General features: G+C 55.0%; 1 protein-coding gene across 4 annotated transcripts; it reads right to left on the reverse strand.

Moving 5' to 3' along the window:
* Window positions 1–792: 792 nt before the first annotated feature.
* VIPR1 (vasoactive intestinal peptide receptor 1) lies at window positions 793–33476 on the reverse strand. Of its 4 annotated transcripts, none has more exons than XM_051851826.2 (13): window positions 33454–33476; window positions 21733–21838; window positions 17186–17293; window positions 11421–11527; window positions 10223–10326; window positions 9684–9816; window positions 7372–7525; window positions 6779–6839; window positions 6462–6528; window positions 6066–6157; window positions 3603–3732; window positions 2660–2701; window positions 793–2101 (listed from the first exon to the last, which is right to left on the reverse strand). In XM_051851826.2, exons 2-13 carry the CDS (start codon window positions 21791–21793, stop codon window positions 1910–1912), a joined length of 1251 nt encoding a protein of 416 aa, XP_051707786.1. In that variant the 5' UTR covers window positions 21794–21838; window positions 33454–33476; the 3' UTR covers window positions 793–1909. The 4 variants fall into 4 exon arrangements, with proteins under 4 accessions (XP_051707786.1, XP_002713107.1, XP_008258477.1 ...); XM_002713061.5 differs by lacking the exon at window positions 33454–33476 and adding an exon at window positions 32375–32572; XM_008260255.4 differs by lacking the exons at window positions 9684–9816; window positions 33454–33476 and adding an exon at window positions 32375–32574 and having other exon boundaries at window positions 7392–7525.
* Window positions 33477–69654: the final 36178 nt, after the last annotated feature.

A 69654-nucleotide genomic window follows, 5' to 3' on the forward strand; every position in this document is an offset into this window, starting at 1 on the left:
CACCTCCTGTCCATGGCTCTTCCCAGTCTGGGATGACCATCTGTGGCCTCTGCTGTGTTCCAGTGTCTCCTTGTTCCTGGACGCCTACTGCTGAGATTACCTCCTGGTACCTCTGGCCAGGGCATCACCTAGGTCATCCCTTTTCGCTGCCCACATCCTTGGCCTCTCTGCCTCCTCTACTCTCCACACTCTAGGCTGCTAACTCTGCTCCCTTCCCCAGCTCTGTCTTAACCTGAAGCGGAGACGCATTAGTGTGTGTGTGTGTGTGTGTGTGTGTGTCTGGGTGCAGCTGCGGCAGCCTGTGGGGTCCCAGATCTGGAAGGCAGGTGGCTGCCCTTTCATCTGCAAACACTCTTTTCTGCAGCTCTGTCGGCTCCTCCCATTCCTGTTCTCCCTCTTCCTCTTCCCCTCTTCTGCCGGCTGGAGCTCGCTCTCAAAAAGGAGTCCATCCGGTTCCCTGACACTGTTCTCTGCCCAGCCTCCACCCTCTGCTGTTTTCTCAGTTCCCCTGGACTGCTTGGGACTTCACTGCTTGGGACTCCCCTTCCTGCTGGAGATGGGGTCTGACTTCATCACAATCAGAATAGGGAGGGCATCGCTCAAAAAGAGGGGAGGCGAGGACTCCCGGGATGTGTGATCCTCACACGGAAGGAAGAGTGGGCTTCCTATGCAATGCCAGGGGGTGGTGGAGTCGGGCCTCAGCAGACTGGAGTCTCTTTGGAGTCGGGGGAGGGTGGGAAACGGGTCCCCATTTTAGGTCCCATGGGGGCATCAACCACCAGAGGGAGCAAGTCAATCCAAGTCAGTGTTTATTGTTGCACAAGCCTGTTGCAGCCCTGAGGGGATCTCCTGGCGCGGATGTGGAAGCTGCGTGGGTATGAAGCTGCGTGGGCACAGGGGTGCAGGGTGGACAGTGGACGATGCCTCCACTACCAGGCTCTTGTCCCGATGGGACGTGGGCTGGAGAACTCCTCAGCCGCACTCCAGGGAAGGTGGGGGGGGGGGGATAGGGAGTCAGAAAGAACAGCAATGACTATTACAGTGGTGATGCAAATACCCAAGAGGACCCAGCTGGCTACAGTACATAAAAGCCAGCAGTTAGGAGTCTGGGCTTCCACTTCCCATCAGCCAGATGATCTGAGTTCAAATCCTGTCTGTGCAACAAGCTGAGGTACCTGCTCTCTGCGTCGAGGGCAGGTGCAACCAAGCCCATTTGACAGTTTAGGCCACTGAGCTTTGGAGAGCTGCCAGCTTTAGTCTGAGGCCCCCAGCATCCACAGTTGGCAGGCTGTTCGCTTCCCAGAGGGAAGTCCTTGGGTTGTGTTGGCCTGGCCACACCTGTGATGTTGGGCCCATACCAGGGCAACAAGGATTACGAAGATAGCTGAGCTCCCTAAACCTAAACTCCAAGTCACAACCTTATCTGCCCGAGGTAGAGAAACTCAGTCACCTGGAGCGCGGAGGGGACTATACCTTGAGTGAGCTGCCTGGACAAAGGAACGTGACAGCCACTGTGGGGTTTCAGGCACTGTTGGGTCGTGGTGGTGGGAAATCTGTCCAGGCAGGATCTTACTGCCTTCAGATCATCCCAAAGTCATTGGAGGATGGGTGGCTGCTTTCTTCCGATTGGTCAGAAGAGATACTAGGGACCGGAGTATGCATATTCCTTGCCTGTGATTGGCAGAGTTCCACCCCGCCTCCTGAATTCAGGCAGAGCTCCCAGCTCTCTTTGCTAGTAGGAGACGCCTCCGGGCAGGTGCAAATGTTGCATTCTCCAGGAGTGTCCGGGCCTGGGGGCGTTGGCAGCCTCCAAGGCCAAGGCTGGGGCTGGCTGCCCTCAGGCAGGCCTCTGTCCCTGGTGGCCAGAGTGGGTCGCAAAGGACAAGAAGGGTCCCTAGGCGCCTGGGAGTCAGACCAGGGAGACTTCGGCCTGGAAGCTGGAGGATCGGCGTGCACTGGGGCTGACGCGGGTCAGCATGGAGACCTGCGTGCTGCATGTTGCTCCATTGCTGCCTCCCGACGGGTGCTGGTATTTGGGGTTCCAGCCCAGGACACCCTGCAGGTGCCAGCGCCGCCACTTCCGCCGCAGCTCCGCCTGCACCTAGGAGAAGGGAGGGCGGTCAGGCCTGCCAGGGCGGATCTCGGCTGCACTGAACAAGCCGGTCTCATTCTCTTTGCAAAGTCTAAATCCAGAGACCCAGATGCTATCTTGGGCGGTGCAGAGCTGGGACCAGAATGCGCTCAGGGTCGAATCAAGGCCGTGAAGTTGGTGGAGATGGGTGGCAGAGAGGATCCGAGAATACAGTCCAGGGAGGGAGGGGGCGGTGCCTCGGGGCTGCTTCCCATCCCTGCCCACAGCTCACCTGAGCTCCTGCACATGGACTTCTGGGCTTTGTAACCAGGATTCCACAGTGGCTCCACCTTCACTCACTGTCTCCACCCCTCCCACTCACTGCACACAGCTACTTAACTCCATGCTTCTCAAGCCCTGGTGTGCAGGGGGAATTCCCCTTCTGATAAAATGCTAAAATGCAGATTCCAAGTCAGCAGGGCTGGGCGCCACCAGTGCTAGTCTGAGCACCACACTGGGGGTAGCAAGACTGAACCCGTCTTTACTCTCTGCACACGTCCCATCCCCCATGGCCAGGGAGAAGCTTACCTCACCGTTAAGGAAGCAGTAGAGGATGGCCACCACAAAACCCTGGGGAGAGAGGCGAGGTGAGGCAGACAGACCTCAGGAGCCCCCAGCCCCATTCCACCCCTGGCCCAGCCCCTGTGTTCCCCTGGTTAAGGAAGGGGCTAGGCACAAAGTAGGTGCTCAGCCAATATGTATCACAGTAAAGCAACTGGAACCCAGTGCCAGTGGCCAGATCCCAGTGGGTCTTAAAGCCCAGAGAAGAAAGCAGCCTGGGGCTGGCGCTGTGGTGCAGTGGATTAATGCCCTGGCCTGAAGTGCCGGCGTCCCATATGGGTGCCGGTTCGAGTCCCGGCTGCTCCTCTTCCAATCCAGCTCTCTGCTATAGCCTGGGAAAGCAGTGGAAGATGGCCCAAGTGCTTGGGCACCTGCACTCGCGTGGGAGATCCAGAGGAAGCTCCTGGCTTTGGATCAGTGCAGCGGCCAATTGGGGAGTGAGCCAGCAGATGGAAGACCCCACCCCCACCCCCGTGTAACTCTTGACTTTCAAATAAATAAACAGATTTTTTTTTTTTTTTTTTTGACAGGCAGAGCGGACAGTGAGAGAGAGAGAGAGAAAGGTCTTCCGTTTGCCGTTGGTTCACCCTCCAATGGCCGCCGCGGCCGGCGCGCTGCGGCCGGGCTGGCGCACCGTGCTGATCCGATGGCAGGAGCCAGGTACTTATCCTGGTCTCCCATGGGGTGCAGGGCCCAAGGACTTGGGCCATCCTCCACTGCACTCCCTGGCCACAGCAGAGAGCTGGCCTGGAAGAGGGGCAACCGGGACAGAATCCGGTGCCCCGACCGGGACTAGAACCCGGTGTGCCGGCGCCGCAAGGCGGAGGATTAACCTAGTGAGCTGCGGCACTGGCCAACAGATCTTTTTTTAAAGAAAGAAAGCAAGCAGGCTTTAGCCAACAGTTCCTACCTGGAAAGACCCCACGACCAGCTCAAAGACCATTTTCACTTCAGCCTTGAAGTTGTCAGGGAAGAAGGCGAACATGATGTAGTGCACTCCAAACAGCGGGATCAGCAGGAGTGTGGACTTGGCCAGCCTCCTGGGGACAGGGAGGGACAGGCCGTGGGTAAGTGTGTCCACACCTGGCAAGCTGGGGACACAGAGCATGGGGACAGTGACCAGGACCTGAGAGGAGGGGGTGTTGGCTCCCCTAACTATTAAGTTCACATCTGTTCCTGATCCCTCTCCGCAGTGCCTCTGCCCTCATGACCCTGGCCAACCCAGACTACACAGAAGCACGAGAGATAAAGAACTCTCTCTATTCTGATTCTTCTGTAGGAGAGGAGATTGGAGAGACCAGTGAGGATGAGGGATAACTGCAGAGTTTCAGCTCGTGGGGTGATGCTCCCAGGCCACAGGAGATGCTGGGCTCCCTCTCTGGGTCTCCGTTTCTCCAGTCTGTACAGTGGGGGTAAATGTATGTCCAACATGGTCAAAGCAGGAAAACAGGAACCCCATAAACTCAAGACTGCTTTGGGTGCTACAAAGGGCAGTTCAGGTCCCTACTGGGAGTGATGACTTCAGGGAAGCCAGTCTTTCTAACTCGGGGTTGGGGGGGCATGACCACATTTGCCAAGGCCTCTTGGGCAAGTGCTGGGCGCCCAAGGGATGACCCCGGGCTCCTCAGGACAGCACTCTGTCTGACTTTTCTGCTCTGTGCTCTCCTCCAGGGGTAGCCACCTCCTCTGTCTCCCCACTCCCAAGGTCAGGGCCCACACCCCCAGCAGGCTCCCCCCCGACCCGGGGAGAGTTGTGCTCAGCAGGACCAGCGTCCATTCTGGGTGCTTGCACTTCTCCCGTGGACAGGGCTCATCCGGGCATGGGACTTCCTAGCTGGCCCAGGCAGCGTGAGCCTGTAGTTCCTTGGCTGGGAAAGGCCTGGGAGGGGACGGTGGGGGTCCTTGCCCCCATCCCTCCATCCTTGGCCATCAGTCCATGGAGACCTAGCCCAAGGTTTGAGGTCCCACAGCAGGCTGGGAGGCGGAAGAGCTAGCCCTGCCCGCCCACCCCTTCCTGGATTCTGAGGCTGCCCACCCTCCTCACTGCAAACCTAGCCCACGTGCCAAGGCTGACAGATGGAGGCTTTCTTTAAACTGAAGGCTTCTGGGAGGTGGAGAGTGGGAGCTGACAGCCCCTCCTCGGGGAGCTCCGTCTCCAAGTCCCGCTACCCCTCTGCCTGCTGCCAGCTGTTCCCTTTCCTTCTCACCCACGTGGACCTGGCTGTGGCCGGGACCAGCAAGTTCTTCCGAGCCGTTCTGTATCAGTGGGAGATAAGGCCCTGCATGCGATGGCGAGCTGGAGCGTGCAGGGCTCCGTGTGCACTGTCCCTAAGCTCCTGCCGCTCCCCCTGGGCCTCTGCTTCTTACCACCAGGGAGGGAAGCTCCGCCTCCACACCCAGGCAGGCAGGAGAGAATGCTGTCACCCCAGGAATGGGAGTCTCATTAGGGAGAATCACACGATTCCAGAATAGAATCCTAAATCCAGTAGCTCGTGACATGCTAGCCAGGAATCGTACAGACTACCCAAAGGAAAGCTAGGCTCAGAGCGTTCTAGAATCTCGGGCCCGGAAGGCCCCTGGGGGACGTCCCAGGTTTGTCTGCACAACACTGACTTTCGATCTCCTGTTCCCATCTGTGGGTTTGCAGAGCCCCCCACTCACCTGCCTATAGGCCCCCTTTGCCCCTGGCTTGTCTTTCTTTAGTGTGGAGGCCATTCGAGTCTCGTCGCTGCCCTTGAAAACCCACCTCTTTCCTCAGTTCTCCCCAGCCCAGGGAGAGCTTTCCAGGTCACAAGTACGAACACTGGTCCGCAGACCCTGTACCCCTTCTCCCGCCCATGTGAGCCCCACTCTTAGGAGGCAGGAGCGTGGGTCAGTTTTCAGCACTACAGGGGGAGCTTGGGGACGAAATGAGACGATGCAGGGAAACCCCTTAGCCCAGGCCAGGCGTGTAAACCACGGAGGGCATTGCTTCTGGGGACACTGTGTCTCACTGGCAGGCTGTGCACTTAGGGCACCCTTTTCCTGTGCCAGGCACATGGCAGGGCCCAGGCACCCAGTGGGAACAACACACAGATTTGTCTCTGTCTCCCTGAGCTCCCTGGCTATGCAGCAGATGTGCCCCTGGGAAGAATGCTAGGTGAGTGAGGGCAGAACAGACACGGGGCTCCAAGGGCAGTCTGGGGAGGGCAGGCCTGGGCCAGGGGACACCAGTGGGCTGAGCCAGGCCAGGGCGGTGGAGGTGGGCAAGAGCAATGGGCTTTTTGGTGACTCTGGAGTTGGGGCTCGGGGTGGGGCACTTCAAGGGATGTGGGATGATTTGAGGACTGGGGATGGAGGCGCTGGGGGGCCAGGCCACTGGGTCCACACTCACGAGTATGGGCTGCTGTCACTCTTCCCGATATCTGGGGGCCGCAGCTTCTGAACCAGGATTCGGATGATGCAAATAAACAAGATGAAGTTCACCTAGTGGGTGGGGGCCCGAGGTTGTGCAGTCAGACAGGGGTGGCTGGGGAGTGCAGCCTCCTGGGCCGAAAGACGGGGTCCTGCTTCCCCTCCATCATACTCTGCCCAGCACTTCTCCCAGGAGCCCTGCCTCGCACCCCTGAGGACCAGGTCTACCCAACCTGCTGACGGGAGAGGAGGAACTGGCTGCATGGGGATGGGGATGATGAGCAGGCATTTGGCTGTGGCCTAGACATGGATTTCTTGAGACACTGCCAACCCAACCTGGGCCTCAGTTTCCCCAAGAGGTGGGAGGAGGCCTTACCAGGATGGAGGTGAGGATGGGGGCCTTGATGATCCACCACAGGGAGGAGTTGATGGTGTCCCAGCACCTGAGTGGGGTATGGTGGGGGGAACCTCAGCCAGAGTCAGGATCCTCCCAGCTGCCCCCTCCCTGCCCCCTGAGCCCTTTAGAGACCACAGGCCCAGGCTGTGTTGCCCCACAAGTCTCCCTCCAGCTACCGCCTCTGGACCAAGCGTGGTACTTTGCTGCCTGCCAAGCCTGGTTGGCTCTGCCACCCCACCCCAAGGAATCCGCCCCTAGGGAAGGCAGTGGGGGGCAGGGGTGGGGCAACAGCTCACCCATAATCCTCATAATGGATCCTGATGATGGTCCACACCACGATGAATGTGCTGGGCACTCCTGTCAGGGCCGAAGGGGAGCAGAGAGGAGGAGGGGGCATGGGAAGCAGCGGTGCAGGGCGTGAGAGAGAGATTTAGGAGGAAGAACCAGACAGTAGGAGGTAGGGGGTGGGATGGGCTTCCTGGGGCTGCCACCTATGGCTGCCCAGGTTGTTCACTGTGCAAAGACGCTCTGCTGAGGGGAGAAGCTATAAACCCAAAGGGCTGTATGCACCTGCAGGGAGAGTCTTGCTCTAAGTTTGACAGAGGCACCTTACGGATTATCGCAATGGCCTCATGTGCTGCAGGGGCTGACGGGGAAGTGGCAGGGTGTTCGAGGGACGTGTCCCACACACCAGCCCTAGGGGCACCTGCAGCCTGAGGGCACCTGTCCCAGCACCACACACCTGGGGGCTTTTACCTCTGTTGGTCAAGATCCTAACCAGATGGAGGGCTGCAGGGTGGGTTGGTACCCTCTCTCCAGGGTGTCCCCCCCTCCGCCCCAGGCCCTGTCCCATCTGTCCCCCGCCTAGCAGCCCTCCCCGGTACCATACCCCAGCCGATGAGTATGTACCCCCAGAAGTACTTCCGCTCGGAGAAGAAGGAGACGGCGAGCAGGGTGTGCAGGTAGAGGCCCTCCACCAGCAGCCAGAAGAAGTTGGCCATGACACAGTACTGGAAGAAAACCACGGCTGCCTTACAGGCCACCTGCAGGGGGAGGAGGCGAGAGAGAGGTCATGGGGGCAGACAGGAGTCCCTGCCTGCCCACCGCCCTGGCTAAGGGGGCAAACGCAGGTGCCGTACAGCCAACTTAATTGCCAGTGTTTTACACTAGCCACTCAAAAATCTACTCATTTTTGGTTTTCCCCTTATTCTTGATTTTTTAGATCATCTGATGCTTTGGGAGAAACCAGTGATTTTAATTATCATTCACCAATTCATCATCTACCCATCTTCCCATCCATAGAGCCATCTACACGCCTATTCATCCAATCACCCGCCCACTCACCCGTTTATTTATCCCCCACCCTTCCACTACCAACTCATCCATCTATCCACCTGCCGTCCCTACAGCCGTCCGTCACCTATTCACCTTCCCAGCTACTGATCCAGCCACTCATTCGCCTCTCTGTCTCCACTCCTCCACCCATCCTCCCACCTGACCCTCTTCTCATTCATCTGTCCGCCCACCCTTTAATCCACTCATGCATCCGTCTGCCTACCCACCTGCTCCTCTACCCAGTACATGTCCCTACTTCATCCATCTATCCTGCTGACTCGGTCATCCATGCACTGATTGACTCTACCAGCCACCAACCTGCCCGTGCACTGAACCTCCCTGCCCACCCCCCACCCCAACTCATTTATCTTTTCCCAGTTAGGACTGGAGGCAGCTGGAAGAGGAGTGAGGAGTCTGCTGAACGTATTGGGGCATGGGCTGTTGCCTGTGGAGCGGGGCTCAGACGGAAGTGTGGAGGGGAGCCTGGGGCTAAGATGAAGGTACAGGAGTGGGAAGCGGAAACAAGGAAAGGGAGGGGAAGTGGGGCATTCTTTCTGGGAGTCAAAAGAACTAGTGGAAGAATGGGCTCCCCTCACAGATAAGGACCACAGAGGAGCCAGGGAGACGCCCAAGTAAGGCAATCTAGGGGCTCTGGGGGGGCCCACCTGGCATGATTGGAAGGACTTCTGGGCCCTCTGTCCATTCCCAGAGTCTCATAGCCTGGACACCTGTGAGCCAGGACTTAAAGTCACCCTCTTCCAGGAAGCCTTCCAGTTCCCATTGCCCCCAGTACCCAGAACACAGGTTGCTACCCTTCCTTGCTGTGCTTTTGGCTCAGACACATCCTCTGCTCCCCTCCCCTCACCTCCCCTCCCTCCCCAGGCTGCACTTCTGTCCTCCAGCTATAGGTGGGCCCACTTCCCACCTTCCCTTCACCAGCCTCACAGTGAGGAGAGCCCAGCTGAGTCTGCGCTTTCTGCTTGCCTTAGCAAAGCCTCACAGAGCTGCTGATGAAGCAGGAAGCCGATGGCCACCATCCGCCCCAACAGGGCTGCTCCCTGCTCTGGGGCTCACCCTGCACTTGTCTGACTTGGGTCTTTGCTGAGAAGCCTGAGACGCCCCATCGCAGGCTCACCCTTCATGGAGGAGGTCGTGCTGACCCGACATAACGTACACCTCTGGGGTCGCTCATGAAGCAATGAGCTGCTGACCACAAGGAACGGGTGGGAGCCAGGGCTGGTCTCCAACTGTCTGTCCTAGCTCACGGACACACACACGGGGGTCCTAAGCTGAGAATCCCATGGAGATGGACCCCTTAGTGACAGCCAATGAAGACCTCAGATGCAACCTTAACAAACTCCCTTCCCTGGGGGAAGGCCCAGAACAGGAGGGAGGGCAGGGGAAGAACAGACGAGGAGGGCTGCCTGTGGTTGGACAGCAGGGGACAGAGTGGGAAGCAGCCAGGGTGGCGTTGGGGAGCGGAGCTCTGGGTACGCACAGGATAGAGAGCAGAGCTGGGGAGGAATCTTGGAAGTCCTTGCACAGGTGGGGAAACAGGCAGGGAGTTGCCCATGGTCACAGAGGAAGTTAGGAGTGGGGGCTCTGGGCTGTGGCCGTGTGGCCATGAACTGTCCAATCTGCCACCTGCATTTCTCATCTGAAGACTCCCAGATAGCTGAGCAAGTGATCCTCTTGCTGGGAGGGGAGCAGCTGCCAAGTAGGGTCCGGTGGGGGATTGGCCATCCTTGGATTGAGAGAGACAGAGAGAGACAGAGAGAGAGAAGGAGGAGAAGGAGGAGGAGAGGAGATTCGGGTGATCAAAGATCGGGGCAGACAGAGGGAGGCGGGCCAGGCTGGGGTCCTCACCGAGCCCTCGGAGCAGTGGTCCGACTCCCCGCTGTCGAAGAGGGCCAAGTCTTTGATGAAGACAGCGGCGGCCCTCAGGATGAAGGATATGAAGAGGTGCATGTGGATGTAGTTCCGTGTGCAGTGTAGTTTCCTGCGTGGGGTGGGCAGATCTGGGAGGCCGAAGGGGTCTTGGACTCCCAACCCTGCCAACGCTGTCCTGTACCCAGGGCAAGGGGCGGGGTGGGGGGTGGGGCATATGGCTGCTGGGACGCAAGCCTCACCAACCTGCCGGGTGGGCCTCACCACCAAGTCCCCAAGTGCCCCTGTCTCAGTGCAGCCCTGCCCTAGGTGTTCATTCTGGGTACCCCTCTGGTGCCCCTTCACAGGGCAGAGCCATCCTGTGGGGGACCAGGCTGCCGCCACAGATGCCGCACCCCTGCCGTCTGCCATCTCCAGGGGATGCCGGCCTGGTGGGGGCGCTGCGGGGACCGGGCTGGACCACGGGAGTGACACTTGCCGGCTCTGCATTCACATGTCTTGCCCCGGCTGGGCCTCACCTGAACAGGCTCAGGATAGCCGTGGCGACCAGAAGGGCGGCGAGGGACAGGCTGTAGCCGATGGTGTAGCCGGTCTTCACGGAGCTGTAGAACACGGTCTGCTGCTGCAGGGGGTGGCACAGCAGGGTGTGGGGAGTGGGCAGGGCAGGGGGCCTGGGCAGAGGACGAGGCTGCAGCCGGGGCTCCCGAGAGCAGCTGAGCGGCTTCCTTCAACCGCCCCCGCCCCCACCCCAATTTCCACCCACGAGAAAGGATTGTGCCCCAGGACGGGGCTGGGGTGAATTTGGTCCCTCTCTGCTCCTTCACAAGGGAGGATGACCTCACTCATCCCCTGTGCTCATTCTTCAGCCGTGTGTGCGTCTCACATCCTTGGGACGCCCAGACTGCTGGCCCTTGAGACCTCCTTCTGCCCTCTCTTTGGGTGACACGGGAGTACAGGCAGGTAATGACTTCACAGGGGGCTGTTTGCCTGCTCTGGGCTCCAGAGTACTGGGGTCTGCAGGAGGAAGGCAGCCTGGCCTTTGGGGCTTCTGGCCTGTCCCCCTGTCCCAGTGCCCTCCCCATGGCACACGTGCAGTAGGGCAGCCACTGGGCGAGCACCCCCTTCCACCCCACTGCCGGGGAATTTAGGGCTTGGGGCTCCAGTGGGCTTCAAAGGCCTCTGAGGAAACTGCTGCCTGTCTTGGGTGAACGGAGGCCTTGTCTGAGCAGGGTGTCAGGAGGTGGGCACACATGCACGCACACACACACTGTGTGTGTTTGTACCCTAAGGCAGCGAGGGACTCCAGTTATACTCCAGTCTCCCCATCCATACCCTGACCTGTTCCTCAAATCATTACAGAGCCTGTGGCCTAGGGCCAACAGGACCCACCCCTGTCCGGCTGTCCAGCACTGAGACCGGTTCCTTCCAAGACCTGCATCTCTGTTTCCCCTCTAGACATGACAGAGGGGCTAGAATCCACCTGCCCTGCCTCCCCCTGGCCTAGAGTGAGGCTCAGCCTGGGGGCTGCTTCAGCTGTTGCTGCTCTGGGACCTCCCCCCAACCTGTGTGTCATCCTCATGATAGCCCCTCCCGGGGGTCGAGGAAGCCTGGCTCCCACACAGATAGCAATGGCAGCCCTGGGGAAGAGGGGGCAAGGGGCCCAGGTAGGCCGAAGCACTTTGTGGGTGGCATGGGGTGGGGAGTGCTGAGGCCCACCTCATCCAAACTCGATGCCTTGTCATCCAAGCCACAGGCAACAGGGTAGGGACCGGGCTCCAGGTGCGTCCAGCCTTCGTCTGTGCAGCTGCGGCTCACGTTGCGGCCTGGGTGGAAGGCAGTGCCATAGGGAGGAGAGAGGCTGAGGCCCCGGGTAGAGCCTGGGAGCCTGCCTCTCTCTGTGCAATGCCCAGCAGTCCTGGGAGCTGGTAGGCTCCAGGGACCCAGATCTAGACACCCACGATTTCCATGGGGTCCTAGAGCAGGGAGAAGTCCCTTCTGTTCTGCCTGCACAGAAGGCAGACCCCTTGGTCAGGGCCGGAACGGGACCCCAGGGTGGCACCGGAAGCCCTGATCCTTGTCTCACTCAGCCTGCAGCCCTCTCACAGAACGAGCAGACTGCTGATCCCGGTTTGCAGGGCCACCGTCAGGATGGGAACCCACGCCCACCCAGTCCTCCTCGGTGAACCTGCTGGGGGTCGGAGGCTGGCTGATAAGGGCACAGATCTGACATCTTCATAGATGGAGAGGCTAGGAGTCCTGCAGGGGGACGTGCCCAGGCAGAGGCACATGAGAAAGGGCATCAGGCAGCCCAGCACAGTGGGATCCTGGGGCCGCAGCAAGCTGGGGCTGGGGGTTTCTGGGGCAGCTGTGGCCTCCACTCTCCTCGGAGGCTCAAGGCTGCAGCAAAGGAACAGGACTGGGAAGGGGAGGAGTACCAGCCGGGCTCGCCACGGTGCAGCCCTGGGGAAGGCTCCCTCCCCTGAAACAAGGGGAGGAGTCAAAGAGACAGTGGATGAGAGGAGAGTTGCCCTCCTTCACCCCAGGACTCATCACCATCAAGTCACCCCCATTGTCACCATGTCACCTCCATTGTCACTAGCCGCAACAACTTTATCACAGCAGGGACTTTTGAGTTTTTCTTGTGTGGGTGTTGCACAGGCCACTTGAGGCACATCATCCTATTCAATTCCCTCCACCATCCACTGAGGATGGCAACCCACGTCACAGTGGAGAAGCAGGGGCTCCACTTGCCCAAGGCCACCCAGAGAGGATAAAGCTGAGCTGATCTGGTCTCCAGCGTCTTCCCCAGGCCAGCCTGGCCCCGGCCTGCAGGGACGGGCTTGCAGGACAGGTCTCGGTGTCCAGGTGCAGAGCCCCAGGGGAGGTCATGTGGTCCTGTGAGCTCTAGTGCGTGTTCAGTTTTCCAAACCTTGCCATGTCCCGGGAATATACTAGCTGATCCCATATCCCTGCTTCTGTCAGTCATCCTGGGAACTCTTTGAAAGAGATTCTTATCACCCTGTTTTATATAGATGAAGAACTAAGCAGCATGTGGGGGCAGGGGAGGGTCAGGCAGAAGGAGCTGCCCTGGGCTGGGTCCATTTCCACTGGGTGGCTTTTGGGGGATCGGAAAGTGGTCAGCAAGTCTTGCTGAGGAAGGAGCATCGGGCCGGGTCAGTTTCTTGCTGTGGCAGCCCGTTTCCTGTCTAGGCCTCCCAGCCACACCTCTGCAAGAGGCGCCCAGGACAGGGGAATGGCGTGCAGCTACCCCTGTGGCAGCCCAGCCCCCATCAACCTGCAGGTCCCGCCCCAGCCCCAGCCCTGGGGCGCTCATTGCACACCCTCAGGCCATGCCTGTCACCCAGGATTTGATTCTTCTGGGGACTTGCCAGGCTTGGGCAAGTAGAAAAGGAGGCCAAGGCCAAATCCACCAGCCTTGAAGCTGGGACACTAAAGCTAAGGGCTCTCTCCTTGCCAGATGGACCAAGATGCACGCAGCGAGGCCAGTCCCAATGACACCCAGGGACAAGGCTAGCAAGCCTCAACAACTCATCAGGGTCTACACAGCAACTTCATCCACTTCCTCTGTGTGTGTGTATGTGTGTGTGTGTGTGTGACACTAATGGGCTAGGGCAGGGATCAGAGGTCATCATTTGTCTGAAAGATGGGGAATCCCAAAGCTCAGAGAGGTGAAATGACTCTCCCAAAGTCACACAGTAAAAGGAAGCTGCCTGCCTGGTTGCAGACCAAGCCAGCCTGAGTCCACCTTTTTCTGTGCTCCCAGCAGTGGCGGAAGGGACTCCCGTTCCCTGAAGCCCTGGCCGCTCTCAGTTCTAGAAGAGGGAAGGGGGTAGTGGGTCATCTTCACACCTGGGAGGCCTCTTTTGAAAAAATGAATTTATTTTGTTTTTATTTGAAAGGCAGAGGGAGAAAACTTCCACCCACTGGTTCACATCCCAAATGCTTCCAACAGCTGGAGCTGGGCCAGGCCAAAGCCAGGAGCCTGAGACTCAATCCGGGTCTTCCATGTGAGTGGCAGAGACCCATCACCTGCTACCTCCCTGAGCGCACAGCATCAGGAAGCCGGAGCCGGGACTTGAACCCAGGCACTCTGACCCGGGATGTGGGTGACACCAGTGGCGTCTGAACAACTCTGCCCAGCACCTGCCCCCGAGCGGCCTCTTTGAAGAAGCTGGGACTGGAGCGCCCAGGTCTCAGAGGGAGCTGCTGCCGCTGCAGAGGGAGGAAAGCTGCTCACCGTGGGACATCAGGAAGCAGCCAGGAGCGTCTCTGGCCTCTGGGCTGTGTCCCTAGCGGGGGACATGGAGGGTGGGGAAGAGAAGGGGGACCTTACCTTCTCCCAGTCTCCTTCCTTCCACTCACCCCATCTCAAAGCTCTGTTCTTCCTTCGGGTCTCCAGCAGGGACTGGAGCCAGAAACTGGGGACTCATTTGTCCCCAATCCCCACCCGCTCAACACTCACTGGTCCTGTCCCAGGCTCCCCTGCGTTTCCCACCCCCCACCCCCACCCTCCCTGCCCTGGGTAGGAGCTTTCAGGCATCACCCTGCTTCCCTGCCTCTCCGATGGGTTCCCCTCTCGAACCAGCTGGAACAAGCATCCGACACTCAGATCCAACCACGGAGCCCGCCCGCTGAAATCCCACCGGAGGTGCCCATCCCGGGCTGCACAGGCAAACTCCTTGGGCTGCCATCCAGACTTTCCGATGCATGGCATCAGGAACCACGTGGTGGCGAGGGGGTGTCCTGGCAGACCCCACAGACACGGCGAATACAGACTGTGTGTTGAGCTTCCTTGACCAAAATAGCTATCCTATTTTTTATTCTAAAAAAAAAAAGGCTCTTAAATATTGAAGGTAAAATCATCGCAGATGGAGGAAATATGACAAGTTGAAGAAACATGCCGAGGCTGGCGCTGTGGTGCAGCAGGTTAAAGCCCTGGCATGCAGCGCTGGCATCCTATATGGGTGCCGGTTCAAGTCCTGGATGCGCCACTTCTGATCCACCTCACTGCTAATGCACCTGGGAAAGCAGCAGAGGATGGCTCAAGTGCTTGAGCCCCTGCACCCACATGGGAGACCCAGAAGCTCCTGGCTTCGGATCAGCCCAGCTCTGGCCATTGTGGCCATTTGGGAGTGAACCAGCAGATGGAAGACCTCTCTATAACTCTGTCTTTCAAATAAAATAAAACAAATCTTAAAAAAAAAAAGCCAGCACATTTGGGTGCCTTAATGGGCAGTCCCTAGCCTGGCCAAGCAAGCCCCTTCCTCCAGGTGTTTTATCCAGCCTGGGAAGGTAATTTCTTTCTAACCCTCCACGATTTGCATCTTCTACAAACTTTCTTGAGCTGTGCCTGCAGACCCAGGTCCCTTCCTGCTGGGAACACACCGCACTCCGCCTCCAGTCCTGTTTTTCAAAGGGGCAGAGGTTGGGGATGGTATCCCTTCTACCCCACACTTGCAAACCTGCCTCTCTCTGCAACGGAAGATCAGTTGCTCATCTTTCTCCATCAAATCCCCTTGGAAAAATACCCCAGTCCTCTATGTTTTTGGACTCTAACCACAGGCTCTCATTTTTCCCCATCATTTTCGGACACGAGGCCCACCAAGCACAGCTGTGCAGGTTGTTCACTGCATAAGGCATCTGGCTGATGGACGAAGAGGCTCAGAAGCTACTTCTTATTCAGCTTGCCACTGAGTGAGCTCTGGTGGGAGGGTAATTCCACCTGAAAAAGAGCTTTTTTCTCATCGGCACAAAGGCACAGTCTGGGCCCCAGTGAGGCCAGCAGCCTTGGGGTTAGCCAGATGGTGGTCTTGAGTCCACGTTCTCCAGTGAAGGAGATGCCCCAACACCCTCCAGCAGGGCTAGCAGAGCCGTGAGGAGGGATGCAATTAGCAGGCTGTCACAAAGGAAGGCAATGAGCAGGCGCTTGCAGGGTCTGAGAGAAGGCTGGTTCCACGCTGTGCCGATGGCGATGACACTGAGACCTGCTGGAGGAGCTCGCCTCCCACCTGACTAGGTGCTGGGTACCCCCAGAGAAGGGTTGGGCCAGGCGGGCACCAGCCTGCGACACAGCACGCCCAGCTGCTTCCAGGCTCCACAGCACGGCTTGGAGGTTTGCCTTCAATTCAGAGGTCACAGCCCAAGCACTGGGGGCCGACAAAGATCATTTGGTCCCCACCACCAGTCCCCAGTGACAAGCCGGGAGGCGGGAGGCCAACAACGGACAGATCGCCAGAAGTCAAACATATCCAGGGATCTTCCTGATCACCTGCTGATTTCCAACCTGGGTCCTTTCCCTCTGCGGTCCTCAGGCTACATCCTGTTCTTCCATCCTCCGCATCCAGCCCTCCCCCCATTCCCCCTGGGAACGGCTCCCCACTCCCCCCCTCCCATGCTTCCTCCCTGAATCCTTCTCATTGATCTTGCTATTTGCATGCCTAGCAGCCTTCCTTCTTGCAGAAACCAGAGCTGTGTGCTACAAACCAGAAGCAGCCTTGCCAGTCCCCTGCTTTAGAACTCCCTGGCGGCTTCTCTCTGCTCTTAGGAAAGCCTCAAGGTCCTGCAGGGTGGGGCTTCTGCCCCTCTCCGTCTCCTTGCTGCGCGCTCCCCTGAGCTCTCCCTGTGCCAGCCGCACCGGCCTCCATGGAGTTTCTCTGGATGCTTCTGCCACGGGCTACTGCTTTCCTCTCTCAGTCACCCCCTGGTGCAGGAGCTTGCTCCCATGGCTCCTTTCCACGCCCAGGTCTTCAGCCCACAGCTGAGGCATCGCCTCTTAGAGATGCAGCGGGGAGCACCTGGCCTGTGCATTGCCCCCTCTTTCCTCCCCACCCAGCATTTTCACCCTGTAGGATGCCCATGAGCTGGGGGAAGCACCCTGTAGGATGCTTAACCAGAACCCGAGCCCCACTGGAGGCAGGCAGGGTGCCTCCTTGATGGCTCTCCCCACCATGCTTGTCCAGCCGGGGGCTTGGTCGTTCCAAGGGGCTTCTTCCCCTGGGGCGTTAAGAATGAACACCCAAGTCTGCCCACTGCCTGGCCTGGGAGCCACCTAGAGTAGCCCCTGCTCTGCCTCCTCTGCGGATGTGTGCTGATGTGCAGCACGACAAGGCTCGCAAGTGAAGCTGTGTGGTGCCTTGACAGAACCTGCAAGGTCGCCAGCTCAGGGCAGCCAAAGAATGAATCACGACCGGCGCACACGTGAGCCTAATGTAATCAAGCACCTGTCACTCAATCAGTTATCAATTGTTGAGCAAATATTTAGTGAGCCCTTCCCACCTGCTTATCTTTTCTGAGGAGCTCACCTGAAGAGCTAATCAAATCGCGGAGCCCTTCAAAGACCCAGCGCCACCGTCTCCTCTGCCAGGGAGCCCTCTGGATTGCTCCTGCCCCTCCACTCTCCCACCACCGCCACTCCAGCCACCCACCACCTCAGCTCCCTCCCTTCAGCCCCAGGGTCTGACCTTGAATGGGGGAGAAGAGCTTGAAGATGAGAGGGCAAGCCAAGACGACCACCTGGCCCCGGGGGGTGGCTGGCCAGCAGGTGAGGTTGTCCCACATCTTGCTGCAACCTGTGGGGTCAAGGCAGAGGACGCAAACATCAGCCAGGTCCCTGCGGCCCTGGGGCCTCAGTCGCTTCTGGCCTCCTCCTGCTGGGGTCTCACCGGGCGGAGCCTGCTTCTGAAATGGGAAGCACAGCCCTGCCAGCCAGTGGAGGGGCTGTCCTGACCGGAGAAGGGAGAAGGAGGCACCACTACAGCTCTGTAGTCTTCAGCAGGGGACAGAGCGCCCCCTAGATGTGCTGGGGGAGTTTTGTTATTGCACTGCTTGGGGGCGGAGCTTCATCTCATTTGATTGGCCAGGCACTGAGGGTATAAGACCCCTGGGTGGTCCTGCCCCATGAAGAGTTGTCTTGGATTCTGCAGGACCTCCCCATGAGTTGCTGGATATCTGTGCAGGTGAAAAGCTTTTGTAATGACCAGAACCCAGACTCTCCCTCCATTTTGCCTATCAACACAAGGTACTCATGGCAGGGGGTTTACCATGCACGTTTTCCAGAAATGCAACCGCTAAATAAAGGCAGAGAAGACCGTCCTTCATCTTTCCCGAGAGTCGTCCCGTGTTTTGGAAAACCATGTTACTTGCAGCAACGCTGCCTGTGATATTTTGAGACACTGATACAATCACCTGTGTATGTCAGTCTGCGTTTATAGCTCTCACATGCCCAGGATTCATATTTATAGGTACAACCTTCAGACTGTATCTGCTTATCTTTGAGTGCAATCATGCCTGAATATGTACACAGCATTTTATTATAAATGATATTCCTTTTACATGATAGCTGGAATGTAAGTTTTTTTTTTAAATGAATTTATATGTGGGGCCTGGAGGTCATTTGCTGATAGGAAAGGAGGCAGTAGAAAATGTGATTAAAAAAAAAAGGAGGTGGTGAGGATGAGGGGGTGCAGCTGGTTCTGGAGAGACTGTACAAAACTCACAAGGCAACACAGATGGCCCCAGCTCAGCAGGAGGTGAATGGTGATGGGAGTGGGTATCTGGCAGGGTTGGCAAACCCCGCCCCTCGGGCTGTGGTCTTCATCTTGGAGCTGGCAGGGCCTGGCTGCTGATAGTGACACAGGGGTCTCTAGCGGTTCTGCTTTACTAGGCAAAGGCAAACGCCAAGGTTCTGCTTCTTTAGAAACTGGCTAACATCCTCACCCCCCCCCCGCCCCCACCACCCCTGCCTGGGGAGTAGGACTACCCGGGACCCCCGCCCCTGCAGGAGGCTTAATTGTCTCTTTGCAATCCTGCCAGTCTCATAGATTTGCTCAGGCAACCCAACCCCTGAGCCAAAGTCAACGCCAGCTGGGCCAAGCCCTGCCCAGCCCAGGTCCGAAGGTTCACCAGTTCCCAAGAAGGGGGCCTGGGAAGAGAAGGTGGAGGCACAGCCCTGCTGGGGGCAGAGCGTCGGAACTCTGTGTGCCGGGGTGCGCTGGCGGCAGGTGCAGCTTCCTTCTGGGGCTGCGGCAGTCAGGTGACAGCTGCCGCTGACAGCTGCGGAAGACACCTGCATCTCCAAGGCTGGGGCAGAGTCCAGCCCCAACTACACTGTCACTCTAACCTGTCCTGAGGACTCTGTGGCTGCCCTCCAGAGCCAGCCTCCCTGGAGGCCGTGTAGGGGCCCTTCAGGCCAGTCGAATCCTATTCATGGTTCAAGATGCTGTTAATAACATCAGCAAACACTACGTCATCTTGGTATGCGCCAGGCCCTGTTCTAACCTCCCTTGATGAATCGTTGGTTTAACCCTTCTATTTCACAGATGGGGAAACTGAGGCTGGTGACTGGTAGCACCCGCCCGCAGCGCTGGGGAGCGGTGCACCCTGTCCTCCTGGCCTGAAGGCGATTTTGTTGCTGCTGGACTTTGTTTATCCCTTCCTGACAGTGCTGGGCACACCCTGTTTTGTAGGCCAACTGCTGTGTCTGAGTCCCTGCCAGGCTCTGCAATCTCCAGCTGCCGGCTCAGGTTGGGGAGTGGATTCAGGGCTGCGTCTCTGGCCCTGAGCTCTGCTTCACCGGAGCGCAGACAGAAGAGAAGGAGACTGGGCCCTGCTTTTCGGGAGGGCACACTCAACCTCAAGGAATCACAGCACAGCCAAGGCCGGGCGGTGACCCGGGACCAGGGCACAGGTCAGCAATCAGATTAAGGGAGGCAGGAAAGAGAGGCTGGAATGGAGGACGTGGAGGGGAGCCCCTCGTGGGAGGCAGGACAGGGCTGGTTTTCCGGGGCAGCATGGCTGGGGAGACAGACAAGGGTGCTGGCCATGAAAACACCTAGTACCTAGAAGTACTTGTTGTGGGCTGCCCCCTGGGAGTGCCCCCTGGGACTGCACCCTGTGAGCCCATCCCAGAGAGGCCACCACAGTCCATCATTGTGTGTCACCAGGCCCATAGAGACACATTCCAGGCTGGCTGTGGGTCCACTGGGGGCTGTGACCCCAACAGGACAGCCTGGGGTGATGGATGGTGAGGGAGGGTGGGTGCTGTGTTATAGACGTGTGTGCTCAGAGCCACATGCACTGACACGTGTTTCCTGGCAGGCACATGAGATCCCGGACACACATGCAAACATACATGCATGAATGCAGGGACCACTGATGCCAGCAAACAGGCACAGAGGGACATGTAGCTCCCAGACATGCCCAACCCCCCACCCCCACACACACCGCCGACATTCACACCAATGACACAGTCCCACATGGACACACAGAGACACAGAACACCAGGAAGGCACGTCTAGGCACATCCAGGCTTAAACAGACACGACATATGCCCCCGAGCCACACAGACACTCTCGTCAAACCCAGAGCCACAGACAACCCCAAACAGACGCAGGCCAAGAGTGCACACCTGGATGTGCACAGACACACATAGGGCCCCACGCCGGTCGCAGGGAGACCCACAGCCCACGGACCCATGCCTGCCCTCCCCAGGATCCCAGGCTGGCTGCCAGGGGGCAGGATGTTGGCACGCGATGGGCACCCTGTGCCAGCAGTGACCTCATGAGGATCACGAGGGTGGTTGGCCCCTGGGGCTTGGGAGGCACTGCGGTGGGACTGAGAGTCTGGGTTCTGGGCCCCCAGGGATGACCATGATCCCACCCTCTGGGCCTGTCTGCAGCCTGGTCCTGCCTCCCTGCCGGGGTAGGAAGGGGTGAGGCACACGGTGGGGGTGGGGGAGACCTGGGGGAAGAAAGCTACATGCATCCACTTATGGTGCAGGAGGCAGAGCTGGGGCACCAGGGCCAGGAAGAGACTGTCAGTCTCAGAGGGGTGGCAGGGACAAGGGAGCCAGGAAGACCTCAAGGTGCTCCCTGCTGCCAGCCAGGCTGCTGTGCGAATGCAAGCCCTGCCCCCAGGGAGACGGCCCTGAGTCTGCTCCCGCCTGCAGCCATCCTCACGTGCCAGTCCTCAGTGAGCTTGACCTGGACACCCCTGGACCCCATGGGCGGCCTGGCCCAGTGCCTCTCACCTCCTCAGCCTCTTGGCTTCTCCCACACTCCTTACCCTGTTGAGTCTAGCTCAGCCCCAGGCCGCTGAGCCAAGTGCAGGTGGTCGACACCTGTCCTGGGACTCTGCCACTGGGTTTGGGTAGCTTGACAAGTCTTCACACTGCCAGCCTGGAGCTCTCCCAGAGCCCCTGGGCATGAGGGGCACAGGACCCTGTGGGCTCAGCCTCTGGGAATGAACTTGACTTGCCTAATCACCAGGATAAAGAGCCGGAGTTCACCGGACCTGCTGGGGGTGGGTTGGGAGAGGGAGGCCAGGCGTGTGCCTGGGGGTGCCTGTGTGCCTGTGTGTGCTCTCTGTGTCTGAGTGACAGCGCCTAGGGTGTGGAAGAAGGAGCCGGGCCTCCCCGGCTTTCCCCGTGGGGAATGTTCTACCCCCACGCAGTCAGTTGCGCCTTCTTGCTCTGGATGGCCCAGATGGCTCTGAGCTTCTTGTAGGGAGTCACAACCTGAATTTGAATGTCCCCTGCTCTTCCTCTTCCTCTGGCCCGGGACAATGGCCTATGCCTGGGTGTGTTGTGCTGGGGTTACATCTCCCAAGCCCAGCGCCAGCTGCTGGAGTGAGCTGATCCAGGAGTGTGCCCCGGCTCCTCTTTGGCCAAGGATTGAGGAGCCTGTGTGCCCTAATGATCCAGAGACCCCCCGTCTGCTGGGCCCCAGGCCTTCCACCCTGGGGGACAGGAGGCTGTAGGCATCACCTCCACTTTTCCTTGAGCTCCAAAAGGAGAAGGGGTTTCAGGCACTGTTTGGAGCCCCAGTTGAGTATGTTCTCTTTGGGAACGTGCGGGCCTGTTAGTCCTTCCTGCTTGCTTCTCCCCACACTCACCACCCGGCAGCTCTGAGGTCGATCCCTGTCCCTGGTCCCCATCCCACACACAGGGAACGAACCTAACTCAGGCCGGGGCACCAGGCATGAGGATACCGCGGGCTGCAGAGGCCCTCACCTGCTGTCTCGTTCTCCAGCTGCGCCTCCTCCAGGCACTGCCTGTGCTGCACCTCGATCATCTGCAGGTAGTCACACTCCTGCTGCAGCCTGGCTGCCCGGCCGCCCTGGGGACAGAGACAGGGAGGAGCCGTGAGTGGGGCACAGTCCGTTTCCTCATCTGCAGACTCCAGAGCAGGGCCTGGCCACGGAAATGACATTGCATTCATCCTACCGGAGGTCCAAGTTGCAGACTGAACCCCACTCCCAACTCCAGCCTAGCCCCCGACTGACCCCTGAACCTGATCTGACCCCAAATTGTTGTCCATTTTTCCCAAGGCTGGGTCTGCCTTGGGGGGCCCTGGCATGGCTTCCTGGTGGCCCCTGAAGAGTGCTGCAGCTGAAGTAACTCCCTCTTTGCAGGTGGCCAATCCTGTAGAGAGATGGGAAGGCCTCTCTTCAGAACCCTAAGTTGGCCACTGGCCTCTGCCTCTCTCCAGCTTGACTTGGGAATCCTCTGTCCCAGCCTCAGTCTTCCTGGGGGAGGGTGTGGCTCAGCGAGTGCTGTCTTGTCCTGGGGAGTTGGATCCTGGCCCCCAGTTTCTTAGGCCACTCTTAGAAATATCTAAGAGTCTCTCTGCATTTCCAGCCTCTGCTCCATTCCACAAGCCTATGCTTAGACCCCTGCCCACCTGGCTGGGGAGGGGATGCTGGCTCTCCTTGCCCAGACCCCACCTACTTCCTTTTTGGTTTTCTTAAAAATATGTATGTATGCATGCGTGTGTGGAATTCAGAGGCAGAGAGAGAGCCCATGCGCCCATCCGCTGATGCACTCTCCAAATGCCCACAACAGCTGGGCCTGAATTGGGGCCAAAGAAAGCCAGGAGCTGGAATGTGATTCAGGTCTCCCACATGAGTGGCAGGCATCCAAGAACATGAGCCATCACCACTGGGCATTCCCAGGGTGCACATCATCAGGAATCTCGTGTCAGGAGCCGGGATGGACAATGAAACCCTGGGCACTCCAATGTGGGATGTGAGTATCTGAATGGCTACACCAAATGCCAGGCCCTGAGTTTCAAAAATATACAGGTTGGAGCAGATCTCGGGAAGGTGAGGGAAGGTTCCAGAAGGTACAGAGGCACCTGCGTCTGGAATGTGGGGAGGGGGGTGCAAAAGCCAACCTGCTCCCCTCCCTCCCCCTGAGCACTGTCCAGGGATTAGAGGAGGGGCCAGCCCAGTGACACTGGGGACACTGGCTCTGGGGCAGACATGGGGGAGGGGGTGACAGCTGTCCAGGAACATCTGGAAAAGACCAGGTCTTAGGAGCTCTTGGGTGGGCAAGGCCTCCGCGGAGGAGCCGATGACTGGTGGCAGCTTCTGCCTGTCTGTTTGACTTTAGGAGAGTGGCTGAAGCCCCACGTCGGAATTTTCACCTCAACACCAGAGCCCCCTCCCCGCTAGGGCCAAAGGAGAGGCTCCAGCAAGGCTGCTCCAGAACTGGAGATTCTCAGCATCGCCTCCAACTCATCTCTTCCACCCTGGGCCTCAACTTGACCTTTCTGCTGATTCAAGGGTTTCTTGAAAGCAGTTAAAGGGAGAGGTGAGGGGGTCTTTCCCTCACTTCCTGTCTTTAAGGGGATCCCCCCCCCCCAACTTGGCCTGCAGCATCCAACTGCTTTGTACTCTGACCATCGTTCTGACTAAATGAACCGTGGTGAGGGACATGCATGCCAGATAGCAGTGAGCCCTCAGCTGTGTGGAGGGAGAGGGGTCCAGGTGAGGCTGGTAAACTCCATGCCTAAGAAGCCACACAGCAGAGTTCTCTCATTCCACCACCATGGTTCTCTCATTCCTCGTTGAAGGCCCTGGGGGAACCTCACAGACTCAGAGGTCACCTGTGGTCCAGCTCATCCCAGTGTAATCAGTGCCGATGGCTGGGCAAGCTCCCAGCTCCAGGGAAACCCAGGATGCCCCTGAGACTTCCTCAGCATGAAGACCACACCTGCCCATGTGCCATTGATCTGGAAGCCACACGGGGAGCATGGCTTCCACCGGGGATGGCCAGCTGCGGGAGGGGGTGGAGCCATGAGCCGCTAAGTCACTGAAACAAGCACCCCGAGAGGAACATGGCTCCGTCACAGAGCAGGATGCAGCTATTTGTGTAACTGGTAAACAAAAGATAGGAGACTTGAAGGAGACGTCGGACTCATGGTGCCTCTGTGGGATCATGCACTTGCCCCCTTTCCCAGAGGGTCACTCTGGGTGAAACACTCATGGTGCTGTGTGTCTCAGAGCATCTGGGATCCACCCCTAAGGCCTGACTGAAAACACCATGAGAGCATTTCAGGCATGGAAAGCCAAGACATAGTGCCAAAAATGGTTCTGCATGAAGGATCTCTGTGAGTGAGACCCCAGTGGAAAGAAGGGGCCATCAAAGGAGGAGGTACATTTCTCTGAAGGGAGGAGAGAACTTCCACTTTGCATTTGGCCCTGTCTAAAAACCAACAGAGTCTGTGAACTGAAAAGGCTTCGGTAGCCTTGGCAGCTCATGGCAAGAGCCTCAGGTGATCACTGACATCATAAATAAGAGTGCCAGATGTTAAATCAACAACAGGAGTCACTGTGCACTTGCTCCCCATGCTGGACCTCTGTCCTTAATGAGTTGTACTATGATAATTAATGGTAGAACTTGTCTTCAAACTGTACTTTATACTTTGTGTGTCTGTGTGGGTGAAAACTGTTGAAATCTCTCCTTAGTAAAGAGTTGGTCTTCTGTATAAAAGTCAATTAAAAACTAATCTTAATGGAAAATGGAACGGGAGAGGGAGTGGGAGGTGGGATGGGAGTAGGGAGTGGGAGGGCAGGAATGAGGGGAAGAAACACTATATCCCTAAGCTGTACATATGAAAATTTGTATTTATTAAATAAAAACCTTCAAAAAATAGCATCTGGGGCCAGCTTGTCCTCAGGTAGGGAGAAGGCGGATCCCAGAGTAGACCCTCTGGGGACTGGTCCTCTTGGCTTTGTGTCCACCATTGGTTGGTCTTGCTGGGCACGTTTCTCCCTGAGGTACCCTCCCATGCCTGTTGTGTCCACCAGCAACAAGGTTCCTTCTGCTTCCTGTTTCTCTCCCAGCCTCCCCTGCTTCTCCTGCCCATTCTCACCTCCCACAGTGGGAAGCAGGATGAATGACAGCTCTTTCTGCCTCTCACTGCCCTTCACTCTTCCCTGGTGCCACGCCCTCCTCCCTGAGGGACCACCTCCTCTCCTATTCCCCGTTCATGGGGTTCCGACGAATGCTCTTCCAGGGCACGGACACGTGACCGAGACTGAAGTCAGAGCATTTCTGGCCACAGTTGCCTGGCACATGGCCCAAGGCAGGCTATTCAGAGGCAGGAGGCTCTCTCCTGGGACTTTGTATTAAGTGATGAGGCAAATGGATTTGCTTTTTCCCACTGGCCTGGAGACCTCAAAGGATGCAGAGGCTGGAGCTGCTGCCACCATCTTGTTGACAGTGGAACGCAATGACAAAGGTCACACAGCTGAAGGCAGAACAGAGATGGAGAAAAGCCAGGTCCTCTCAACACTGCCTGAGCCCCTGAATGCATCCGTGCCTGAAACCAGCCCTGCCTCCAGCAACAGGAGCCCATACCTGTCGTTATGGCTGCAGCCAGCTGGGTTTCCTGCCTTGTGTCTGTGGTGTCCAGCCCTGTGGTCGGAGGATAGGACAACTGATGCCCTCACTTTCTCTCGAGCCAGGGCTGCGGCTACACAGTTTGCCAAGAGATATTTCTTTTCTAATCCCCCTGGGCACCTAGTATTCCAGGCAGCTTCTGTCTGATGGCAGAAGAGTGTTGGATCACCTTGTCCACTCTGCTCCTCCCAGCAGCACCACCACGGGGCCCTTCATGGGAGGCAGTCTGGAGAAGAGGGGAGGGATGGCAGCTCCCAGGGTACCCAAGAACAAGGGGGGGCATCTCTAAACAAAGTGGGGAGGGGCAGGAAGGTGAGCTCTGTCCCTGCCACAGTTGAGTGCTGGGTCTTCATCTGGGTAGGGGTGGAGGGAATGGAGACCAAAAAAGGACCCAAGGTCACCGAGCAGCACATTCCCAGATGGCCCCCAAATCTCTGACCGCTGGTCTGGACTACATCAATCCTTTGCCTGGGGACATCTGGTCAACCAGGGCCACAGCTGGGGCAGATCCCTCTAACCCTTATCACTGAGGAATTCAGGCAGACTTTGGACTTCCTCTCTCACTTATTTCCCTATTCTAAACATTCTCATTATCCCTCCAAACTCTGGGCACATGGAGAGAATTGGAAAATTCCCTGGCTGAACAGAGCCAAGTTCATGGATACTGGGATGGGACGTAGCGGGAGTGTGGGCTTCGTACAGAACGGGTAGGAGAGGTAGACTCAGCGGATATGCAGGAGTGAAAATTCTAGAAAGTGGAAGCAGTGTGTTCACACCATGGGCACATGGACATGACCAGGGCAGTCCAGGCTGCAGGAAGCCTGGTGTGGCTGCAACAAGGCATTCTGGGAGCACTAGGAGATATGTCAGGAGCTGTAGGCAGGGGCGGGATTGGGAAGGGCCTTGAGTGCCAGTTTTGAAGTGTGAGCTTTGACTTCTGGGCCAGGAGCACTATCAGAAATTTGCAACAGGAGCGTGGGAGTAGAGGCTGCACACATTTTACAAAGATCTTCCAGACCATAGGTGTGGGCATGGGATGCTGTGAAATGCAGCAGCCGAGATCAGGAGAGATGGGAGAAGGACTCCCCTGTCTGCAAAGTGGCAAGCCCTGGCACTGCCCTGGATGATATACACCTCCATCTCCTGGGGCCCTCAGAGGAGGCGGGGAGAGGGTAGGGCACTCCGTGTGGTCCCCGCCACCCCTACCCCTCCAGTTCTCTATGAAAACCACCTTGCATCCTGTGATTTATTTCAGCCTCATGGGGGAGACTAAGGACCCAGAGAGAAAGCAGCGTGTTCAAGGGTACACAGGGCTTTGGCTTTGGTTTTCCTGTGTGCAGTGGGAGAGGAGACGAGGATGTGTAGCAAGGGAGGCAGGGGAAGAGGAGGAGAGGAGCCGGAGGGGGCAGGGCAGGAAGGGAGGGGGCTAGGGACACGAGCACATGCAGACTGAGGCACCCAGACGTCATGGAAGAGAGAAGAAACACCCAGCTTAGCCTATGACACCCAAAGAAGGTGAAATACAGTTTCACTTCATTACGAAAGGGCTCAAGGCAGCCTGCCAGGGCCATGGGAAGGTGTCACGGCTTGAACTGGGTGGTGGCTGCACAGGTGCGCACACGGGTGACAGTTCACGGAGCTGTCACTGCAGATGTCTGCATGTTACTCAGGAAACATGTCTGGGAAGTTGCGGGACAGCACGTGGCACGCCTTCCCGTGTCCCTGCAGAAGCAGCTCCGCTGGGAGAGCTGCAGAGCCCAGTTAAGACCACAGACTCCGGGGTCAGCCAGCCTGCCGCTTCCTGGTGGGGTGACCTTGAGCGACTTTCCCAGCCTCCTCTGTAGAATGGGGACAAGAAGCATGCTGACTTCCAGGATCGTGTCAAGGGTGACATGAGGAGGACGCTGACCTGGCCCTCGGGGACTGCCAACAAGGGTTACAGCTATTGCCAAAGCACCTTCTCTCGTGCCCAGCTGGCCCGGCCACAGCCTCACCGCCTTGCATAAGCCCAGGCAGTCGGAATGTCCTACCCACTGGCAGGTGGCACCGCACCCACCAGAGCAGAGGTCTCCAGCCTGTCATTTTTTGCGCGCCCCGACAGTAATCTGAGCTCTCTCCTCTTCCCTGCATTTTCACACTCCTTCACCCGTGCCAGTGGCCCAGAGCCTCCCTTCTCTGAGCATCCAGACTGTGCCATCCACACCTCCTCTGGGGGGAGGCCGAGCCCTGGGTGTCAGGAGAGGAGAATGGGAATTGGAGCATGTGTATGTGTGTGTGTGTGTGTGTGTGTGTGTGTGGTGTGTACGCATGCGTGCATTCAGGTGGGAGGTGTGGTGAGGAAGAGGAGGAATGTATGGAAACAGATTTGGGCTCGAGGCAAGAAAGAACACTGCAGAGCTTAGAACGGTATCTTGCAACTAACAGACTCCCAGCAAGACGCTCAGCCTTTTCCCAACTAAGGGTGCTTCTTGGAAGCCTTCCTTTGGGGCACGGAGCCTTGCAGGCCAAGCAGGCAATTTGGTTCCTCTGCTCCCTGTAAGTCACCCATGGCACCCCGGGGAACTGGCATTCCCTGGACCCATTGTACGGATGTGTGTCTGTGGCACGGGGGGCACAGTGCAAGGAGGCAGGTCGGTGACCTCTTCCTCTCCTTGGGTAAAGATCAGGAAGAACTTGTTTTGAAGTCAGATAATAGGAGGCACTTCCTGAGAGATAGGAATCTCCACATCATGAGCTGTGCTACAGGGGATGTGGGTGCAAAGGGCCAGTCCAGTGCCCACAGCCAGACACCCCACCAGCTCGCCATTCAGTTCCACGGGTCACCCAAAGCTCTTGTAATGAGACCAAACCCCTAGGGATGTCACCACTTGCCTTGGGGTGCCTGATTAAGTGCTGGTTGAAGATACAAAGGGATTTTTGTTAATTTTCTTAAGTGTGATGATAGTGTCACAGTGACACAGGAAGGTGGCCTTTGGTTTTGGAGATGCATGTTGGAACAATTTGGGACAAAGGGTCAGGATGTTTATAATTTACTTTAAGATACTTTAGCCAAAAAAGCAGATGATGCAAACATGAATTGTTAAGGACTCACAATTGTCAATTCTAGGAATTGGATGTTTGCATATCCACTGTCCCATGATCTCTACCTGTCTGAACATTTTTCACAAAACAATGTTGAAAGGAGATTAAACTGTTTCTGTTGGGAGATTAAGCCGACACACCCTATCCTGAGTGCGTGGTTTGAGCCCCCCAGCTCCCCTGTTTCTGATCCAGCTTCCTGCTAGTGTGCACCCTGGGAGGCAACAGGTGATACTTCAAGTACCTGGGTCCCTGCCAGCCACATGGGAGACCCAGAAGAAATTCCTGGCTTCTGGCTCTGGCCTGACCCACCCCTGGGTGTTTTGAGTATTTGGGGCGTGAACCAGTGGGTGGCAGATCTCTGTCTGTCTCTCTGTTGTTCCGATTTTCCAATAATTAAAAATGAAACACAGCAAAAACCAAAACAAATAAACAAAAAACACCTGGCACCCTCTTTCTTTTTCTTCTTCGGAAATGCTTCCAAGATAGGAAATTTGGGACATATTGTAATTTTCCTGGACTCAAAGGAAATCAGAAATCCAACCAGACAACACAGTCTGGGAAATGGGGCAGAAGCGGCCAGGGACAAAGGGAGTCCCCTGGCCTCCGGCTCTTCCATGGCCAGGGTGACCACAAGCAGGGGCCCTGCCATGGCAGGAGGGTATCAAGTTCAAGGCCACTTCCTGGTGTCACATTGCAGGTCGGACCTCTACCGAGGCTGGCGCCCATCACCGTCTGACAATACCCGTCGCCTCCCTGGGCCTGGAGTCCCGGCCCCCAGAACTCCTCCTGCTGGGGACCAAGGGGAAGGGATGGCCTGTCACTCAGTACACACAGCACGGTCACCACCCTGCCCCCCTCCTAGGCTCTCCGATGCCCCGCCTGGAGGACCAAGTTCATTTCACAGGGATGCTGGAGCTGGCTCCGTTCCGGATCTTCCTCCTCCCCATGTCCCATGCACACACTGGGGAAACTGAAGCCCTTGCACAAAGGCGAGCTGTTCCCCAGGTCAATGGGCCATTGCGTCAAAGAACTGTGGTGGGCCGGCGCCATGGCTCAATAGGCTAATCCTCCACCTAGCGGCGCCGGCACACCGGGTTCTAGTCCCGGTCGGGGCACCGGATTCTGTCCCGGTTGCCCCTCTTCCAGGCCAGCTCTCTGCTGTGGCCCGGGAAGGCAGTGGAGGATGGCTCAAGCGCTAGGGCCCTGCACCCCATGGGAGACCAGGAGAAGCACCTGGTTCCTGCCTTCGGATCAGCTCGGTGCGCCGGCCGCAGTGCGCCGGCCGCAGCGGCCATTGGAGGGTGAACCAACGGCAAAAGGAAGACCTTTCTCTCTGTCTCTTTCTCTCTCTCACTATCCACTCTGCCTGTAAAAAAATAAAAAAAAAAAGAACTGTGGTGATAACCAGGTTTCCTGCCCATGGACGCTCAGGACAGAGGATGGGAGAAACTTCCGTCACCCAGCACTGTCCCCTTGGAGCCCTGGGCAGCCTGACCTGGACTGCATCCACGGTCACCTGGGCAGCTGGCCTCTGGGGAAGGGTGCCTATGGTACAGGGAGACCTGCAGGAGTAAGTGGCTAGCGCCTGCGTCAAGGAGGAGCCAGAGAATTCAAAGCCGTCCCAGACGCTGAGCGGGGCTTCCTCCTTCTGGGGTCCAGCCTGTTGGTCCTGCTAAGTCAAGCTGTTTTGTAGTCCGGGGTAGAAGGTTGACCCATGTGGCCAACTCTTTAGGGCATTGTCATTCTTCCTCCAGGGAGCCTTCCCTGACTGCTCCTCCCAGTCAGGACTTCTGCCCCTGCTTTTAAGAGGCTGAACCCTACAACCTCCTGGGCTATTCCTCCCGGGTGTGATGGTCCCCACCAGCCTGAGAAACTTCCAGGGCAGGGCCTGGGTCTGCTCCTGCTCTGGGGCCCCTTCCCCCCGATCAGTCATGTGCTGGGCAGGTTGCCCTATGAGCTCTGCCAGGGGGTGAGGGGCCCCCGTGGATGCTGTGGGGTGCAGGACGGGGCAGCGGAGGCCTGGCGGTGGCCTTGGGGCAGACTTCCTCCTCGGAGACACTGGAGGTTTTCTTTCCTTTTTTTTTTTTTTTGCTTCCCTGTTCAGAGATTTTCCCTTCCCAGGCTGAGGTCAGGGTACCATAAACAGGTGCGATAAGGCCTTGGGCCTTCAACCTGAACTTTGCAGCTGCCGTTTTATGACTCCGATAACGTCCGTGCCCCCCCCCCCCCAGAGTGTGATTGGAGCAGAACCGCCTGGTGTCCATCCAAGAGGGAGCCGCGGAGCGGGGAAGAAGTCTCCTCGCTTCAGCCTGTCCGGCCCAGCCCTGAATGAGAGACCCCAGCCCCTGATCGGAATCCCCTTGACTGGGGGGCTGGGTAGGGCTGAAAGGTGGAGTCAGAGAGGGGAGGGCTAGGTGTGCTGGAGCAATCAGGGAAGGCTGTCAGGAGGAGGAGACAGAGCTGGGCACCGACAAGGAGGGGTAGGCATGGGAGGAGTCAGCCTCAGGCTATCTCAGGTGAGAGGCTGCCTGGCTGAAGCCATTGTGCCCTGAGCGTGGACTCAGAAGCCTTCAGACATCGGGGGTGGGGGGTAGGGGGGCATCCCCTGGCTTATCTGAGAAAGGTTTGGTTGGCTGAGGCTCAAGGTAAGGAAAGCCAGAGGATTGGTGAGGCCTGGAGACTAGGTGACCTGCGGAGGAGGGGCGTTGTAAATGGGGCCAGAGCTGTGGCCTAGGAGTACCAGCAAAGTGAGGCTGTGATGGCTCAGGGAGCGGGTCTCCTGACACCCACGGGAGGAGGGGAGGCTCCTAGGACAATTTCCTGAGCCCGGGTGTGCGAGATACTGAAACAGCAGTGGGTGCCCTGCTGGGGGTGATGGCAAAGGACGTGATCTCGGGACAGACCTGGCCCTGCCCCAAAGACCAACTCCAGATTCCACGAGGCCTGACATAGGGGTGCAGAGAAAATCTGCCTCTGTCCAGTTCTGACAGGTGGAGGGGTCAGGCTCAGAGGCTCTGATGTCTCTGAGCCTCATCTGCCCTATCTGTAAAACGGGCTTGGGTAGACTCAGTGAGGTCTTCCCTGTGCTTGGAGGCAGAGATCCATGCATCTCCTGCCTCAAGCAGGCACCGCTCTGCCACCCAGGTGTGCCACCCACCGACGCACACAAGTATCTCCACTCATGGGACACACAGGCACACAAGCGTCGGGGCATACACAGATCGGCCTGCGGAAAAAGCAGAGGCCAGAGCAAGAGGAAGGCCACTACTGGTGGTCACTGTCTCCCTATCCAGCTTTCCCCCACTCACAAACCTGAGCTCCCGTGAACACCGCAGGCAACCCCTCACTGCCTGCCGGCCACCTTCCACCTGGGCTCCTGTGCCTCTCCCCTCTGCCCATTGCCACCCACAGGATCCCAAGGGCCCCTTCCCAGGTCTCTGGCCCCGACCCTGGGTCTGCTTCTCAGACCTCACCTCCACAAGCACACACAACGCCCCCACAGTCTCTCGAGACAGGCACGGCACAGCACACAACGACCACCCTCACAGCCTCCCTCCCGCCCACAACCTTCCAGACTGTCCACTCAGTCGACCCCCGTGCCTGGCCTGCAGCCACAGGCCTCGCTGCCACACGCACACCCGCACCCACTACTTGGAACCCAAGTTCCCCTCCACCGATATCCCGTACAGCCTCGCTGTGCAGGCTCTGCGCTGAGCTGGAAGGGACCCAAGGCGACCACGACCCCTCTTCGGGGTCTAGATCCGGCCCGGGGCTGAGAGAGGAGGCGAGACGGGGCGCCGGGCGCCTCTTCTTCCCCTGACCCAGACGCGCACACAGATGGCCCGGCTCCCGCCGCCCCCACTCCCCACTAGCTGCCGGGACTCACCGCGGGCCCGAGGGCGCAGGCGAGGGCGCCTGCCAGCACGCACAGCCAGCGGGTGGGCGGTGGGCTAGGCGGGCCCATGGTCCGCCCCAAGCCCGCGGCGGGCGGCCCCGCGCGGGCACTGGGCTGGCGGGCTGTGCAGCGCGCGGGCGATGGCCGGGAACCCGCGGAGTGGCGTTGGCACCGTGGCCCTGGCGGTAAGAGGCGCGCCGCGGGGCTGGGGGCGGGCCACGGGGGCTCGTCTGACGGGCGCCGGGAGCAGCCAATGGATGGCAGGGGGTGGAGCCGCCGCGCAGGTGTGGGGAGGGGCCGGGCCCCGTGGGTGGGGAGTCCCCGGCTCTTCCTCCGCTCGTCCCACGCGACTGTCTAACGTCGTGAGGTGTGCACGAACCCTCGCCCCGCGCAGCTCGTCTCCCCGAGTCTCGCGACCCCGTCACGCCCCGTCCTTCCCTGCTCGGCCCACGATGTCCCCAGGAGCCTGGCTGCGCTCCCCCAACCTCCGCACACCCCCTTAGCCCCACCCCAAGGCGCTGCACGTCTACTCTCGGAGCCGCCCCCTCCAGGCTGCTTCCCTGCCAGTTTCCCCTCTGCGCCTCGGAGAGCTCGTGCGCGCCCGCCGGTTGCGAGACGAGAAATGCCACCGCCGCCCCTGGCTGTGGCTGCTAAAGGCGCAGGGCCGGGGGCTGGCGGCGACCAAGGGTAGGTGGAGCGCGTCGTTCCAGGCATTTTCGGTCGCCCCGACGCATCCGTCGGGCTGGAGAGGCCCGGCCAGGACAAGCGAATAGAGCCCGACTCTGGGCTCCTCGGTGCGGCCCGCGCCCCGGGGCCGGCCGGCGAGGCGCCCTTGGCACGGGTTCGGCGCTCTGGCCCCTCACGCTCCGGAGGTCCGCTCCTGGGCGGCCGACGCGTCCGCGCCCTCGCGCGTCACGGCGCAGGCAGGCGCCTCCTGAGGGAGGCTGGGCCGAAGTTCCAGCGCCCTCGCGCGGAGAGGGGAGGCCGGCTGGCAGCTCTCGGGCCCCGACTCCGCAGCCGACCTGAAGCCAACCAGAGACTCCGTCCCCACCACGCTTTCCTCGCCTTACCGCTGGGGAAACTGAGGCCCAGAGGGTAGCCGGAACCTGGGTCGCCTGCCCTTGGTGCTGTGCTCCAAGGCTCGGCGGGCGGGTCGGCGCTGGGTGACATCCGCCTGCCTCCCTCGCCTCCCGTCCTTAGGGCTCGGTTTATCCGCCCCTGGAACCGGGCGCGGGTTCACCGTGTCTGCGCCAGAGGCTGAGTCTTCTTGGGGACCAAGGGCAGGTGGCTGTCTTGCCCACTCCCGGAGGGCTCCAGCAGGCCCCGTCGAGGCCGGAAGTGGCGGCGGGATTGGCGGAGGATGGCAAGCCGAGAGGACCGCGCCTCGCCCCGCGCAGCGGGATGCGCAGCCCAACTCCAGGCACCACCCTGAGGACCCACCCCGGCCTCACCTCACTCTCTGTAGCGAGGGGGTGCAGTGGGCCTGAGGGGGTCAGGGAGGAGCCAGGAAGAGGCCAACGCCCTGGGTCTCTCTGCCGCCTAACCCCGGGGGCTTACCTTTGCCTTCTACTCCCTCTCCTGCTCCTCCTCCCCCCTCCCCCTTTTCACTTCACCGAATTTGTGCTGTGTTCTTGGGGACACAGAGCCGGGTAAGCCCAAGGCATCTCTTCACCAGAGGAGAACTATGGTGTGCCCCATCGTCTTTCTCGTTGGTTGGAGGCATGATTGCTGACCCTGGACAGAGGTCCTTCCCCAGATAAAGGACCTGTGGAGGTGCCTGCGCCCTGGCCTCTGGGATTTGAGCCTGGTCCCCCAGCAGAGGGAGCACGTGAACCCTGGCCAGCCATCTCCTTAGCCGTGAGCCCTCCTGGGAGAAGCTATGGGCTCCGGGGGTGCTCCGTGCCCCTGCCGGGCCTCTGCAGGGCTGGGGCATGCTGTCCTTATTCTGGGGAGCCACAGCACTGACTGCACGCAGTGTCCCAGGATGCCTGGATGTGGAGAGTGAACCACCCATCCTTGACCACCCAGCACGTATGTGCGCGCACACACACGCATGCGCACACACCTCACCTAGCTGCAGAATGCTGAAAGCCCGTTCTTCGGGCTGCATCTCCTGGCCTGGTGAGGACTGAGATCTCGGGTATTTGAGGGCATGATGAAGGGGATGAGGACTGGGGAGACAGAAAGAAGCCAGAGCCCACTTTGCCACTTGAACCCCAGCAGGGTGAGGAGGGAGGGCAGGGAATGTTAAGGCCACCAGTGGGACTGGGCTGCGCTCTGCCTGCTCTGGGGCAGCCACCAGTGGGGTTGGATGGCCAGGCCAGAGGCAGTGAGATTGCCCGGCAGGCCTCCTGGTGCCCCTGCTGTCCTGCTCCCAGGAAGGGAGAAAGTGAGCCATGAAAAACACTTCTCTGTACTTCCGGGATGTTCTCCTGGGGCACCTACCCTTCCTCATCTCTCAAAGGGTACACAAAGTATTCTGAAGTCAAAGAAGCAGAAAGAAGAAACAGCAAAAACCTAAGCATTTCAACCAAAGCTAAATTCAACGCATTGTTCCCACATGTCCTGTCCTGTGTTCAGAGGCTCTGGGGGCAAGGTGGGACTCAACCATGGACCCAGTCCTGTGGAATCAGGAATAAATCTTCCTTTTGCTCACCTAGGAGGCTCAGGAGGGCTTCCAGGAGGAGGAGGCACGTCAGGAGCAGAGGAAATAGAGCAGAGGTAGGACAGACAGGTCACCCAAGGAAGTAGAAGCCCTTCCTTGGAATCTTTCCCCTCCTCCCACCTTAACCAAAGCCTGAGCCCCTCTGCCTCCCTGGTACAGGCTTTGGGGGGGGGTCCCCCACCCAGCTCCTGCTGTGTTTACCCATCCCTTCTTGCATAGCGTGCTTCCTGGATCCCTGGAACCTATCCCGTCTCTGTCCCAAGCCCTTATTTCCCTTCCAGATCCCAGAAACACAGAGGTGCAGAGGATGCTGGAGGTGGGGTGGAAAGAGAAGGGGAGCGGGAGGGAGAGGCAGTCACTTGCCATCCCCCGTGACAACGGGCTCGGTGGGAAGAGAATCTGCAGTTACTCATTCAGAGCCTGCCTGGCTTCCTGCCTGCCTCCTCCCTGCGGTGGGAGCCACCTTCACCTCCTCCAGCCCTGCCGCCACTTTTCAGAGTCATGCGCTCACTGCCTTCAATGCTCAGGGCTCAGGAGCTAAGTGGCAGAGTGCTGCAGTGGACAGAGGAGGGCGTCTGAGGACCACAGAGCAGCCTGGATGGACACGGCAGTGTTTCCTCCAGGGCAGAAGGAGGAAGCACCCTGGCCAGGGAGTCCCGGCTCCAGGATTCCCCTGCAAGAGCCATCGGCATTGCCACCCGAGTGTAGGCAAGCACGATCTTCTCTGGGCTTCTGAGTTGAAGGGACCTTCATACCCACTGAAGGTCAAGTGCAGCTGGCAGCTCCAGAGACAGGAAGTGCTCTCCAGCTCCCCAGGCTGCCCCTTCTTTTGGGACCAGTTCTTCCTGTGCAAAGACCCATCTTAACTGCAAGCTGAGGTTCTGCAGCAGAGACCGAGACCTTCATCCCTTCTGCCATAGCATGTAGTACACATCATTCATTCATCCTTCATGAATCACCTCCACACTGGTCTGGTCCCGTGATGGGGGCCGGGGTGCGGCTGTGACTTAAACACCTAGCACTGCTTGAGTATGGGGGAGGGGGTTGGAGAGGTCTTCTGTGGGAGCTGCAGCTGTACCTGGGGGGAAATCCAAGTTCACAGGAGCACAGGGGGCAGAGAAGGAACTGTCCTGACTTGATGAGCGTGGAAATGAAGCCCAGGGACCAGTTCTGCCATGGCCATTCCTTGCTGCTTGAGGCTGGAGCTTAGAGCTCTATGGGCACTCTCTAGCCATGTCAGCGCAGGTCCTCCAGTGAACAGATACTAAGATGCAGTGAGGAATAAAGGCATTCATTGGACGGCAGGGGAACCCTGTGAAAGACAGAGGAGGAGAAAGCAGGTGTCAGTGGAGAGAACCTCAGACTGGGTCTCTGCCCACCTGGCAGTGAGCTCCAGGGCAAAGACTGCACACAGAAGCCTTAGGCACCCTACTGTGTGCAGAATGGGCTGAGGCCCTCTGGGGAGCCCATGGCCCGCTCCAGCTGTGGCGCAGCCCAGAGGTGATGCAAATGGAGGCTGTCTGCCTACTGAGGCACGGGAAACGAAGCAGATGGCTCCTGCTCCAGAGAACGGAGAAAGAGGTGATCCAGGTTCTGCCCTCGGGATCTCCTAGGCGGGGTACAGAGAAGGAAAGCCAAAGAAGGGCTCCTTTCCTCAAAAATCCTAGGGCTCAGTTTAGTGCAGGGGTCAGCAGTCTGCCACTAAGTGGCTCAGCTTGGGGGTTGTGGCGCAATGAATCTGGAGACCCTACAGGGATGGACTTCTCCCCTCTTTTTAATTCTACAATAGCAGCCATAGTCCCTGGCTAAATGCTTACTGCAGCCTGTGTGTGTGTGTGTGTGTCCACATCCATGTACAAGAGCAAGTGAGCATGGGTCCTTGTGTATGGGCAGGAGTCTATGCAGACATATCTGCTTTCAGCAGGGTTCCGAGAGCAGGGCTTGGCCAGGGTAAGTTAGGACAAGGTAGAGTTAAGGGCAAGCTTCTGGGTCGTGGGGGACAGAGAGGGCATGAACCAGAGAGAGAGAACCCAGGACCACAGTCAGCACCAGGTTGACTCTCAGAGCTCATTGCTGGGATGACGGATGCTTGCAGGGGCCTTGTGAAAGCTCAGACTAACGCCTGTGGGATCTCAAAATCCTCACGCTCACACCCCCCGCAGTCCCAGCTCCGCTTTGGGAGCTGATGGGCAGTTAACTTTGGGCAGAGATTCTGGAAAAGGGAGATACGGAGTTTCACTGCAACAACTGATGCCATGAGATTAAGGTGGGTGTTAGAAATTTAAGAGCATCCACTGGGGAATAAAATAAGTCCTCATATGACTCCCAAATAACCAGAAGGAGAAAAAAAAATCACCAATCCAATAAAAGATCGTATGTGTGGGAGGATTAAAAATAACAATATATGATAAAGGGAAGCAAAGAATCAAATGTCAGGAATAATGGCAAAAAATTAATCATCATAGTCAGTGTGAATGACAGAGACTTCATGAGGGAAAAAAGCACCAAGAGGGTAGATAGTTCATTTTGCTGCAAAATTCAATCTATCAGGAAGCTCTAATAATCCCCAAGAACTGCTGCGTCAAATGAGGTAGCTTCAAGATATATACAAAAGAAATGTAGAAAAAGGAGGCGTTTTCAAACCCACAGTCACAGTGGCAGATCTGAACACCCTTCTCTCAGGAATTCCATTCAACTGTCAGAATGAATGAACTGGAGTCAAATCTGCAATGGACGTATATACAACTACAAATACAGGGTTGAGCAGCCAAACAAAGTTGCAGAGTGATATGAGTGTCATAGTGGTACTTATGCAGGGGTTTTCCCCCAAGTTCTATTTATTTTAAAGGCATTTATTTATTTTAAAGGCACAAAGACAGAGAGAGAGAGAGTGAGAGAGATCTTCCATATGCTAGTCCATTCCCAAATTCCTGCCAGGCTGAAGCCAGGAGCTGGGAACACCCTCTGAGTCTCCCACGTGGGTGGCAGGAACTCTAGTACCTGAGCCATCATCTGCTGCTTCCCAGGCGCACTGGCAGGGAGGTGGACTGGAAGCAAAGGAGCTAGGACTCTAACCATGGCTCCAATAAGGGATGGGGGAGTCCCAAGCAGTGGCTGAGTCCACTGAGCCACAATGCCCACCCCTCATTTAGAGTTTAAAATCTGCACACGAGACTATGTGCCTTTTATGGATATATAAATACGTGGCCAAAGTAAAAAAAAGACCCAGGAATGATGAACACCCAAGTTACATTAGTGGTTACCTCTGTAGAGAGAAGGAAGGGAAGAGAAGAAAGGAGGTGTATTAGTTTTCAATTGCTTTATAGCAAATTACCACAATCTTAGCAGCATGAAAAAAATATTCATTTATGTTAAAAATTATTTACCCAGGCCGGCGCCGCGGCTCACTAGGCTAATCCTCCGCCTTGCAGCGCAGGCACACTGGGTTCAGGGCGCCGGATTCTGTCCTGGTTGCCCCTCTTCCAGGCCAGCTCTCTGCTGTGGCCAGGGAGTGCAGTGGAGGATGGCCCAAGTGCTTGGGCCCTGCACCCCATGGGAAACCAGGATAAGCACCTGGCTCCTGCCATCGGATCGGTGTGGTGCACCGGCCGCAGCGCGCCAGCCGCGGTGGCCATTGGAGGGTGAACCAATGGCAAGGGAAGACCTTTCTCTCTGTCTCTCTCTCTCACTGTCCACTCTGCCTGTCAATAAAAAAAAATTATTTATCCATATCTATTTATTTGAAAGGGAGAGAGTGAGAGAGAGCAAGTTCTCTTCCAGTAGTTCACTTCCTAAATGCCCATAACAGCCAGAGCTGAGTCAGGCTGAAACCAGAAACTGGGAAGTCCATGCAGATTCCCACATTGGTGGATGGCAGGGGCCCAAGTACACCTGCTGCCTCCCAGGGTGTGCACCAACAGGAAGCTGGAAGAGAGGGCAGAGCCAGGACTCAAACCCAGGTACTCTGATACAGGATGCAGGCTTCCCCAGGGGTGTTTTAACTGCTGTGCCAAACGCCTGCTCCAACACTGACTCATTACCTTACATTTTCTATAGCTGTCCAGATATGGACATATGGGTTAATTTTATCCTCTGTGGAAATCAAGGTGTTGTCCTGGGCTGTGGTCTCACAGGGAGCTTAGGCTTCTCTTCCAAGTTCAAGTTCATTCAAGTTGTTGGAAGAATTCAGTTCTGTGCAGTGTTTTGTTTTTTTTTTTTTTTTTCCTGCTGGCCATTGGCCAGATATCATTCTCAGCTCCTAGAAGTTGACCTTGGATCTGAGCCACATGACCCTTTCCACAGGCAATTCACAGCAAAGAAGTTTGCCTTGTTAGGTCAGCAAGAGAGCATATGCTGCAGCTTTGAAGCTCACTTGTTCAGTCTGAGAACTCTAGAGCCTCTAAAAACAAAAATAAAATAAAATAAACAGACCCATGGTGCCCATGATTAAGTCAGACCCATCCACACTCAAGGGGAGAGAGTGATGATATGGGGTGTTTAAGGGGCAGGAATCTTTGGAGTCATCTTAGAATTCTGCCAACCACAGGAGGTATAGACAGGTGGTATTTAGTTGCACTGAATAATGTCTTTTAAAAATGCCTACGGCAAATACAGTATTCTGTTAGGTTCTAATAAAATTGGGTGACAGATACACTGAGTTTGATTTTCTTTTTGGTTAAAGATTTAGTTCTTTAATTAAAAGACAGAGTTGTACACACACACACACACACACACACAGAGAGAGAGAGAGAGAGAGAGAGAAAGAGAGAGAGAGATCCTCCATTCATTTGTTCACTCCTCAAATGGCCACAGTGGATAGGGCTGGGCCAGGTCAAAGCCAAGAGTTAGGAGCTTCTTCCCAGTCTCCCATGTGGGTGCAGGGGCCCAAGCACTTGGGCCATCTTCTGCTGCTTTCCCGGGCACATTATTGGGGAGCTGTATTGAAAGTGGAGCAACTGGGGCTTGCATTGGTGCTCATGTGGGATGCTTCACAGGCTTGTGGCTTGAAGACTGGGCAGAGAGAGCAAGAGGCCTGGGCTCGGCTGAGACAGCCTAGCTCTGGACCCACCTTTGTTCTTTATTCCACCATAGGGGTCCAGCAAAGAGGCCTCTGGGGTCTCTATAGTCTAACTGTGCACAGGCAAATAACCAAATGCATCTTCTTATCACGGTATTAGCGTTTTATTGCTACAACAAAGCACCTGAGACAAGTTGCTTATGCCAAGTGTAGTTGATTTTGGCTCATAGGTGTGGAGTTCACAGTGACAGCTGAAACGGTGGCTCGTGGGGAAAGGGTCCCATCTTTTTAACTCAGCTCCTGTATACTCTAACTTAGAAATCTCTCAGTTCCAACAAGGAACATCTAGAAAGGACTCATGGTTGTTCCACTCCTGGCTATTCCACTTCCAACCAGCTCTCTGTTACTGCCTGGGGAAGCAGTAGGAGATGGCCCAGGTCCTTGGGCCCCTGCACCCACATGGGAGACCCAGAAGAAGCTTCTGGCTCCTGGCTTTGGATTGGTGCAGTTCCGGCCGTTGCTGCCAATTGGGGAGTGAACCATTGGATGGAAGACCTTTCTCTTCTCTCTCTGCCTCTCCTCTCTCTATGTAACTCTGACTTTTGAATAAATAAATAAATATTTTTTTTAAAAAAAGTATGACACACGCAGGCTCCTGGCAAGTCCAGACAAGTTTGTTCAAAGGACGTTGTTCCCTGAAGGGCAGCTTGAGACCAAAGTCTCATGAAATTACTACCGTTGTAGTCAACTGGGGAGTGAACCAGAGGATGGAAGACATCGTTTTCTCTCTCTCTCTGCCTCTCCTCTCTCTGTGTAACTCTGATTTTCAAATAAATAAATAAATAAATCTTTAAAAAAAAAAAAAAGAATCAGATCTCTTCCCCAGAAGTCTTAACGCTTAGCCTGTTTGAAATTCTCTATGGAAGGCCTCTTATCTCACCTAACTTCCCTCCTACAGAATTCTGACACTGTTCCTCCTCCTCTCGCTTTCCCTCTTCTCAGGGAAATGCGCTCTAAATTATGGACCTGTGCAGACATTCATCTACCCAAACCATACTCTCTGCCTCCTGACTGTATTCCTACCTCAACCTGGCAACTGGGTTTACCTAGAACAAAATGAGGCTGCTCTAAGCCAAAGTGGAGTGGGCCCTACCAGGTGATACTGACCACTCCCACCTCTGCCAAACTCAAAGGGCACCCCCCCCCTTGGGTACATTTTACTTCATTAAAACGAGTAACAGCTCCCTCATGTAAGTCTATTCCACAGGACCCACCTCTCAGGCTGATGCGCTAACAAGATGTATTCACAAGGTAACTCTGCCTCATTTTGGCCATCGTTCCCACCATGGGCAATATCTTATCTCTAGGATCTCCTTTTGTCCTCATAATCAAAGGGCTCCTATTTCTGCCATGCATAATTAACTTATTCCAAAGGTTCTTGCAGGAACGAATAACTGCTATATCTCAAGCCGGCTCGAAGGAGCAACACAAGACTGCTCTTCTTCAATCAATCGGATCTCCGAGTACAGACCCCTGGCTCAAGTCCTGGTTGGATGTCTACACCCAGTATCAGCAGGAAGTAGCCAGAAAGAAAAAAGGCACCCCATCTCCTTATCTGTACTCAGAGTCAGCATTGATGGAACAAAGACATAAACCTCAGCCATTCTTGCTCATTGCCCAAAAGATAAACACTGGAATTTATTCCTTGCCTTTGAATCTTAATTGGGTCTCACACCCTATTGCCTTCATACCCCACCCCTTCACCCACAGCCTCCTGAAAGACCAGTTGCTCCAACACTTGAAAGACCAGTTCTAGGAATTTCCCTCCCCTTGCAGCCCCCTACCCCCACCCCCATCCCTAGCCCTGGGGGTCGGGGCCTTCTGCCAGATGTTTCATCATGTGTATGCCGGCAGTTAGTCATCCACCTCTACAAATTTATTTTCTCTGAATAAATTCGGTCTGGTTGTAAATTCGTACGCTGCCACCTCCCAGCCCCTGTCAGTTTTGCATCCAGTCCTGGTGCTCTTGTGGGAACAGTCCTTTGGCACTGTAGAGCATCCCATGGCAAGAAGCAGCATGCATCTGTCTGCATCTATGTGGCCTCGTGCACAGCACCAGGGTTCAAACCTGGGGGCCCCACCCTAACAACCCAGCCGAGGCTGATCCAGTCCTTTCCCCAAGGCCTCACATTCAGGCACCATAAGTGGACTTAGTGTCCTCCCTGTTAGTATGGTTAACATAAGACTTCGAGGGCCAAACCTTTAACACTATTCAAACCACAGCATCCTCTAGTACTCTAATTAATCCCAGAGTCCCAGCCCCATTGCTGTGTTCTTTGACATCTTTGGGAACACAGATCTGCCTTGTTGGTAGCTTTGGGATCCGCAAGGGGAGAAGGCTTACACCTCCGGGACTTGAGAGTCCCTACCCGCACTTCCGGGAATGAAAAGTCCTTGACAAGTGGGTGCCTAATGGTCAACCAATGAAGATCAGACCTGCCTCAACCTTTAACCCCCACGCCCTGTATCTATAAAAGGAGCCTTCCCAACCTCTGACACAGGACTTCCCTGGCCACCCCCGCTCTGTTGGGACCGATGAACCTCGCTGCCCGGGAGCAGAATTCCAATAAAAGCTTGTGAATTAATTGATTCATCTGCCTGGGAAGGTTTGTTACGCACCGGACATCTTGCACTTGTCTCTGGAGATGAGGCTATTTTAGGCTCCTGGGACTCTCTTGAGGGTAATGTAGTCTCTGATGGCTGCCTACAAAAGGCCAGGGAGTCTGGTGCACAGGCACGAGAGAGGGACCGTGGTGTGCCATCTCAGTTCTGCAGCAGACTCCGGCCTCACTGGGCTCAGAAGTCCTGAGCCTTTCCTTTGATCTGTTGTGGGAAGCTCAGGCCACAAACCCTCAAGTGTAAGAAATATGGCTTCTCCTTCTTTTATAGAATTCAGATCGATTGGCGGAGATACACCATTCCTGGGGAAGTGGTGGGGAGCCACCTCCTGCTATCCACCCTCCGCCAAGACTGCTGGATCACATGCACAGGTTGGTGCCAAGGCTTGCGGCCAGTGTGGCCCTCAGCAAGTCCAGGGGCTGAGGCTTTGGGGCCTGAGAATCTTGGTGGGGCTGGGAGCCTCGTGTCCCGAGTCCAGCCCATTTGTGTACTTTAGGTCCCTTTCCTGAGGCAGGAAGCAGGCAAGGAGCAGGCTGAGGGAAGTCACAGGCAGGTCTAGAGCCACTCAACAGGGCGGGGTAGGTGAGGTGCAGTGAGGTGGGGGTGGGGTCCTCCCCAACTTCTCCCCAATCCCCAAGCTTGTCCTAGAAAACAAACACCAACTGAAAGGTCTTGAGGCCATTTCTGCTTTCTTCCCAGCCTCTACCTGTAAGGTGTCTGGCGCGCAACAAATCTTCCCAGGCAGACGAATCAATTAATTCACAGGCTTTTATTGGGGTTCCGCTCCCAGACGAGGTTCCCCGGTCCCAACAGAGCTGGGGCCGGGGAAGTCGCGCGTCAGAGATTGGGAGAGCTCCTTTTATAGATTCAGGGCATGGGGGTTAAAGGTTGAGGTGGGTCTGATCCTCATTGGTTGACCTTTAGGCACCCGCAGGGACCTTGACAAGGACTTTCTTCCCCGGAAGTAGGCCTCTCCATTCCCGGAAGTGTAGGCCTTCCCTCCTTGCGGATCCCAAAGCTACCACTACCCTCCTTGGTCGCTTAGTTACTGTCTTCTATGTCCCCACTTGAACCACGATCACGTTGAATCGGGTCACGAGCCTGTCATTTCATCTGTAAGCATGTCAGCTTGTATCTCTCTACATGACAAGGGCCCTGAAAAAGAACAGTGATCCTGTGACTCTTGATCCCATTTTCACACCGCAAAATACCTTAACGGCGGCGTTAGCTCTCCAGCTGTTGTTCAAGGTTCATTCCTTGCCTTACCTTTTCTGTCTAACCCCTTGTCTGCTTAGTTCAGAGTCACATGTCAGAGTTTAATGTGGAAACCCCTCCCCCATCTCTACCCATTCCTTTCTTCTTCTTGCAGAAAATGGGTCGTTGGTCCTGGACTCTAATGTTCAACAAGCAGATTTTGCCGATCGATCGATCCAAGTGTTAACCAGACCCCAAGGGGTACCCCTGTGAGTAGCCAGATGGGTTAATAGGCAGTCAGGGTGGTCCCAGTGGAAATTTGGGGTGTAGACTGCTTGCTTCCCCCCTCAAAAGGCTGTCTCAGCAAGATCCTAAGTGCCTACCTGCCCACTCCTAAAGTCTTATCAGGAGAATAGCAAGGGAGTGGCGATTCCCACAATGAACTCCCAGTTCATTGTTAAATAAATTAGGTATCCCACCCTTCTGTAGGCTCTTTTTTTTATCCTGAGCAAGCCACACAGCATAAAGGATTGCAAATCAGGTCTTTTGATGGGTTTTGCTGAATGTCAATCTGATTGTTAATTTATTTTTTTCAAAATTCTGCTTTAAAAACTCCACTACCACAGGCCACTTCAGGTTTTGCCTTTCTTGGAGCCCCCCTCTCTGCCACTCTGGCTGGAGGTCTCTGACTCCAATAAAGCTTGCTTTTTAACCTTTAAACCTTGCTTTTTCTCTTTGCCTGTCAGCTTGGAAATTCATCTTCCATGTGAGACAAAGAACACCTCCACCCACTTACCCTTCAACCTCTCTTCTCTTGCCTCCCCAGTTTTTTAAGAACTTATCCCTAGATTCTCTCTTGCATGAGAGTCTGTGCAGGCTGCTCCTGCAGATAGCCCCATGGCTCCCTATCTCTCTTCTCAAGCTAGACCCTACCCACTTAATACTACCAACTTCTCCCTTCAAGTCTTGAACGTCCACACCCCACCTCTTTTTTCATAGCACTTATCACTTTCTAAGTCACTTTGCCACTTCATTATTCATTATTCTTGGGTTTACTTTGTCACATTCATCATCTAGCTCCCAGAACTAGAACCAAAGGCCCTACTGGACCAGGGATTCAGGAACATTTTTTGTTCCCAGTGTGGCACCGGTTCCTACAGTGGTCCCTGGCACACAGGAAAAAAGTCCTCATTGTGTTTATCAAATGAATAAATGAGTGAATCTTCCTAATGTGCACAGGGGGCCCTTCCATCCCTCTGGCCCCAGGTTTCTATGTTATCCCCGCCGCCCCAGTTTGGAGGAGAATCTTGCAAGCTCTGTCATAACCCAAGGGGCAAAGCCATCCCCACCCTTGTCCCAGCCAGCCCTGCCCCTCCTGGCAGTACACTGTGATCTCTCACCCCTTTTCTGCCCAGACCACACCTTCTGCCTGGAATGCTGTCCTGCACACACTGGGGGTGGGGGTGGGGGGTGCGCAGGGGCTTGGTCATGCCTCACGGCTGGAATCTAAGTCAATCATGTACTCTAGAAGACTTTGCGGGTTTCTGCTGGGGACATCAGGCCCAGAGTGGGAATCAGTGGAGGTTGGATGAGCTAAAGGCCTTGCCCCTGCTTGCATCTGTCTCTGACTGTAGGTGCTGGCCAACATCTATGCCCACAGGTTGATCTCCAACGCTGATCACAGCCCTCTGTGACCCCTGATCCAGGATGACCCCTAACCCCAGGCCAATAGCTGACTCTGATCGCAGGCCCTAGTGCAGCCTTCTTTTTATAAAGGTTATTTATTTATTTATTGAAAGGCAGAATGACAGGGACAGAGAGAAAGAATCTTCTATCTGCTGATTCATTCCCCGAATGCTCACAACAGATCGGGCTGTGCCAAGCTGAAGCCAGGAGCTGAGAACTCCATCCAGGTTTCCCATGTGGGTGGCAGGGGCCCAAATACTTGGTCTGTCACCTGCTGCCTCCCAGGTACTTTAGCAGGAAGCTGGATTGGAAGCAGAGGCGGGACTTGATCCTAGGCATTCTGATGTGGGGTGTGGGCATCCCACACGGTGGCTTAACCTGCTGCACCACAGTGTCCTCAGCCCGTCTACCGACCCTCTGTTGACTCCTGGTCCTGATTCCAGCCCAGCCCCGCTACCTAGTTATGGGAGGTGAGAGATTAGGTGTGTACTTGTTCCCATAGCCAATCTTGAGTAATTGGGTCCACAAATCCTGGAGGGGAGTCAGGACCTCAAGGCTGAGGGTCTCTGGGCACCTGGGAGATGGTTTTCATATGTGCCCTTTCTCTACCCATTCCTCCCTTCTCTGGCTCCCAACCCAGTGGACACTGCTTACTTGTTAAGGGACTTCTGGGCCAGGAGCTGGGGGAGGGGAGGAATTGGCCAAGGCAGCTAACACCTGTTTGCACAGATCAGGGTAAAAATAGCAGTGCCTGGGTGAGCCTCTCCCATTTCCTCCCTCTCTTGGATTTTGCCCAGACTAAGTCACTTGCCAGCTGTTCCTGCTCCTTGGCCTCCTCTTTCCTGGGATGGACTGGGCCCTGATGGACAAGGACAGAGTCTCTGACAGCTTCGGCTGCTCTGCTGCAGCCCAAGTGAACCCTGGTACCTGTTGCTGCTGTGGGAAGTCTTCCTGGGTTGACTGTTGGCTTCTTTTGCCCCATGGTGGCCCAGATATGAGATTCTTTATCTCCTCTTTGGATACTGACCTGTCTTCTGCCTTGCAGGGAGGGAGCCCCCAGACCAATTGAGGAAACCAGAATCCCCTTTAAGGATGAGATAGGGTATGGGAGGGGGGCTGCAGATTGAGTTTAGCCTCTCTGGGTGGTGTGGATCAGAAGAGGGGAATGGGGTAACCAAGCTGTGAATGAAATGGAGATCTGAGGGATGGTGAGACACAGATTACTGGAGTTCCTGGATACAACTGCTCCTAAAGCCAGTCTATCCATGGACTTTCCCGTTTCTGAGACATAAATCCTTTCTTTGCTGAAGCCAGTGTATGCTGGCTTTGTTGTCACATGAAAGAGCAGGAGTTCTAATATTGCAAGTCCCCCCCCCCCCCCCCAGTCCTCTGGTTGTCCAGGGATAGTGGAGTGGAAGAGTCCACCTGGGGAGGAGTTGGGCAGGGCCTGTGGCTTGTTATAGGTCCAGGACCTTCCTGCTGGCCTCTGCTCCTGCTCTGTGGGTTTCCCATGCCCCTCTTTCTCCATATTGAGGGGTCTGCTGCATATATTCTCTGCACAGTGAGTGCAGTCACTGTGGTCTCCATGGGCCTCCCCATTAGTCCTGCTGCTTTCACTGTGAGGAGGGTCTTGAGCCAGCTCTCTCATCTCCTCTAACCCAACCCCAACCGCTTCCCACGTGGAAGAAACAGTGAGTTCCACGTGGGAGAGGAAGGCAGTCACTGCAATGGCAATAATACCGTAGGTCTTGATTTATTTGTTTCTGTGGGTGGGGGGGATCATTTCTCTGTGGAATCTGTCAGGAGGAAGGGTTAGATGCCGTATTCTGGAAGCTGGGAGTCTAAGGACCAGGGAGTGGGGTGTTGTGGGAATGCAGGTAGCTAGCGGAGGAGCTGAGGTCTGGCAGCAACTTGCTCACCAATGGCTCAGTGAGTGACAGCTCCAGGCAATCTGCAGTTTGACAGCTGCCATGTCCAGGATGACAGTCCACATGACAGTCCAGGATGACCCGCAAGACAAGCTCCCTTCAGCGCACCATCCGAATTCTCTTTTTTTGTGTACAACAAAAGTTTCCCTTTCTGTGCATGGTGCAGGCCCACCTCCCACGCACCAGCAAGCCTCTGCTCCTTTGTGGTGTAGAGGAAACCACAATTTCACGATGTTGTGAACTTGGAACCTGCACCAGCTGGAAACGTCCAACATGGCTGCAGGATGTGTCCCCTCCCATGATCTTTAGGTTATTATAATGTCACCGCAATAAAATTACCACTGGAGGCACTCCCACTCCCATGAAGCCATGACACTTCCTATATTTCCTAAAAAGGGCACGGAAATGGGCAGTGCTGGAGCCTTGCCCCAAAACCCTGCCTCCTTTTGAATATTCAACTGGGCTCCACCCAGGACATCACCCGTTTGCCTTGGGTGGATATAAAGGGAAGCCCTAACCGTGTTGATGGGGCATTTTCTTGGCTGGGATCTTTTTCACTATTGGATGTTTTTTTCCTTGGTAAGGGGTTCAGGGTCTTTTTGTGTTTTTGGCTGCTTGTTCATGCAGTACTTGGTTCTTGAGTTTGCACTTTTGTTCTGCTGTGAATAAATCTGCTCTGCTGTACAACTTTGTGCCTCTGCCTTTGAATTCTTTCGTGCCTGGAGGGAAGAAGCTTCAGCAAGCCTCGCCCCGCAGCCCATAACAGCAGGGTGGGTTTCTTTGGACAGCCATGAGAAGTTACATTCCATGCTGCTGCCCTGGTTCCTGGTGGTCGCCTGGGCACCTTCAGCATTCTTTGAGGTGTGGAAGACTCATCTCAGCCTCTGTTTTCATTTCCTGTGACACTGTCTGTGTGCCCAGGTCTGTCTCCAAGTTGCCCCCTTCCTTAAATTTCTTAAAAACATTATTTATTTGAAAGTCAGATATATATATATATATATATAGAGAGAGAGAGAGAGAGAGCAAGCAAGCGAGCTTGCATCTGCTGGTTCACTCCTCATATACCCACATAGCAAGGGCTAAGCCAAACCAAAGCTAGGAGCCTGGAACTTAGTCCAGGTCTCCCTTGTGGGTGGCAGGGACCCTAGCACTCGAATCAACTCCTGTTGTCTCCTGGGGTGTGTATTAGCAGGAAACTAGGAAGTGCAACCGGAACCCAGAAACTCTGATATGCAACACTGCTACCCCAAATGAGGTCTTTCATTTTCATGGATCAAATACCAAGATCTACTGGCAGGCTGAGCACGCACAGCGACTGTAAAGTACAGGGCCTCCTCCTTATCTGTCCTTCCACGCTCTGTGGTTTCAGCCACCTGTGGTCAACTGGCATTAGCCTGGCTTGGACTTCCCATCAGGAGGTCTGCAGGAACGTAATGTTCTATGATCATTCCCCTCACTTCACCCTGTCACGTGGGCCTTGTGTCATCTCTGTCAGCAAGGAAGGGTGAGTGTGGTACTCTACAGCCCACTATGACTATTCTGATCACTGTTGTTAATCTCTTACTATGACGGTTCATAAATGGCACTTGATTGTAGGTGTGAGACAAAGGAAAGAAGCTGATCCACACAGGCCTCAGTGTTTGCTGGATCCACTAGGGGTCTTGGAATGGGTTTGGGGGTGATGATAGTAATGAGTGTAAATGACTTCTTGAGATCTGGCCAGCGAGGGTATTGTGAGATGGAAATACTCGGCCTTTGTATCAGTGACACTGCCACTTTTCACAGGAGAAAATGAGAAATCAGTTAAAGTGGAATAAAGTAGTTGTTTTTACTACCTAAATATAAGGACCCCCTAAATACCTATTCATGTATTTCTTGGGCATTGGTAGATCCGGGCTATGGCGGGGCCTTACTAGAGAGTCTGTCACCTGCGCAGGCCACTTATTGGCTACTGCTGGAGAGTCTCTCCCTGCCTGGCTGCTTGCAGTGGAGACAACGAGGTGGGGTGGTGGGGGTGCTGCCAGCATGTGTGGCCCGTGCAGACTTTCTGAGTGCAGACCCTGGGGACAAGAGGGGAACTGTATCAGGGCTTGGTGAGAGAGGGAAGAGGCGGGGCTGGAAAGCATTGGTGAGCTCCTGGCGGGTGCTAGGGGACACCCCAGTGTCCAGCTGACCCTCCCCTCAGAAAAGGAGAGATTTGGCCCCTGACTTACCGAGGAGCTGCCTCTGGACAGCTTGGGTGGGGCGCCGTGAGCCCCAGAAGAGCCCAGAGGTGGAGGAGAGATGGGGCCGGGGCCTAGCTGAACTCCAGCACGCTCCCTGTCGACGAAGCCTGGGTCTCCTGAGAAGGAGGTCCCGGCGCCAGCCCCGGGGTTCACTTCTGGGGCAGACCCGGAAGCAACCCGAGTGGTCCTAGGCCGCCAGTGAGGACTCGGAAAAAGAGAGGAGGAGGAGAGGCCAGGTCCCCCTTGCTTCTGAGCGCACCCAGGTGTGAGTAGCCCCTTTGTTCCCGTTAACTCCAGTGATGTGTGAGTGTGGGTCCTCGCCCCGCTGCAATGGCCGAAAACCGTATTCCAATCGTGTTCTACATTTATCGCCATTTTGAGGGTTGGGGTCACAGCGGTGGGGGCTTTGCGGGTCCATTTCTAGGGGTTCTGGGCTGCTTCCTCGCCGTGCGTGTGGGGTCGGATACCTGCCTATCGCTTCTGACTGTGCCTGGGGTGTGAGGTCTCTGGGGGACGGGCAGCGCCCCTTCCCGGCCACGTAGCTTTCTTCTCCGGCTCTTTCTGCCGCCCTGAGGCTCTTTCTGAGGGGGATGGGCCAGACCATGCTGTTCTCAACTTTCATGAACTTTTCCTGCTGTCAACACTTCCTCCTCTAGCTTGCTGTTTTCCCCGGAGGCATCTGGCATCACCTATAAGCCAGGGGGACTCATAGGAGTGTCTCTGTTTTCAGTTCTTCTTTAAAAAAGTATTTCTTTGATTTGAAAGGCGGAGATAAAGAGAAAAGGAAGAAGAGAGCTCCCATCTACCCAGTCACTCCCCAAGTGCAGTGGGGGGTGGCGGGGGGTGGCGGGGTGGGGCGGTGGCTGGGAGGCAGGAGCCAGGAACTCAGTCTGCTTCTCCCATGTGGGTGGTGGGTGCAAGGTGTCCGGCGCATAACAAATCTTCCCAGGCAGATGAATCAATTAATTCACAGGCTTTTATTGGGATTCTGCTCCCAGGTGAGGTTCCCCAGTCCCAACGGAGCGGGGCCTGGGGAAGTCGCGGGTCAGAGATTGGGAGGGCTCCCCTTATAGGTACAGGGCGTGGGGGTTAAAGGTGGAGGCTGGTCTGATTCTCATTGGTTGACCTTTAGGCACCTGTGGGGACCTTGACAAGGACTTTTCTTCCCCAGAAGTACGGGTAGGGACTCTCCATTCCCGGAAGTATACGCCTTCCCTCCTTGTGGATCCCAAAACTACCAGTGGGGACCCAAGTTCTGCCTCCCAGGGTGTACATGAACAGGAAGATGGACTCAGAGGTAGAGCAAGGCTTGAACCCAAGTGCTCTGATACGAGATGCACCCAAGAGTGTCTTAACTGCTGTGCCAAGTTCCTGCCCCTGTTTTCAGTTCTGCTTAGTTTCTCTGCAAACAGACCCTGAAACCAGAATCTGTGCCCAGGTGATTCTAGTCAGTGCTGTTAGGAGAGGGGCAAGTGAGAGAGGAAGGGGAAGCCAGTGAGTCCAGAGACCAGGGTCTTCCTGGAGATCCTGAGTCGTCCCAGGGCTAGGTGGAGGGAGCTGGGCTATTTGTCCACCAACTCCCATCTGTCAGGAATTGAAGCCTGAACCCCAGAGCCCTTCTGCTCTGCCACAGGCATCCTCCTTGCTTGTCCAGGAGTCAGAAAAGCTCCCAGGCAGGGAGTCAGCAGTGGTTGCAATAAAATGTTGCAGGTGTGTTTTGCTGAAGGCCAGGAGGCCAGAGGGGATCTGGGCAGAGCGTTGTGGGCTCCGCCCTTCTCTCCTGGGAGGTGGATCCCAGGACTGCAGGCTGTTTGAGAGTAAAGGCAGCAAACACGGGCAGATTCACTGAAGATGGGCTCCTGTGTCCTGGCTTCCTGCAGGGCTGCTCCCCCTCACCAGTGGGAGGGAGCGCATACTTGTGTTTTGGGGGTCTCTGAATGGAGCTCTGGGAGCCGGAGGGGGCACCATGCAAAGATAACCGGACTTAGCTCTGGGCCTAGGCTGCTCAGTCAAGGAAGAAAGAGAACACTGCAGGGCCCGGCGTTGTGGTGTAGCAGGCTAAGCAACCGCCTCTGACTGTTGCCTGTGATGCTGGCATCCCATACGGGTGCCAGTTGCAGACCCACTGCTCCATTTCCAGTTCAGCTTCCTACTAATGTGTCTGGGAAAGCAGCAGAGAATGACCTTGGACCCAAGTCCTTGGATCCAGCAAGTAGCTCCTGGATCCTGGCTTCGGCCTGGTGCAACCCTGGCCATTATAGCCATTTTGTAGCCATCTGGGGAGTGAACCAACAGATGGAAGATGTTTCTGTCTCTCCCTCTCTCACTGCAACTCTGGCTTTCGGATAAATAATACATCTGAAGAAAAACAGAAAAAAAAAAAAAGGAAACACTGCTATTATGTGAGGCAAAACATTGTCAGGGCCACCAGAGCTGGTCAAGAGCACTGGAGAGTCTTGGGAAAGAGAGACAGCAGCTCCGTTGGGGTTTGGAAAGGTGTCGGGGCCTGTGCAAGTAGAGTGGGATTTGAAAGGTGGTGGAGGGCCGGCGCCGCCGCAGCTCACTAGGCTAATCCTCCACCTTGCGGCGCCAGCACACCGGGTTCTAGTCCCGGTCGGGGCGCCAGATTCTGTCCCGGTTGCTCCTCTTCCAGGCCAGCTCTCTGCTATGGCCAGGGAGTGCAGTGGAGGATGGCCCAAGTCCTTGGGCCCTGCACCCCATGGGAGACCAGGAAAGGCACCTGGCTCCTGCCATCGGATCAGCGCGGTGCGCCGCTGCGCCAGCCGTGGCAGCCATTGGAGGGTGAACCAACGGCAAAGGAAGACCTTTCTCTCTGTCTCTCTCTCTCACTGTCCACTCTGCCTGTCAAAAGTGGTGGAGGAGAGAGATGCAGAGGATGGCTCAAGGAGCTGTGACCAGCAGGCTCAGGTGGGGCAGTGCTGGAAGGAGGGAGGCAACCAGGGCATCGGAGAGAGGACGCAAGCAGGCAGGCAGGCAGGCAGGTTGGGGCCCCAGCTCTGCTCTGCCCAGCCCTCGGGTGTTTCCTCCTGTGGAGGCCACCGGGAGAGCTGGTCCAGCCACCAGTGTGTGTCTTGGCTTCGGGACAGCTCAACCAGAAGTGCTAGCTGTCAGGCACTGCAGTTAGAAGTCACTCCCCTCTTTAGCTAGCGTGGGATCAGCCGCTTCGAGGCTCAGCGCCCAAGACGTCTTAGACGTTTATAAATCACAGGATTGGGAAACGAATGGCAGCCCTTGTCCTAAACCTGCTTGGTCTCTGCCCATACTTGTTTTTGTTTAAATTCCGCTGGGGGCTCCACATGTACAGTGTCGAGCTTGGTGAGACCCTGGACAAGCCTGAGAGAGACATAAGGCATGGGGTGGGAGCGGGGGAGCTCTGCCCTGGGAGAGCAGGGATCTGAGCTCCATTGTGGTTTTGGCTGTGCCCGCCTGGCCTCCGTGTGCCTGGCAGTAACATTCACTCTCAACTGCACTTTCAGGAGGAGGAAGCAAGAGCTTGGCTGGGGTCTGTGGATCAATGAGAAATGACCAGTTGGTTTTCCTACACTAGGGAGGCTCTCAAAACCCTAGGTTCTCCCCGTGAAAGGAGGTGGTTGTACCGGGGGCTGCAGCAGGGTTTAATTTCTCGTGCTCAGCAAAGTCTCCCTGCTTATCTGGGATAAAAGCAGGCATTGCTGCTCGGGTCCCACTCCTTTTGGCTCAGAAAAAAGAGTGAACGTTTCCTGCTAGACCAGGCTATCATAAACGAGGCCTGCACATCACTCCTTATCGATGGCTTCCCTGTGTGTGCCAAGGGGGTGGCTGGCCTGGTTCTCCCTATGCTGTGGGAATAAGTACAGGGTGCACAGAGCAGTGACCAGAGTAGGGAGGAGAACATTTAAGTGTGAAGGAGAGTCTGGGCCCAGCCCTGGGCTCTGTGGGGCGCCTGTGTGTGTCCATGTCCATTCTATGGAGGGGGAAAGTGAGGGTGGGTGAGGGGAAGGGACTTGGAGAAGATCAGTATCACATAACTAGGGTGGATGATTCTCGCAGCCCTCACTCCCACTCTGTGTGGTGACGTCGTAGTCCCTAGGCCTCACCTGTGTGTTGTTGCCCTTCTACACCATCCCTGGGCGACGCAGCTCAGAGGTCTGGGGCCCTAGGGCTGAGGAGTACAGTTCCCTTCTGCAATTGTAGTGTCTGCCCTTGGAGGAGGCATTGGTCTCTGGTCCTGGCTCCATGGAGGCAGAGGAGCGTGCAGGAGAGGAGACTTGGGGGAGCCGACAGATGACACACCTGCTAGAACAAGAGGCAGCCCCTAGGCTGGACATCATGAGAGGTTGTCTGTCTGCCTCCCAGGAAGATAAAACCTAGGGAAAATTCCCAAGCCATGCCGCAAGCACAATGGGACGCAGCTAGAACTTGGAGTTCTTTTCCCACGTCTGCTGGTCTCTCTGGAAGTCCAGGGGCCCAGGACACTGCCATAAGCCCCCAACTCCCACAGGAAGGCTGTCCCCCTGGCTGCTGCAGCCAGAGCACGGTGTGTTCCATTTAATAGAGAACTCTTGCCTAAGTGATAGATGGATTGAGAGACCCACAAAATCTTTCTGCCCTGGAGGGTGGTTGTACTCTCCCTGTGGAGGTCTCTGATCCAGGGAGATGTGGCAGTTTGGTGACATGTTGGAGAACAGCCAGCTCCTGTCCACTTCTCTGGGCTATGGGCTGAGGCCTGGATTATCCCCAGTGGACACTAGGCACACAGTGCACCTGGAAGGGCAGGAGTTCTGATCAGCACCAGGTGCTTAGCAGGCACCAAGCCTGAGCCTGCAGACCAGACAAATTTTCCTTGGAATCTGAGGGAACCAGCGGGATACTCAGGTGTGTCATAGGGTAAATTGTTCCTGCTGCCAAGGACCCAGTCCAGGGGGAAGAGGGACAAGGGCCAACCCAGCCTCCCAGGCCCAGGAGACCAATTCCAAGGACTAGGTACTCTGGATTGCCAGGGAGGAGATGACGGCCTCTTTGTATCACAGAGCAGGAGAGGGGAAGCTACCCGGGAGGTATGGGCTGGCTCTTAGTCACCTCTCATTAGGCTCCAGGAGGGGACAGGATGAGATGGGATTGTGTAGGATCAGGGAGGGCAGAGGCTTTGCTTTGAGACAGGCTGTGGGGGCCAGTGGACCAGACCCCCAGGGAGGTATTGAATTTCTGAGGCTTGAGAAGAAGAGGTTTGGGGGGGGGGCTCTAAGAAATGTGGATTCCTGAGCCCAAGATGATGGCTGGGACACAGAGGATAAGGCCTTTGGGTGCATGGAAGAAGAGCGTGAATACCTCTGGGCTTAAACTCCTGCATCTGTGGGATTTGGAAATGCCAGGGATTGGAAGGTCCAAGGGTTGGGGACCTTGAACATTAAGTGCAGTGCACATCCCAGTGCCTGTCCTCCTAACTAGGTGGCCCACCCATCTGATTCCCTGCGTTTGTGGTGGGAGCTGCAGTTCTCTGCAGAGCTGCCCTCTACCCATGGGAGCCACATCATTCAGAGGTGAACACCTTCCCTCTCCATCCTTCTCAGGCCCCAAGTCAACCCATCTGATCTAGCTCTCTGGTATGGCCTGGGAAAGCCGTGGAAGATGGCCCAAGTCCTTGGGTTCCTGCACCTGCATGGGAGACGCCGAGAAAGCTTCGGGCTTCTGCCTTTGTATTGGCTCAGCTCCGGCCATTGTGGCCATTTGGGGAGTAAACCAGCAGATGAAAGATCTCTCTCCGTCACTCTGCCTCTCAAATAAATAAATAAAATCTTAGAAAATATCACATTGAGTTCTAGACAAATACTGGCTGAAGGCTGAGATTCAAGGAACAGGTCCAAGATCCAGGTCCATATCCAAGATTTAACTCTTAAGTCTGGTTTCATTTCTAAGATGATGTCAAAGGAACTCAAGGTGTAGGTCCAATGTCTATGTCCAAAATAAAGTTGAGGTCCAGGTTTGAGGCCCATGGTTAGAGTTGAAGGTTCATGTCCAAGGTCTACAAGACTATCACTATATCCAGGTCCTAGTTCAAACCCAAGATCTGACTTTATATTCAGCATCCAGAAAAATAACAGGTACAAAGTAAGTATCTGATTTCCAGGTCCAAGGTATAGGTCATTATCCAAGGTGAAGGTCCAGTTCAAAGTCCTGAAGTCCAGGTGCAAGACCTAGATGCAAGATTCAGATGTAGGTTTGAGGCCAGAATTCAAGGTCAGTGTCCAAGTTTCAGATAGAAGATCTGAGGTTCCAACCCAGTGCCCAAGTCCCTGAGTGTTCCAAGGCCTACATTTAGATCTGAGTTCCAGGTCCAATATCCATGCATAGGGAGAAGGCCAGGATCAGGTTTGAGGTCAGAGGTCCAGATCTTTGGTGGGGTTCTAGGTCCAAGGACCAGATATCCAAAGTTCACATCCCCCTGAGGAGGTCCAAAAACCGTCTCCTACCCAAGGATAAAATCAAGGTTCCATTTCACAATTCTGCTTGAGTCCTGCCTCTGCCTTTGTTTCAGATAACAGCAAAGTGCCTGTGCTCTCTGGCGTCCATGTACATTTTTTTCTCTGCAGGAACATAATGTCTCCAAGTAATTCTCTGGTGTGCTTCATTCATTTCCCTTTCGAGTCTCTGTGCTCCTCTGGTTTTCACCCACCTCTTTGAATCTTTCTCAGGCTCCTTCTCAGCTCCCTGACTTCTAAACTTTGCAGTGTCCCTGGGCTTAGTACATGGACCATGTTCCTTTCTCTGTGTACTCCCTCTTGCTCAACTCCTCCAGACCTACAGTTCCAAATACCCCTGTACAGAATAGCAACTTCCACATTCATGTGGCTCTTCTGTGACCTCCACATGTGTCTGCAGAGAAAATTTGAAATCCTGCTGGGTAGGTACTGTGAGTGCACCTATTGTGGAAGTGAGGGATTCTCCTTGATTATGCCTCGGCTCTGCTCCTAAGGAGATTGTTTCTTCTCTGTGTCCTTCTTGGCTAGTCTGAGGTGGGGTTTGGGAATATATTCCTTCCTGGAGTAGATGTCTTCGCCTACTTCCTGCTGACTGAAGGAAAGTGGGAGGACCGGTGGATCGCTCCCAAGGTCAGGATTTTTTTTTTCTTAAAGATTTACATATTTATTTGAAAGTCAGAGTTACAGAGAGAAGGAGAGGCAGAGAGAGAGAGAGAGAGAGAGAGAGAGAGAGAGAGGTCTTCCATTCTCTGGTTCACTCCCTAATTGGCTGTAAAGACCAGAGTTGCACCAATCTGAAGTCAGGAGCCAGGAGCTTCTTCTGGGTCTCCCACATGGGTGCAGGGGCCCAAGGACTTGGGCCATCTTCTACTGCTTTCCCAGGCCATAGCAGAGAGCTAGGTTGGAAGTGGAGCAGCCGGGACTCGAACCGGCGCCCATATGGGATGCCGGCACTGCAAGCGGCAGCTTTACCCGCTTGTCCACAGAGCTGGCCCCCAAGGTCAGGTTTAAAATCAATAGATCCATTGTCTTTCTGTTCCCAATCAGTTCCATGCATCTGTAAGCATAAATGCAGTTTTTTCCAAGACCTAGTTCTGAAGACACTACATCTCATTGCCCGTCCTTCCGTCCGTCCTTCCTTCCTTCCTTGTTTCCACCCTAGTCAGGATCAACTGGGGTGTACAGTGGTAAGAACAGTCCCCTAGATCTCAGTGATTTTAACACACCAGAAGTCACAAGTATATTTGCAGGGGGCAGGGGCAATTACTGTGCAGTCTCTCAGTAACTGAGACTAACTGAGGCACCACCGTTTTGATTTTTTTTTAAGATTTATTTTTATTTATTTGAAAGACAGAGTTACAGAGAGAGAGAGAGGTAGAGACAGAGAGAGAGGTCTTCCATCCGCTGGTTCACTCCCTAATTGGCCGCAATGGCCAGAGCTGCGCTGATCTGAAGCCAGGAGCCAGGAGCTTCTTTTGGGTCTCCCATGTGGTTGCAGGGGCCCAAGGACTTGGGCCATCTTCCACTGCTTTCCCAGGCCATAGCAGAGAGCTGGATCGGAAGAGGAGCAGCCAGGACTATAACCAGCGCCCATATGGGACACCAGTGCTTCAGGCCAGGGCTTTAACCCATTGCGCTACAGCGCCGGCCCCTGTTTTATTGTTGCTGAATACAAATCTGGTGGCCAGTGGGCAAAGGAAGAGACTAAAGAATTGCTTGTGAGATTTTCGTTGCCTCAGTCCAGGAAGGTTACACATCATTTCTGTTCAGGTTTTATTGGTCACAAGTGACGCTGTGACCCCAAAACAGTAACAATGGCACTGGAAAATACAGCCGTTTCCAGATATTGTCTACCTGCTTGCATCTGTCTTTGAGGGTAACCCTCAGGTCTACTCTCAATACAGGGCTTGGTTTTTTTGTTTATCATGTTTTTGTTTTGACTCGTTTACTGCTTTACCCCCAATGACTGCTATATAGTAAGTGCTTAATAAATATCTAAAGGTGAGTGGTTGTTAAGGACTACGGCTTCTTTGCTGAACTTACAAGAAAAGAAATCATGGTGGCCCCCAAGGACCTTGTGGTGAATTGGGAGTGCACAGCCCCCAGGAAATGGGTAGATCTTGACTGAATGCATGCCTCGGAGTCTGGAGTTTATGATCTCAAGGAGAGGAGCTGAGGCCCTCCCTAGGTGTGGCAGGAGTCAGACCCAGAGCTGGACTGCCGCGTTGTCTGAGACCTCCTAAGCAGGGATGGAGTCTCAGAAACCTGCCCAAAAATGGTCCCTGGGTAGAGGTTGAATCTTGCATGAGTCACTGGATCAGTGCTGCTGGTGTGTGTTGGGCCCAAATTTACCAATTTCACCCATGGCCTGGGATCCTTGAGTCATGAAACCAACTTAAAGACTGGTTCTAAGAATTGGGTGTGAATGTTGTAAGCATCTTTATTCATAAGCCTCCAGCTGGAAATAACAAATATCTACAACAAGAAAATGGACAAAAAACCTGTGGTGTTTATTCGCACCATGGAATCCTACTCAGTGATGAAAACAAACAAATTACTGGCATACATACAAAATTGATGACTTCTGAAAGTGCTATTTAAGCAAAAGACTCCAGATATTAAAAAGCACATCCTGTATGATTGTATTTGGCCCCACTTGATTTTCGAGCCCGCACCAAACCAAGCGAGGCCAGGTGCACTTGTCCACTTGTGTGAATGGTGGTGGTCATAGCAAGGGTTCTGCCACGTTGCACAGGCTCCAGGGGCCACCATTCATGCTGTAACCTGTGGGGTTGTGCCCCGGGGACACCATGCACACAGGATACAGTGTGGAAAGCACTCTTGGAGGAACTACCATTGGGACTGCCGTTAGGAGTGAAGGGTATTTCCTAGGAAACAAGTTTGTGTGATGCAGCCCATGCAAGAGCTATCCACCCAAAGACCACTTCCCTGGGTGTGAGGCAGGGCGGGGAAGACGTGCAGCTGAATCCATCAGCAGGATCCAGAGCTTCGAGGGTTTTGTAGTAAGGATTTAAAAAAAAAAAAGATTTATTTATTTGAAAGAGTTACAGAAAGAGAGAGAGACAGAGAGAGAGGTCTTCCCTCCACTGGTTCACTCCCCAGATGGCTGCAACGGCTGGAGCTGCCCCAATCCGAAGCCAGGAGCCAGGAGCTTCCTCCGGGTTTCCCACGTGGGTGCAGGGGCCAAGGACTTGGGCCATCTACTGCTTTCCCAGGTCATAGCAGAGAGCTGGATTGGAAGAGGAGCAGCCAGAACTAGAACCAGTGCCCATATGGGATGCTGGCACTTTAGGCTAGGGCTTTAACTCACTGCACCACAGTGCTGGCCCCTTTAGTAAGGATTTTCACCCACATTTTTCTCCCCCACAATTTGGGGAGCAGGCAAAGAAAGGCAAAATTATAAAGGGAGTTCTCACTTGAGTGTCCACTCCCAAAGCTGACCTCCTTGGGTGAAGCCTCCTCCTTTTGAATTGTGTCCTCCCTGTGGAAACCTACCTGCCCTATGTCCATGCCCTTGACCTTTCTGCCTGCTGCACAAGAGCTGGTTAATCTGGTGAACTACTAACACACTGCTGGTAGTAATACAAGGGCATTCAAAAAGTTCACAGAAAAAGGAATTAAAAGTTTATTTTGTTGCAAGATATTTTGAAATCCACACATTGGAGGAGTCTTCAAAAAGTTCATGAAAAATGTGTATTAAAAAAAAAACCTGGCCGGCGTGGCAGCTCAATAGGCTAATCCTCCACCTGCGGGGCGCCGGATTCTGTCCCGGTTGCTCCTCTTCCAGGCCAGCTCTCTGCTGTGGCCTGGGAGTGCAGTGGAGGATGGCCCAGGTGCTTGGGCCCTGCACCTGCATGGGAGACAGGGAGAGGCACTTGGCTCCTGCCTTTGGATCAGTGCGGTGCGCCGGCCGCAGAGCGCCGGCCACAGCGGCCATTGGGGGGTGAACCGACAGAAAAGGAAGACTTTTCTCTCTGTCTCTCTCTCACTGTCCACTCTGCCTGTAAAACAAACAAACAAACAAACAAAAAAATCCCTGCATGGTTTCAAAGTTTCTTGCACCAAAATAAAGTTATTTCTTAAAACATTTTTAGAATTTTTTTTTAATGATTTTGCTCATTTATTTGAGACAGAGAAATGGACAGAGAGATGTCTTCTGTCTGCTGGTTCACTCTGGCTGAAATGGCCAGAATTGAGCAGATCTGAAGCCAGGAGCCAGGAGCTTCTTCTGAGTCTTCCACATAGGCGCAGGGGTCAAGCACTTGGGCCATCTTCTACTGCTTTCACAGGCCACAGCAGGGAGCTGGATCAGAAGTGGAGCAGCAGGGACTTGAAATGGGACCCATATGGAATGCCAGTGCCACAGGTGGAGGCTTAATCTACTATACACAGCACTAGCCCCTCTGTGTCCCCCAGTGCCCACAGTGGCTGAGGGCTGAAGCCAGAAGGTGAGAACTCAGCAGGTCTCCCATGGAGGTGGCAGAGATGGCTTCTGCCTCCTACAATTAGCACGTGGCTGGAGTCGGGACTTGAACCCAGGCATTCTGAAATGGAATGTGGGTGTGCTAACAAGTGTCTTAGGTGCCAGAGGAAGCACCTGCCCCTAAACTTGACTTTAAATTCCATTCCCCCATGAAGCACGCTCTGCATACAAACCCTGAAAAGCACGGTCTGCAAGTCCTTTCCTAGGAGGAGACTCTGATGGTGGCGATCCCAAGCCCTCTGTGGACAAGGCTCCAGAGGGGCTTTGGGAACCCTGTCGCATTCCATCCTGCGGTGGTGGTCTTTGTTCTGCGGACATCTTCATCTGGCCTCAGCTGCTGGCCTTGTGGCAGCATCACCAGCAGGTGGCAATGGTGCCGTGTTCCTAAGGCCTTAGGCAGGCATCTGGGTCCCTTTACTTGAGTAAATAGAGGAGCAGGTTGAAGGAAAGGACCCTGGTAAAAATGAGAATTACTGCTTTGCCACTTAGCGACTTCAGGGCCTTGGCAAAGGGGCTGGGATTTTAGCTCGATTCCTTCTCTATGGTGTAGTTGTGTCACTGCTCAAGTCTCAGAGTCAGAGCGAATTGTGACCCTGCAGCAGCTTTCAAGAGATCCCCCGTCTCCAAGAACCACACTTTGTTGAGGGCTCTCAGATCCTGATGCATGTTATCTCACGTACTCCTTGGGAAAGCCTGGGAAGCATTTCCAGAACCGTCCTTGTCTTGTAGCTGGGGACAGCGATGCTCAGAGTGGTTCGGGACCTTGTCCAGTGTCACTCAGCCAACGCAGAGCAGAGCCCGGGTTTATGCCCAGGCTGGCTGGCTGCAGAGCCTCTCATGCCTGGCCGCTTGGCTGTACCACCTCCGACACCGGTGGGTGTTGGATCTGCTCCCATGTTGCCATCACTCACCACAGCCCGCACAGAGACCGTGTTCTGAGGAAGAAGGAAGGCAGCAAAGTGAGATGCAGAAATACCTCTCTATCAGGCTGCCCATGGCCTTGTCAACTTTCTGGAGTTCATGACCCGTGCACCTGGGACTCTGTGGGAGGAGTCTCCTGCAAGATACCAGTGTGTTCTGTATCCAGGAAAAACGGCTTCCACTCCAGCTGAGAGGGGTCCTCATAGCCTGGATTCTGAGAGTAGGGTGGGAGTTTGCGAGGGAGGCATTGCTGGCTCTTCTGGGGCCATCACTCAATGCCTGTGCCCACCCTGAGTGTGTAATACTCATTTCTTCTCCCCCCTTCACACACACCTGCTCCAGGTGGGCTGGTGCTGCCATGAGCGTGGACGGGGACTCCCAAGCATCCTCTCTGCTGGGCTCACCGTCTCCGTCCTGTGGGCATCTTTTCCATCACTGCCCTCACATCAGTGGCCTCCTAGTGTGAAGTGCCCAGGCCATGCATCCCCTGGTTGCCCCGCAGCAGAAACCCTGCCACAGCCTCCCAGGCTGAGCTCCACAGGCTGGACCTGCTAGGCCTGAGCCCTCCAGGTCAGGGGAGCACAGTGCACATGGACTCCTTCTAGAAGTTACCAAGCAGGGGAGAAGCCAGAACAACCCATACACCACCTGGAGGAGTGTGTGATGCAGCAACCGCTTGAGAAAATTGGCAGTTACCTAAAAAGCTAAGTGTCTGTCTCTGCCCTAAAACTCAGCTCTACCTGTCCTGAAATTCTGCTCCCATGTGTTAATCAAGAGCCCTGAAAAGCAGTGTCCACAGCGAATCTTGGGCAAGAAGAGTCACAAGACTTCTATTCATAATGGCTCACAACCAGGCAGATGAATGGGTAAACAGGTCATGGTGCACCTCACAGCAATAAGAAGAAAGGAACTACAGTTCAGGGAGGAACCCCACAGATTCAGCATGGAGTGAGGGGACCCCAACACACCAGGGGTCCCAGGCGACGATTCTGCTCACGGGGAGTGCTGGAAGATGCAGACCCGCCTGGCGCTGGAAATCAGCATGGAGGCTGCTGCACAGGTGCTGGGGGAGAGCTCCTGGATCTTTTCTGAACCTCAGCCTGCAGCCCCGTCGGTTCCTTGCAGGTACTTGAGAAGCCACATTCACTCCTTCGTCAGCTTCGCCCATGAGACCCCGGGAGGGATTCAGGCTGCAGCCTGGCCTGTGAGAAGCCTCCAGTTCCAGAACTTGAACGTTTCAGAGGGAGTGAAAGATACTGCTGCCGATTCTCCATAGTAACCCTCCCCTTTTATTCCTAGTTGTCCTGGGCGTCTTGCCAAGCAGCTGAGATGACTTCCGTCACTTGCAAGGAGAGGAGGCCAGGTAACTGAGAGGCAGTGGGTGTGACTTCCTGCAAGAGGGTAGAAGAAAGGGGGTCTCCATTTCTCCTCCTTCCTCACTTCTGTTGGTTGGAACATAGATGTGATGGTGGAAGCTCCAGCAGCCCTCTTGACACAGGTTTGAAGGTCACTCGGTAATGTCAGAGGGGTTTCTGGAAGGAGTTCTGTGGAGCTATCACTGGCCTACTTATGGCATTTTTTTTTTTAGAAAAAGATTTATTTATTTGAAAGGAAGAGTGACAGTGAGAGAGAAAGGTGCACACACACACACACAGAGGTAAGAGAGAGAGAGAGAGAGAGAGAGAGAGATTTTTCCATTCATTGGTTCACTCTCCAAATGCTGACAATGGCCGGGCTGGGCCAGGTCAAAGCCAGGAGCTGGAAATTGTATCTGGCTCTGCCACGTGGATGGCTGGGACCCAAACACGTGAACCATCACCTGGTGCCTCCCAGGGAGCTCATTACCAGGAAGTGGATGCAAGACTCAACCCCAGACACTCCAATATGGGATATGGATGTGCCATTGGGGGCCGTTGCTGTGGCACACTAGGTTAATCCTCCGCCTGCGGCACCAGCATCCCATATGGGCACCGGGTTCTAGTCCCGGTTGCTCCTCTTCCAGTCCAGCTCTCTGCTGTGGCCTGAGAAGGCAGTGGAGGATGGCCTGGGCCCCTGCACCACTGTGGGAGACCAGGAAGAAGCTCCTCACTCCTGGCTTCTGATCTGCGAAGCTCTGGCCATTGTGGCCATTTGAGGGGTGAACCATCAGATGGAAGGCCTTTCTCTCTGTCTCTCTCTCTCACTGGCTGTAACTCTACCTGTCAAATAAATAAATGAATAAAAACTTTAAAAAAAAAAAAAAGGGCTGTGCCACAGCACCCACCACCCCACCCATTTTTTTTTTTTTTTAACATAGTAACAGCATGTTTTGGCCTGGCCAGTTGTGATTTTCCGTTACTTGTGACAGGCTAACCTGAAGGAATTTGGAGATGAAGAGTACTGATTTGGGAACCAAAACCCTGGTTCTGACTTCTGCCAGCTAGAGGAGCCTGGGATGCTCAACTCACTTCTTTGCTCATCAGGAAAAGGGAGGGGGAAAACTCCCCTTCTTCATAGGATTACTGCAAAGATTAGACAAACTGACCTAGGTTTCCCTCAAATCCGGCTCCATTTTTTTTCTTAAGGATTTATTTATTTATTTGAAAGAGTTACACAGAGAGAGAGAAGGAGAGGCAGAGAAAGAGAAAGAGAGAGAGGTCTTCCATCTGCTGGTTCACTCACTCCCCAGATGGCTGCAATGGCCAGAGCTGCACCTATCTGAAGCCAGGAGCCAGAAGCTTCCTCTGGGTCTCCCAATGCAGGTGCAGGGGCCCAAGGGCTTTGGCCATCTTCTACTGCTTTCCCAGGCCATAGCAGAGAGCTGGATTGGAAGTGGAGCAGCCAGGACTCGAACTGACACCCATATGGGATGCTGGTACTGCAGGTAGCAGCTTTACCCTCTATGCCACAGCGCCGGAGGGCTTCACTTCTGGAGAGCTCTTGTGTCCCTTTGGAGGTGTTATGTTTCCAGGCTTCTTTGTGTTTCTTGTGTCCCTGTGTTGACGGCTGTGCATCTGGGGTAGCAGTCACTTCTGATACCATGGAGTAGCTTTTTTTAAAAAAGATTCTTTGATTTGATTGGATCAGGGTGTGGGTTGGGTGGGTGCTTTGGCTTTGGTTATGTGTCACCTCCGTGTGCTTCTTCAGTTGTCATTGCTTTTGTCGACATAGGTGGCTACAGTTGTCGAGACTCCAGTTCATGGAGGTGGTGATGCGCACTGCTGGGGATCTGGGCTTCCCAAGGTGCAGGTCCTCAGGCCCCACAAGTGCCCATGGCACTGGAGTTTGTGAAGGCAGCAGCCACAGTTCTGCTGGTGCTGGGGGTTATGGCACCGGCAGCTGTAGTCCCAGGGCCGCAAGGATGTGGGAGGGACCTTCCGCAGGTCCCCTGGGAGGAGTGCTGGTGATGTTGGGGCTTGGGACAGCTATAGTTCTGAAGATGTAGAGAAGCTGACAGAGGAACACATAGGGCCCTGGGAAAATATGAGGCATGAAGATCTGGCTGATCCTTGGTCTACAGTATGGGCTCCGCGAATGTGGGCTCTTACGGTTTCTGTGCAGAGGCACATGGCGTGTGTGTGTGTGTGTGTGTATGTACACACATGTGTGCATGCATGTGCAGTCCAGTCTGGGCGACACTCTGGTGTTGGTGGGGGAACCTCCCGCATCTGACTCTCAGGAAATGCTCCCTGTATGTGGCAGCCAGGTCTTCTTCTGACCGCTGAGCCCTTACTCAGGAGCTAGGTGTGTGGTGCTCTCAGGTGCAGAGCACATGTTACCTGCTTCCTGCCCCAGAAAGTTGTTTCAGGTAAACAAGGAACCAATTTTTTTTTAGTACAATTATGTCCCAGATATTGAATTGCTTCTGGCGATTCTAGGGGTGGGACCGTCTCCCCTCAGATCCCTACACCTGCCTTGGGTCTCTGTCATATTCTTTGTCCCCTGCAGGTTCCGTCTAGGAGGTGGGTCGGGGAAAGGGCCATTTTCAAGGGTCCCAGTGCCTGCCTCGCTTGTTGCTTCTTGACTTTATTTTTTCTTTATTTTTTTTTCTGAAGATTTATTTATTTATTTGAAATGCAGAGTAACAGAGAGGCAAAGGTAGAGAGAGAGAGGTCTTCCATCCGCTGGTTCACTTCCCAGATGGCTGCAAAGGCCAGAGCTGTGCTGATCTGAAGCCAGGAGCCAGGAGCCAGAGGCTTCCTCTAGCTTTTCCACATGGATGTAGAGGCACAAGGACTTGGGCCATCTTCCACTGCTTTCCCAGGCCATAGCAGAGAGCTGGATCGGAGGTAGAGCAGTTAGGACTTGAACTGGCGCCCATATGGGATGCAGGCGGCAGCTCCACCCGCTATGCCACAGCGTCGGCTCCACCCCTTGACTTTCTAAAGGGTCTCCTTAGTTCCTACTTCTGCTCTGAGAACTTTCCTTGTTTTTAAAATGTCTTTTTTTTTTTTAAAGATGTATTTATTTATTTGAAAGTCGGAGTTACACAGAGAGAGAAGGAGAGGCAGAGGCAGAGAAAGAGAGGCCTTCCATCTGCTAGTTCACTTCCCAGTTGGCTGCAATGATCAGAACTGTGCCTATCTGAAGCCAGGAGCCAGGAGCTTCTTCCAGGTCTCCCACATGGGTGCAGGGTCCCAAGGACTTGGGTCATCTTCTACTGCTTTCCCAGGCCGCAGCAGAGAGCTGGATTGGAAGTAGAGCAGCTGGAACTCGAACCGGCGCCCATATGGGATGCCGGCACTGCAGGCAGTGGCTTTTCCCGCTACACCACAGCACCAGCCCTGAGAACTTTGTTGAAACAGGGAAAGTTGGCTCTGAGCTAGCTCCCAGGTCTTTAACGTCACTATGTTACCTGTGACTTTCACATCCTAGTCTGTTGGGTTTACCCCCAATCAAAGCTGACTTCTGAAACTTAAAACCAAGCCAAGATTGGGGCTCCTCTCCCATCCCTACTGTATCAGCCCTTCCCCCTGGGGAGGAGGTCTTAGTTGTTGGGGCCAGGGAAGAACCAGGAGCCAGCATTTCCAAGTCTCCCAGGTAATATGGAGGGTCTCATTTAAATTCCCCCAACCCTTTGTCTCCATGGCCACCGGAGTATTCATCATTGTCCCAGTTTTCAGAGTTTTAAAGTTTTAAAAGTACCTGGTCCTTTCACATCCTCCCCACAGTCCCCAGCATCTGCCAGAAAATACAGCAATCAGCTCTCTATACAGCTTCCCTAGGGGACTGTCACTGTGTCCGCTCTGCCAGCCAACACCAAACTAATCTCTTCAGCAAGAATCCCAGCTCATCCCTCTGTGTGACTGGGCAGAGGTAAGAAGAGAGAGGAGAGTGTGGAGACTTCTGGCAGCCTAGAAGGACTTTACTGCAGCCAGACGCGTCTTTAGGCAGGCCTTGCAGCAACGCCTCTCGTCTTCACCGGGCATCTGCTGATCATCCCTGGGACGTGCACAGCCCGGTCTCTGGGGACAGGTTCGGCCGCCTGAAGGTACCAGGGCATGACGTGTACCTGCATGGGACAGCGGTTCTGGGAGACAAAGGGAAATGGAAATTTAATTCTAGCAAGTATTTTTCCTCATCCGTCAGGCTAAAAATGCACCCATTTGTATAAGACACAGGCTTTAGTCACCAAAGAAAGTGAACGTGTGATGAAGAGAAGCGTCCTACACTTAGCAAACTCGAACTCACACTTCCTGAGTCAAAGCCACTGACATTTTTGGAAGATCCAAATTTAATCAGGGTGTTTTTGAAAGTTCCAAACTGAATCAGACAGACACGAGGCCCTATTCACCACATGCATCTTGACTAGCTGAAGTTGCATTTGGTAGGATGCATAATTTTTTGCTGCAAGTAATAGGAAATTCAATTTGGTGGGGCTTGGGGCTGGGGGGCCTGTGTTAAGTCACATCCTCAGACTCAGACCTGGAAAGAACTTTGATGCCCGAGATGCCACGTGTGCCCCGCGCAGGCCTGGGTCATGAACTGTCCCACGGTCATGAACTGTCCCACGGTCACTTTGAATTAGCAACGAGAAGGCATCCAGTGGAAGACCTTCATCAACACCTCGCTATCTGCTTGTTTTAAAATGTGGTTTTTATTTATATATAGTTAGGCCAACAGATCAGGCTGAGAGGACAGTGATGGGAAAGATAGTTTGCTGTACTTTCAGATCCCTCTTGAGTCAGGTGGAAGGAGGGAATTTGGAAGGGGTGGGCAAGAGCTTTTGTGGTTGGTGCTGGAAGGAACAGCGAGGGAGGGTACACAGGTGTAGGATTGACTAGCTTGAACAATTTCAGTGGTCTCTGGGACCCTGGAGCCTTTCTCTAGGTACCTCATACCTGACCTAGGGTGATTAGGGTATGGGGGTAGCAGCTCAGAGTGTGAGACTTCAGGTAGACAAGGTGGCTGGGGGAATGGGCTCTGGATTGACAGTTTAGGATAAAAATGACCTGCATATTGACCCGTCACATTGGCCAGCCTTAGGGGAGCAGTCCCTGCAGGGTCAGCAAGGCCCCCAGAAGTCAAAATGCCAAAAATGTGGATGAAAAAACCCCAATGATATCACTCTTCCCTCCGGCAAAGGCCTGTGCTTGTCTCCCTTGGGCAAAGCAGGGCGACTTCCCATTAATCACAAGCTGCTGCCTCTGACCCCAGCAGGGTTAGGTGGATGGAGGGAGGATAGCAGGCATCCACTTGGAACGACCCTGTAAGTGAGCCTTGTGATCCTGGGCTGGCCCTGGAGGCTCATGTCCATGGTCCTTGTCCTGCCAGCTGTCCCCAAGAGTAGGACTTAACGTTACTCATGGCCTGCAGGATGCACACACACACCTGTCTCCTGGATAAGAGAGGGACTTTGTGTGATGGTACCCCACAACTCAGAGAACCTAAGAAGCCCCTTGAGTGCTCCCCTCAGAACCTTTGCTGTAGATGTGAAGCAGGGGAGGGAGAGCCCCATGCTGCCTCTTCAGGCCCCAGAACAGCATTTTCCAAAGGACTGTTCCCCCAGCGCTGTCTTTGTCCACACTGTGATCCTAGTTTGCATTCTTAATCCAACAGAGGGTCCCCATCTCCTTGCTAAGTCTGAGTGGGAGAGGCTCTATCTCAAGCTGACTTGGCTGTCTAATGGTAACCATGGTGAGATGTCATTTAACATCCCACTAAATAGGCACTGAGAGCAGGCAGCTTCTCAGGGGTTCCTCTTTTCCTACTGCTTGGCCTTGGGGGCTCAGAGCGGGGCCACGTCCTGAGAGCAGATGAGAGTCACAAGCTAGGAAGATGCTGTTTTCCCTGAAGTTGTTCGAATGACATTACTTTGTGGTCCTGCGGACACCGTGGCGCATCCAGAGCTCCCTGGAGAAGGGTCAGAGCTGCTCCACTGACTTCCTTCTCTCTCTCAACACATTCACTGTTGTGAAAATACTTTTTTTTTTTTAAAGATTTATTCATTTATTTGAGAGGCAGAGTTACAGACAGAGAGAGTAGAGGCAGAGAGAGAGGCAGAGAGAGAGAGAGAGATCAATCTTCCATCTGTGGGTTCACTCTCCAAGTGGCTGTAATGGCCCAAGCTGGGCTGATCCGAAGCCAGGAGCCAGGAGCTTCTTCCAGACCTCCCACATGGGTTCTGGGACCCAAGTACTCATGCCGTCTTCCACTACTTTCCCAGACCACCAGCAGGGAGCTCAATCGGAAGTGGAGCAGGTGGGAATTGAACCGGTGCTCATATGGCATGCTGGTGACACAGGAAGTCTTAGCCTACGATAGCACAATGCTGGCCCCTAAAAATACTTTGTAAGTTTAAAGAACGCCCCAGAGACCTGGGGTCGGTTCAGCATGGTAGAGGTGACTAGGTTGAAGAGCTCTGTGGGATCCTGGATCTGGCTAGAGACTGAGGTTTTTACCTGGAGCTTTTATCTGTCTGTCCCCAAGAAGCATGAATGCTCACCTAATCTCAGCCCACGTTGGAAGCCTCTATTTCACTCCACAAAAGCAGG

Source organism: Oryctolagus cuniculus, chromosome 10 (assembly GCF_964237555.1).
Source record: "Oryctolagus cuniculus chromosome 10, mOryCun1.1, whole genome shotgun sequence".
Classification (NCBI taxonomy): domain Eukaryota; kingdom Metazoa; phylum Chordata; class Mammalia; order Lagomorpha; family Leporidae; genus Oryctolagus; species Oryctolagus cuniculus.

Bases quoted from the DNA above. Each gene is read 5' to 3' on its own strand.
- VIPR1 (XM_002713061.5), bottom strand. From the start codon at position 32,452: ATGGGCCCGCCTAGCCCACCGCCCACCCGCTGGCTGTGCGTGCTGGCA. The intron at 11,528-17,185 runs GTCAGACCCTGG...CCTTCCACCCAG, and splicing joins GCTCTTCTCCCCCATTCAAG to GCCGCAACGTGAGCCGCAGC. The intron at 2,102-2,659 runs GTAAGCTTCTCC...CCCTTCTCCTAG, and splicing joins ACTGCTTCCTTAACGGTGAG to GTGCAGGCGGAGCTGCGGCG.